This window comes from Dipteris shenzhenensis, chromosome 3 (genome assembly GCF_047967505.1).
Source record: "Dipteris shenzhenensis isolate YYH24624 ecotype China chromosome 3, Dip_SZ_1.0, whole genome shotgun sequence".
Classification (NCBI taxonomy): domain Eukaryota; kingdom Viridiplantae; phylum Streptophyta; class Polypodiopsida; order Gleicheniales; family Dipteridaceae; genus Dipteris; species Dipteris shenzhenensis.
Genome location: NC_141598.1, coordinates 64,201,476 through 64,273,564, shown reverse-complemented (window position 1 = coordinate 64,273,564; position 72,089 = coordinate 64,201,476). Strand labels below are relative to the sequence as shown.

General features: G+C 43.8%; 1 protein-coding gene across 3 annotated transcripts; it reads right to left on the bottom strand.

Annotated features, from left to right (window-relative positions):
* Nucleotides 1-26,692: 26,692 nt before the first annotated feature.
* On the bottom strand, nt 26,693-64,377 carry LOC147904162 (uncharacterized). 3 transcript variants are annotated; one of them, XM_087372719.1, is made up of 8 exons: nt 64,110-64,377; nt 63,314-63,915; nt 62,794-62,863; nt 62,148-62,201; nt 61,943-62,038; nt 34,820-34,888; nt 34,498-34,560; nt 26,693-27,147 (listed from the first exon to the last, which is right to left on the bottom strand). In XM_087372719.1, the coding sequence occupies exons 2-8, from the start codon at nt 63,814-63,816 to the stop codon at nt 27,091-27,093; spliced, it is 912 nt and encodes a 303-aa protein (XP_087228845.1). In that variant the 5' UTR covers nt 63,817-63,915; nt 64,110-64,377; the 3' UTR covers nt 26,693-27,090. The 3 variants fall into 3 exon arrangements, with proteins under 3 accessions (XP_087228845.1, XP_087228844.1, XP_087228846.1); XM_087372718.1 differs by having other exon boundaries at nt 26,702-27,147; nt 61,943-62,027; nt 62,137-62,201; XM_087372720.1 differs by lacking the exon at nt 26,693-27,147 and having other exon boundaries at nt 34,820-34,863; nt 61,943-62,027; nt 62,137-62,201.
* Between the last annotated feature and the right edge of the window lie 7,712 nt (nt 64,378-72,089).

Genomic DNA, 72,089 nt, shown 5'->3' with positions numbered 1-72,089 from the left:
TGAACCCCCAATCCATATGAAGCACCAGCATGAAGCTTTTAGAGCTGTGGTGGAAGAAGGAAATGCAGGCTCAAAGGGCATAACAACGAGTCATGAAAAATGACAACGAGTCATGAGTTGTCATTTGCAACAAGCTATTTTGTTTTTTCACTAGTCTTAAATATTGATCAATTTTACAATCTTTTGGAGACATTAATGAGAACTATTTTCATAACTTTCACAAAATAAGCATAGTTTCAAACTTCTTTTGAAAAATGTACATATAACTAATTGAAAGATGAAAAAGTTTCTACTTTTCACATCAAATGAAAAATTGAAAAAAACAAGATCAATGATATGATCTAATATTCTTTGAAACTACTAATAATTCATGCATGTCTACATAAAGTATAGTACACTACCTACTTAGAATTACAAAAATATGTCTTTTCCTTTGCGAAAACTTCATCCCAATCATTGAACTTCATCCTTATCATTGAATTAGAGAATATATGGGGTGTTAAGATAAGTAGGTATATGTTGTCCATAGACAAAGAAGAGGCTTGTTGAAAGAAAATATTTTGATAGATGTAGAAAGAAAATCAAATATCTGAACAGTCAAATTTTAGACGATTGTGAGTAGTACAATTTAGTGGTTTACTTTATTTTGATCTAAATATGAATCATGAAGGTGAAAATTGTTGTCCTTTTTTAAAATGATGTAAATCTAGACTCTGGAGTCCCATTTTGTTGTGATAAAGTTGAACGGATAAAATTTTCATCAATGAAACAAAAATTTTATCCAAAAAAAGGAAAATTTCTAACATGAGTGAATGCAAATGTCATTCCAGTATAAGGAAAAACATTTCATCACGTAAAACTTTCATCGACGGAAAAGTTTCGTCGGTGGAAATTTTTTTTCATCGACGGAATTTTTTTTTCCGTTGATGAATTTTGGGAAACCTCTTTTTCCCAAAATAGAGGTTTCCCAAAATTCATTAACGGGAAAAAATTCCATCGATGGATTGAAATTTCTATCAACAAAAATTTTCTGTCGACGAAAGTTTTACGTGACGAAGTTTTTTGAACGATATTTTTGTTCATTCATTTTTCATATGAAATTTTTGTTCTATTGACAAAACTTTACTCGACTAATCCTTGAGCACTTGCAAGTTTCCATGCAATAATCACATTCTCCACTTTCCACCAAGATGCAACAAACACTTCACAGGAACCACATTTTAGTGATTGTACTTGACACAAGTAAATCTCATGGAGTCATGACGAAAACGAGATCAAAGAGGACCGTTGCATGCCCCCCACAGTGCACTCATCCTTGCTGCTCGAGCTCATGCAAGCTCCCACTATGCATGCCATCATCTCCAAGTCCTCTCTAGGTTCTCTGGTGTCTGACTTCTCCTCACTTCCTTCCTCCCCCCAAGGGGGGGCTTGCAGGCCAAAATGGCAGATGCAAGGTCCCCTACTTCTCCACCAACAAAACAATTGCAAGATTCACCTTCGTTCGCTCTACCCACTTCATTTGATGCAGACCAAGTTCCAAGCCTCAACCCAATCATGAATGAAATGAATGTACACTTGAGGCCAAGTTGGTTCTCTCAAGCTCCTCATGGAACAAATGCTTTCATGTATCCACTCGAGGGATCACACATGCTCAACATCGACTCAGCACATATGCAAGATTTTGTTGGAGGCAGGGGAGCTCATCTGTTGCGTCACCCTCTTTATTAGGGATCCCCATCCTTCCAATATCAACAATTTTTTGCCCATGGATGGCCCTTCTTCTCCAGCCTGGATGGGGCACCCCTACACCCAAGCAACAACTACTACGCTCTCAACCTCCCCCCCCCAACTTGGGGAGAGCTCATGCTATTTCCACAGCCACCCCAAGATCCCACAAATGGCTTGCTTGGCTTGTCCCAAAGCTCGAAGCCCATCAAAATGAAGGAACAGGATTTGTATGGTGGCTCGCAAGCAGGCTCAACTCAACAAGATGAAATAGGTATGCCAATAGTTTGTATTCCACATGATTTGCTTAATGATTGGTGCCATGATCCTTTGGCTAACGAAAGGTGGTCAAATATGAGTTACAAGATCAAATCCTCCCCTGGGTGCTTACATTGCCACTCTTAGGTGGTCAGGTCTGATTTACAAACGTGTGGACTGAAGGTGGCAAGGCTTTTGCTTCTCAATACATGTTGTTCTTATCATTCAACTCATGGCTTGATGATGGCTCCATGTAGTTGCCCTGCTGGTTCTTCAATCTGCAATCTTCTTCCTTGTGTCCCAGCTTCTTGCAATGGTGACACTTTGGTTTGTTCTTCAGTCTGCAGTCACTTTGATAGTGATCCATTCTTCCGCAATGGTAACACTTTGTTGATGTTTTACTGAACAATGCTTGTTCTTCATTATTGCTATTGTGTGTTGATGTAGATGTCGATGTCAATGCTTTCACCTCTCTTTTTTTTCAAGAAGAGAGGATACACATTCCTCAATATGATGAAATATGTTTGGACCCAAGTACAAACCAATGAGTGATAGTGCTACTTTATCTTTTTCCTTCCAGGCATCATTTTGTGTAGTGGGTATGTCTTCTTTTACAGTCTTCCAAAGCTTTTGATTCATCAAGAGATACCTCATTTGTGTAGACTAGGTGTGAAATCCTTCCCCCGTGAACTTCTCAGCAGTTCGGGTGTGTATTCCCATTCCAAAGGTCTTACCAGTTGAAGAAACTTTCAAATCTAGCAGTGTCTAATTGCATACGAAAAAATTGACTTAACAGGCGCGTAGAGCTAAAAAAGGCAATCACGTTTTCTTTTTGAAGCGTGTGCAAATTCTTCCTGGATTGGAAGTTATGGCTTGTCAAAGTTTTTGTGAAGAAGAGGGATCCAATTGATGGTGGTAGAGGCTGTTCGCATGCAGCTTACAAATTGTGCTTAGCAAGGGTGCTGACTGCTTAGATGGCTGCATGATGATGTGGTAGTTAACCAATCCTGAACCTAAACCTAACCATGGTTAAATGTGGATTGAGTTGACTATACTTCCTTGCAAGCTACTACCAAGGTCAAAACTCACCTAACTATAGATTAACTTAACCACACTCAATCTTATCTGCCACGTGTGAGTAAGCTGCTCAGGTGCTTTGTGAAGACTGGCTATGGCGGCGATGCGCTAGAGAAACAAGCGGCTTCCTCGATGGCTTCCATCACGCAGAGAAGGCCCGATTGTTGGAGACGATCGAAGGCTTGTTAGAGCTTTGTTGAAGCAAGGTTTGTTGCATGCGGCTGGAGGATGTACATGAGGCGGTCGGGATGACAGGCTGGAGCTGAGACTGGTCGAGACGCTGTGAGGAAGCCGGTGATGCTAAGAGTGGATAGCCGTTCTATAGAAGCGTTGGAGGCATTTGCTTGAAGCGTTGTCTGCTGCTGTTGGAGAGGCGGTCGTGGGTAGCCAGACTGGCTCGAGACTTGTGGAACGCCACCTATGCTACAGGTAGGTCGCTGGTGCAAACACGCTAGAGAACAACGTGGGGTTTGGAGCAGCCGATGGGACGTTGGGAGGCAATTGCTGGAGTCATGGAGGTGATTCTTAAAGTCTCCGACCGTGCAATGGAGTATGCTACAGGATCACTGTTTGCAATTTGCAGCTATTTGGAGAAGGTGCAGAAGGATGCAGTGCAAGCGTGAATCATCAAGGAGTTTCTTTTATTGATTCAGAACGATTGCACATATAGAGTTAAGATGAAGGCCAATAATCTCCTGAATCTTCTTGGGCCAATAACGAAGCTTACATGCCAGAGTATGGGCGCAGAGGTTACAACGTTGATGGAGAAGCATTACTCTGAAGCATTACTCTCTCGCAACTCTATTCTCTCTTTCTGACACAAAATAAAGAAGAGTGGACGGAAAGGAGACTAATGGAAATTTCTAATGAATGGAAATGCATGACATAAATTTCTCAAGATAGAAGAGAACTCTCAATCAAAAACTATAACTAATCTTGGAGAAAACATGATCTCGTAAGGCATGCCTACAACTAATCTAGGAGACTAGACCTACGCTCTAATACCATGTCAAGGTGAGGGATCAAGGAGGATCAAAGCACAACAAGAGAGACATAGGGAAGCAAACACTCAATCTATTACAATGTATTCTTGAACAATACAAAGATAGGCTTCTTATATAGAGAGAGCCTTTAGAATAGTCAATACATGTGGGATCTTCTCATCCACATTTCTCCTTGTGGATATCCTTGATCCACATCTCCACATCATGTAGTCCACATCCTAGGGTGGCTACTTTAATACATTCCTATACCATACCTTAGCCTCTAATATGTGCTCATGGCACCATATCTCAACAGAGCGTTATTCAAGAGGAGCTAGGGGAGAGGGAGGAGGAGAAGGAGGATGAATGAAAGAGGTGATTTTTAAAGGAAAGATATTAAACCTTTTAAATGTTGTAGGGTTTTGATGTAAAATCAATCATTTAATCATGGTGTTTAAAAAATGCATGCCATAATAGCATCCTAAGTCCCTCTATCTTTACCTCCAATTTCTCCCTACTTTCTCATTGACCTTATCTTTAGAATTTAAAATTGGTAGCCTACATTCCATGATAGCTTCTAAGCTACAAATCCATTATATCAAAATGACATCCCCAAACAACTAAGAACTATGTAGAGCAAGTTCTGTGAATTCAAAGAAATGGAAGCTCTTCAATCTTCAATCAAAAAAGAATTTACCAAAAGAACAACACTTCACATTTTACATGGAGAGATATACATCATAGAAATCAGAAGATTCCTTCATCTATTTGATCATCTTGAAGGTACAAAAACACATCATGCTAACTATTTGAGATGTCCTGCAAATTTGTTACAGTTTCAAAGGAAAGCTTGTTAAGGGAGATCAACTTGCAAATCTGCAATTTTAATCATTTTTCCTTCCATCATTTGCTCAGTTTAAAAACTCTGTTTTGCATTTATACACCATCTTGGCCTCAATCCACCTTAAGGATGCCGATTTTTTAAAATTGATCATCGTATTTATACTTTTAGAAATTTTTTTTTATACAATTTCAATTTCTTATCACCTAAAAGCATCAGCTCTAGGACAAGTGTACTCCATCTCATTCATCATTTTGAAAAAATTTCAGCCACTCAACAAAACAAATTTCAATCAGTCACATAATAGTAGGGACCATGTCCAGGACTTTTTTTTTAAACAAGCAAAATGGAACTGATTATATTAAAATGAAGAAACAGGATACATTAGCAAAACTGCTGAGAAAAACCAGACAAGGCTAACCAGTGGGCACAACCACCCTAGACACAACAGCCCTAAAAATACAATGGGGAAGACACCCTAAATCACAAGCAGATCTCTCTCAGAGAATGTACAGAAAAGCAAACGAGTGGCCAGTTCCTATGGTCCTTGTATGATATCATAAGAAGGGGATGAGAGGCCTACCTCATAGGCCAAGTGGGGTCCTAGCCATAAGGTGATCCAGGCCAATGAACCCCAAGACACTAGGCCAGCTAGAGAGAGTGCTCTAGCCAGAAGAGAAAAGGAGCCCCTCTAAACCTCCTGTGTGAATGGGCAGGACCAGATGCAATGCTAAGTGGTCCCTAGGGTAGCTGGACCACATCAGATGCAAGAGCCCTCATGGCTCATCTAGGCTAGCCAACAGGGAAACTACCATGTGCCAATAGCCAGCAAAAATAAGTGACCCTATAGGGGCAAAAGTTGTTCCAGAGTCGTCTCCAAAAATCGTGTACCAACTGTTGGCAATGAGCTGTCTTTGCCAATGGGTCACCCAACACAGGGTCCACTTTGTTGCTTGGAGATGAATTTGTCGACCAATCCTAATCCATGCCTCCATCTGGTCATGAGGAGGATCAAAGCGAATCCCTTGGGTCCCAACTGATGTTCTGGAGGACCTTGCCCTCCCGAATCAAGAATCTCCACTCTAAGACTCACCTTATGGTTTTCTTTGCACACAGAACTGTATCAACGCTCTTGTCACTATTAATACATTCATGTCCCTTGCCTTCTAATAGATATGAGCTATGTGATAAATCAAAATGTATTGGTCTCCTTGTAGTACATAGTGACTAAAGTAGGAAATCTACTCCTGCCCTTCCTCCGAGGACATTTGTACTTCTTGCAACACTTTTGGGTTTGACGTTGTCTCCATCCACTCATTAAGCAGCTCTTCCACCACTACTTGATTCATTAGAGTGATTCTAAGTGGAGGTGCTTGGGGTCCTAGGATTGGAGGTGGTAGACACAAATTTGGTGCTTGGTATGGCATTTGTGAATGCATTGTTTGTTGTGGCGCTAAGTGTTAAGACCTGATGCTAAATTGTCATTGGGAGATCTTGGCAGCTAGCCCGTGAGAGAGCTCAACCTCTCACGAAACCTCTTATGAAGGCCATGAGTAGTGCGTAGATGGCATACGGCATCAAGCTACACTCTCGATTCTCAACATTTATGAATTCACAACAAGAGAGAGAGGGAGAGAGAGGGAGAAGCACAACGTGAGTGTGGTGAAAGGGAAATCGAATAGTGGCATGCATAGAAGGGAAGAAAGCAACGATGCATCAACCACATACAAGATGTAGAAGCAAGATGAAGTGCAAGGAAGCAACAAGCTTGTATTCAAAAAGCAAGTTCAAGGGAGCTTGAGAGCTTGCACCAAGAATGCTACACATGAGACTGAAGACCATGGTTGATGATTTGTCCCTTATACCATGTCCTCTTGGCCATTTAGCCCTCTTTTTTACATCACATTTCTCCTCAACTAACGGGCTCACTACCCTAGCTAATCCTAGTGATATGTACAACTTGTAGGCTCAATATATCTACATTGGGCTACTCTATCACTAGAATATTTACATTCATGGTCATATCGGCTGATGCCCTGAAGAATAAAGATTGCTGATGTTGAACAAAATTGGCATGGCTACAAAATGGGTGTAACATGCCCCCCTTCTTGATGGATATCCCATCCTCGGGAGCTAGAAAATTAGGAGTGCATGAGGAGCATGCTCATCACCTCCAACCGTTGGATGAAGTTAGAGCAAGAGAGGGTGTGGAGTTCACGATGGAAAAAAACATGGTAGGGCTTGAAGAAGCCGCATTTGAACATCTCCTTGAAGGTTATGAGGTACCATACACGATAGTAGATTCATACCATTGTGTGGAGATTTGGGCCGATATTCTTGCTATTTATATGTTGCTAGACTTCCTCAAGTCTCAGTGGGAATTTCTAGAGTAAAGTGAATAGCAATCTTGATAATTGGCTAGTTACCAAAATAGCGTGTTGCTGTATCCATGTCTCCATGTTGTTGCAAAATCGTTGTTAGGTGGATACTTTGTATAGTGGCTCATGGATAATTGGAAATTTGTACCAATAGCTCGGGTGTGCATTTTGAATGTCTTCGAATGCCTCCCACGACCATCGCCCAACATTTGGGAAGTATTGGGGATCAATGCGAATGGAGGGTGGAGTGCATCGATAGTTATCCTAGTAATAATTTTTGAGGAGCCACTTAGTGGCGGCAAGGCAGTGGATCCAGCATGGGTAGTCCAATGGAGTCAAGCTCTAAATGCATTGAAGAATCAATTCTAATGGAATACTTGTTCCTCAACATTTGGTGGCACTGTATTCGTTGGTTCAAATAACCTTTTTCCTTCCCACTCCATGATGTTGTGGATGCCATCATCTTGTGTATAGTAGTGCATGGGTGGGGGGCTTTTCTCTTCTTGGAGATCATCATGGGGATTTTCATTTGGCATGTCTTCGTTGTATCAAAAGGTAGCCATGGGCAAGAGCTGGTTTGGGAAGCATTGGTAAAGTGGTGCATTGTTGTGACAGTGTCGAGAGGTGCTTGGTGTGTGGCATGTGTAGTGAATGGATTGACAAGTCGAGTGGTGGGTGTGGTAGGTGGTTGTGTGTGTTGAGAGGAGGATGCACCTTGAGAAGGAGGGGGTTGGGAAGAGGAGCCAGGTTGAGATTTACGGGCTATGAGGTGGAAGAGGTATTAACAGGTGGTGGAGAAGGTGGAGGAGATGAAGGGTTTAGATCAACATCTAGAGGATCAGATATTTCCCACACCCTAGCAAAAGAGGTATAATAATAATTGATTGATCACATCAGGGATCAAGGTAGCATATTGAATAAGGGAATCATAAAAAACAAATGTATCAGAAGAGGCATTGTTGTTTAGGTTTTCCCATATTCTAGTAAAGAGGCACAATATTCTAAGTGGGATATATACTCAGGGGATTCACTCTTAGTATAAGGGGGACATCACCTGGGTGAAAACTTCAAGGAAAACCCCTATTTATGAACCATGTAGCATAATAAAGGACCCCTATTTAAGCTATAAGGATACCACCAAAAGCACACTATGTCCCCCTTTCCCCAAATCTACTTTCTTTCTTGATTATTTAGACAAGACCATAATAAAATTTAGATTATGTAGATTAAACCATCTTCAAATATTCACCAATGGGTAATATTCATTTGTTTCCATACCATGGACTAAAACTAGCAATAGCTCAGGCTTAGTTCATGCAGACTCGGTATATGACTGATTGTCACTATTCAAATGTGTATGTGTGTGTACTTTTTATGTTTAGGGAGTACAAACTTGTATTTCCATACACCCTTACCTCTCCCGTCCCAAAGGTGTCAAGTCCCCCTAACTTAAATTTAAGATTGGAAAAAAGTAAAAAGGGCCCCCACCCCTAATGTATAAGCTTATGCCTCATCTCAAAAATCCCCCGTATTGTACACTCACGTGATATCATAAGTTTTCCATTGTGAATCCCCTGGGGATATATATCCTAGAATCTTTTAGGGTTAAAGGATCAAAAACCTGCTTGGCTAAGGCTGTTCCCACTATTTTGGTCCAGGTGATACTATCTTGAATGACTTCTTGGTCACAGGGGAACACTTGTAGGTCTTCTAATTATATCATCATCATAAGAAAGATGGCTATCATACAAGACTATACACCATGCATAGAAATTAAGTACAATGGGATGAAGATGGAAAAGGGAGATATCAAAAGGTACTATGAGATCCAGCTCATCTTGAAAATAGAGCATGGTAAAAATGGGGGATGAGGTGATGTTGAGGTAGTTTGCGATGGTGTGTATGTGGTGTATGAAGTGCATCGATGAGGCAACTCAGCTTCTCCCTTTTCCTTATTCTCTTTCCCCATCCTTCTCCTATCTACGTCCTTTTCCTCTTCGGATGTTTATTTTTACTTCATCACAATTGTATAACGTGTGGTAGTGGTTGACTTTATATAGTCTCATGAATTTTCCACTAATTTCTCTCTGTTTTTTCCTTCACTATACACAACAAAGATTTTCAATAAAGAACTTGAATCAATATTTGGTCTACACATGCTAATTAAAGTCACAAAACTTGAAAAACACCTATATACACAAAACAAAACAAGAAAGTAATGCATGTTACATGAGCTTTATGGTAGCACCATCATTCTTGCCATGGAAAGCCAAACAATAATAATATAGCCACAAATATGATAGCTCAAATATTTACACAATACAAAGAATAACAAGATGGAGGGATGGCATATGCAAATTGTTGAATAAGCACACATTGAAACATGGAGTCATTTGAACAAAGAAGTTCATGGAAGAATATATATATGCTTAGATATTCCATGAAAAGAAGGTATAATCAAGTCTAGCACTTGGGAAAAGATCTTCTACATGTTGGAATCATGGTATTAAAGTCACAAAACTTGAAAAGAAACTATATACACTAGACAGAATAAGAAGGCTATTCACACTACATGAGCTTTATGGCAGCACCATAGTTCTTGCCATGCAAAGCCAAACAATAATAATATAGCCACAAACATGATAGCTCAAATATTTACAAAGTATAAAGAATAACAAGATGGAGAGATGCTAAATGTAAATTGTTGCATAAGCACACATGGAAACATGGGAGTCATTCGAAAAAAGATTTTCATGTAAAAATATGTATATTCTTAAACATTCTGGGAAAAGCATCATCACAGCTACTAGCACTTGGGCATGCCTAAGGTGATGTAGAGCATTACATCAACTTCATGCAGCTACACCTGCGTCCCAACACAATCCATCAATAACATATATGCTTAGACATTAGGAAAAGCATAATCAAGGCTAACACTTGGGCATGCCAAATGTGATGTAGAGTTTTACATCTTCATGTAGCTACACCTACGTCCCAACACAATTCATTAGTAAATTTCATTTGACTGCGGTGTTTATGGAAAATTGCTTTGACAAAAGTAGTGTAGTAAAGGGAGAAAACAAGGAGGCTAATCAAGTAAAGAAAGAATTTTCAGCTCAACTCAGATGGACAATTTGAAAGTCAAGTTTTAGGTTTTAAAAAGACCCTTGGAATGAAGTTAAGGGTAACCTTGTGGTTGCCCTTGTTTGCCTAAAACCTTACGGCTAGATGGTGGAATTTAACCTACAGTAGATACCTATTGTAATGGAATGTTGTTCCCACACAACAAGAAGCTTGAGATACAATACATATGGCAATATATCTCCTTAACATTACATTTTCATCATTGAATAACTTTATTCCGAACACATCACCACAATGAATGAATGTGAGAAATAGTATCCCATTGATTCCACAAAAGTTATTCCAACATGAGGACAAGTCACTGGTTGCAATTATTTCAAAAAGCACCCTGAGTCCAGAGCATCAAACACCTTGGCGGAGTAGTGGGAGTAATGATTGAAGCTTGGAGACAAAGAAGAGTCATCTCAAACTTCATAATGTCATGACAAATTTGCAGCTTGATCCAGAGCAAGGAATCAGTGGAATTTATACTTAATCTCTAGGGAGGGAGCATTCTCAAAAGACAAAAAAAAGGAACCATAACAAAAGAAAACACAAGGACTACTGCCTACAGTAGCCCACCATAGATCCTGAGGCCTGAGCCCACACACCTCTAGCAAAATGGAGATCATGAGAGGGATCAAGAAGAGCATCAAGAAATGGGTGATGTGGGAATAGTACCCAAGTTTGACTTATTTCAAGGCTTACATTCTTTATTCTAGATGGAAAAAAATATATGTCTTAGTGTAAGTGGTTGCCTATTTTCCTTCTGCAAATTTTGGATGATATTGGTGGTTCACGCTTAATATGCAGGTTTTGACCATTCGTGATGCAAAGGAGTGTTTTTGAATGAGACGTTGTTGTTGCCTTTGAACATGGATGTTGCATGCAGTAGACCCAATGTTTTCTTTAGTTGTGGTTCCTTCTTTTTGTCTTTTGAGACTACTCCCTCCATAGAGATTAAGTAAAAAGTCCAATGATTCCTTGCTTTGGATCAGGTCTCCTTTGAGATCCCTTCTGTCTCTATGAATTCCTTAATACAAGCCATTAAATCCCTCTGCATGGTAGGTAGGTATATCTCCCATGTTTTTAAGTGTGTCCCAGCACCCGATCAGATCGTCCTTTGCCACATCCAAGAAATGCTTGATTCTTGGTGGGAAGGAAAGCAAGAAAATGTCTTTGGTCTCTTGTTGGGGAGAACATGGTAGTAAGTATGCACAAGAATCACTATCAGCTCCTAGTTTATTGTTCTCAAAACAATGTCAATTTTTATATCATTCTCAACGGTTCCAATTTTTTATCTTGTTCTCAATCATCTCAGCTTTTTTATCATTCTCATTAGTCTCAAATTTTTTATCATTCTCAATGGTCTTAGATTTTTTAGCATTCTGGCAACTGCATTCTTCTAATGGCATTTTTGTCATATTTTATCAGGATTTCCATCTTTTGTTATCGATATTCTCAGCATTTGTAATTATAACCTTGCATCTTTCTTCTAATAGAATTCTTGCATTTAACATCTTTTTCAATATTCTCGGTTATAATATTCTCGTAATGACTTGTTGTGGAGTATTCAAAATCTCAAGCACAAAGTAGTGAAAGTAATCATAAATTAGACAAGTACACATTCACTAGCCTATTCAGGTCTTAGCATGGGAAGGTGACACAAAAAGCATTGTCCGGGACAATGTGCTTTCAGCATGTATTCTCAGCACAAAACAAATGAAAAAATATTGTTTAAATATTAACATAATAACGATATTTTGAAAGGCAGTTACAAGATTTTGTTAGGTCATTATGCGGTTGAGGGATGTGGGTAGTGGGAGGGGTAATCTAAATTTTTTGCCATCCCTCCCTAGCTTCTCTCGACATTCTCTGTTGAGATATCGAGCTCCACTCGTGATATGCCAAGGTGACTGTTGTGCATTTATGTCACCGACTTGTTAGCTGTAGATGCAATTGGTACACCGCCCATGAATAATAGCGGGATGACAGCTATCTTTATGTACTCTAGTTAGTGGCTCAGTTAGTATGTCGCCTTAGTTAGCTGAGTTTGGTTTGAGACCCAGATATAGGGTTCACAAATTCTTTTGTACTAAGAGAGAGTTCTTTTGGCTTTCACAACTAAGAAGAGGAAAACTGTTTTCAGCATCCACCTTTATGTATATTCCCCCATTGTGTATGTGAGAAAGCTGCAAGTAGACTCCTTCCTTCCCTCCCACTCTCTTTACATGGTATCAGAGCTCAGTTCATGGTAAGGAGCTCAAGAAAGCAAACCAAGTTCACGGTGTCCTAGTAAGAGGATCATTGTTGCTTTCCTTTTTTTTCGAGTTTGGGAGCAAATCTCTGCAGGTAGCACAGCCAGAAAGTGCAAGAGTGCACTGTGTCAGATTCGGATGCCCTTTGCGGTGTGGCGAGAGGGAAGTATATGCTATGAGGCCATTTTGGGGCCCGTTTTGGTGGCAGAAGTTTCCTACAGGCACTTAGGAAAGTGCCCTATTTTTTTTGTGCGACCACTGATCTGTAGGTCAGCGAAAAGTTATCGTAGAAATTACATCATATGCCTGTGTGTAGAGATATTAGGAGTGACAAAATCATTCTTATTTCCTGTTGATGCATAATCGTCACTAGGAAATGACTGTATGGTCAAATACCACTCTCGTAACTTTTGCAGATTTGCCCTTGTGAGACAGAAGTTGTGTTTTTTTGCAGTGACAGCATATTTTTGCACTGTTCTATAATGGCGTCTGATGCTCTTTCATAGATTGTGACTGAAAAGCTTGACAAGAATAACTTCCAAGCATGGAAGTTTAGAATGACGAATTTCCTTAAGCGAAAAGGCTATTGGGAGTTCATTATTGGAGCTGAACAAGAACCAGTTATTCCTAATGTTCCCAATCAACAAGAGTTGCAGGCATTTAAAGGTTGGCATGAGAGAGCCAGAAAAGTTATGTACTGGCTGTCTATTAGTATTTTAGATTCTATGATTGTGCATACTCAGGATGCAAGCACGCTGAAGGAGGCATGGGATACTTTGACAAAAATGTATAGCACAAATACGCAAGCCAGGAAAATGCAGCTCAACCAAGAGTTGCATAATCTGCAGAGAGAAAATATGAGCATCAATGACTATCACATGAAGGTGAAGAAGATTGTAGATGCACTTGCTTCTATTGGGTTGCCAGTGGAAGATGATGATTTAGTTTCTGTGACCTTGAATGGTTTAGGACATCCATTGCCGTTCGTGACAATTTTCCTGATTTTGAGGAGTTGATTGCTCTTGTAATTTCTGAAGAGCAGAGAAATGGTGCTGCATCTTCTTTAGGAGGAACTTCAAAAGAAGCTATCTTCTACTCAAATGCTGGAAGAGGTAGAGGTAGAGGTAAACCAGGTCGATTTGGAGGCCGTGGTAGAAATTAGAATACGCAATAAATTCAAGAAAACCAATCCTATATGGAGGAGGACATGGTAACTTTAGAGGCAGGGGGAGCCAAAGAGGTCGTGGTGGATGGCAGAGAGGCCAAAATGCAAACAGCAATGTTGAATGCTACTATTGTGGTAAAATGGGTCATATGGTTAAAGACTACTATAAAAAGCAGAATGACATCATGACTAGAAAATTGCAGCAAGGCAATTATGCATCCTCTAGTAGATAGGGTGATGACAAAAATGAGCATCTGTTTATGGTACACCACATGACCAATTATGTGACAAGTGCAGAAGAAAGCAATGATGTGTGGTATGTTGACTCAGGTGCATCAAACCACATGACAGGTGATGCAAAATGGATGCAAGATGCAAGGAAAATGGAAAGACTAGGATTTGTGGAGACTGGTGATGATACTGCACATCCTATTGTGCAGATTGGTAAAATTCCTTTGTCTATGTAGGATGGCAAAAAGAAATACCTATATGATGTATTTCATGTCTTGAATATCACCAAGAACTTGGTTTCTATTGGTCAAATGGTTGAGCAAGGCTTGCAGGGGTTAGATTTAATCCTCATGGATGCTTTGTTGAGGATATGAAAAATAAAGGTCGCTTGATAGCAAAAGGGAAGAAGAAGGGCAGTTTGTTTACGTTCGATGCACGGACATGCCTGAATTGAGTGCAACAATGTTTACACATGGGACTGGTGTAGTTGCAGATATTGATATATGGCATAAACGCATTGGTCATGTTAATGTTCAAAGACTTAAATTAATGCAGGCTCAAAATATTATTGCAGGATTCCCTAAGTCCAAGGTTGCAGAAATGCATAAGGTATGTGAAGCCTGCCAATTTTGAAAATAGGCAAGGAAACCATTTCCTAGACATGTTCAAGAGAGTAAGAGGCCATTGGAATTAATCCACTCTGATGTGTGGACTACTAGAGCTGCATCTATTGGAGGCTGTCATTATTTTGTCACTTTTATTGATGACTACAGCAGAAAAGTTTGGGTGTATTTTATGAAAAAGAAAAGTGAAGTGTTTGGGCATTTCAAAGCTTTTAAAGCTATGGTTGAAAAAGAAACATGCTTGTAAATAAAATGCCTAAGGTTAGATGGAGGGGGAGAGTACCTCTCAAAAGAGTTTGCAAGTTTCCTGCAAGAGCATGGCATAAAGCAGCAATATTCATGCAGTCATACCCCACAGCAAAATGGACCTGCACAAAGGAAAAACATGCATATTGGAGAGGTATCTCGTGCCATGCTCAACAAGAAAGACCTGCCAGATTATTATTGGGCTGAAGCAATTGCTACAGTAGCCTACATAATGAACAGGAATCCCAGTGCAGCAATACATGGCATGACGCCAGAGGAGAGGTATACTGGTAGGAAACCAGATATTTCTCGTTTGAAAGTTTTTGGTTGCATTACCTATAGTCATGTGCCAGATGAGTTGAGATCCAAGATGGATCCAAAAGCTAAGAAGTGCATTTTTATTAGTTATTCTCTGCAACAGAAAGGGTATAGATGCTATAACCCTTCTACTTGTAATTTTACAGTGAGCAGAGATGTTGTTTTTGATGAGATGACCAGCTGGTATAAACTAGTAAATGTGATTGATGATGTAGATGCACAAAATGGTAATGCTACACAGAATTCATAGCAGCAGTCATGGTAATGCTACACAGAATTCATAGCAGCAGTCACAAAATATTAGTGGACCTGTAGTGTCCTCTAGCAGTGGTTCACATACTTTGCCATGGACAGGCAGATTAAGATCAGGAGGATCTCCTCAAAGCAATACAGATAGTGGTATGCAAGTATCATGAAAAGAAAAAGAAAAAGTAGATCAGCCCATGGTTGATGTGAATGCAGGTCACTCTTATGTGGATGGTGAATCCAATGGCTCAGAATAGAGCCTTGATGATGAGTTGGGTATTCCTTCTGTTGTTACACCTGGAGTAAGGAAGACAAGGGATGTTTTGAGAGCACCTGGTAGTGAGCCTATTTTATGCAGGTCTACCAGAGCTAGGTATCATGTGGATAGGCTGAAATATGATGGATTTACAGCCATTCACTATGCCTATATGGTCAAAGTGATACATGAACCAGAACCCACTTCTTTTGAGCAAGCCATGGGAAAAGAAAAATGAGAGAAAGCCATGGATGAAGAAATGGATGCCTTGGAAGCAATTGCTACATGGGAATTGGTGCCTTTGCCTAAAGACAAGAATGCAATTAGCTGCAAGTGGGTTTATAAGGTGAAACACAATGCAGGTGGTTCTGTGAATAGATACAAGGCAAGATTAGTTGTCAAGGAGTATGCACAGACATATGGCATTGATTATGAAGAAACATTCAGTCCGGTTGCAAGGATGGCAACCATAGGAGCAGGCATTGCTATGGCTGCATCAAAGGGATGGTCTTTACATCAGGTGGATGTAAAGAATGCTTTCTTGCATGGTGATTTGCAAGAAGAGGTCTATATGGAGCAGCCACCAGGTTATGTTCATGGTGTTCATCCTGAGTTTGTTTGTAGGTTGAAGAAAGCCTTGTATGGCTTGAAGCAAGCACCCAGATCATGGTCTGACAAGATAGGATAGTATCTTGTCACTATTGGCTTTCAGATTTCCATGGCAGATTTCTCACTTTATGTGAGAAAAACAGAGAAAGGCATTATGCTGCTTGTCATTTCTATTAATGATTTGATCATCACAGGTGATAGTGATGAAGATATCCTTCATGTGAAAATGCTATTGAAGCAAAATTTTGAGATGAAGGATTTGGGAGAGCTACGTTACTTCTTGGGCATTGAGGTGATTAGATCCACAAGTGGGATATGGCTCTTGCAGAGGCAGTATGGATTGACATGCTATCCAAATATGGGATGACAGGCTGTAAGCCTATTTCAGTTCCTTTGGAGCAGAATGTAAAGTTGAGCGTAGATGCAGGTGAGCTTCTGGAGGACCCTACTATGTACAGATGCATAGTAGGAAGTTTGATTTTTATGACTATTACCAGGCTAGATTTAAGCTATGCTGTTGGGTTGGTAAGTCAGTTTCTGCAGGCTCCAAGGAAACCGCCGCATTTGGATGCGGCTAGATGCATACTGAGGTATGTGAAGTCCACATTACAGTATGGGCTATTTTATGAGAATGGGGTTCAGATACAGTTGCATGGATACATTGATGCTGATTGGGCTGGTAGTATTTCTGATAGACGATCTACAAGGGGATATATGTTCTCTTTTAGAAGTGCTGCAGTCACTTGGAGCAGCACGAAATAGCCTACAGTTGCCTTGTCGAGCACAGAGGCTAAGTACAGGGGTGCAGCAATGGTTGCATGTGAGGTAGCTTGGTTGCATAAGCTATTTTATGATATGCATCAGTATACAGATGGGCCAGTTGTCATTTATTGTGACAACATGAACAGTATACACTTATCAAATAACCCAGTCTATCATGCTAGAACAAAGCACATTGAGGTGCATTATCACTATGTGTGGGAGAAGGTTCTAGTAGGTTTTATTGATCTAGTTTATGTCAGCACAGAGGATCAGGTAGTGGACATATTGTTGACTCTGTGCCAACATGAACTTATGTAGAAAGAGAATGTGTTATAACTTTGTGATACAACTTTGTGTTACAACTTTGTGATACAACTTTGTGTTACAACTTTGTGATAAAACTTTGTGTTACAACTTCTACATACGACTTCTACATGTAGAAAGAGAATGTGTTACAATTTTGTGATACAACTTTGTGTTAAAACTTCTACATACAACTTCTACATGTAGAAAGAAGATGTGTTACAACTTTGTGTTACAATTCCTACATGCAGAGAGAGAAGCTCTCCAACTTGTATAAATACCCCATAATGGAATGAAGCCCACACTCTTTGGGGCATTGTGTTGAGTCTACTTTGGTATTCCAAGCATTTGTCTCAAGTGTCCATGCTTCCTTGCACTCCACATCCAAAAGCATGTCCTAACCTTGCAACTCCTCCTCCCCTCTCCTCCAACCTTGCAACCCGTCCTCTCCCTCTCCTCCTCCCTCCTCCTCCTCCCTCCTCCTCCTCCTCCTCTCTCCTCCTTCTCCCTCCTCCTCCTCCCTTCTCTCTCTTCTTTCCCCCATGCTCTTACACCTTCCTCTCCCACTCCTATGCTCCCCCTAAACCCTTTGTTCCTCAACCCTTAAACTCCATGGTCTATGAGGGAGACGAGTTCTCCACCATGTACTCTACCCTAAACCTTGGATCCTCCTTTGAACCATGGACTCCCCCCTCCCATTTCCACCACCCCCTCCCCCCCTCTCCCTTTTCCCACTCCATTTCGACCACCCCTTCCCCCCTTCTCCCCCCTCCATCTCCACCTCCCCCTCTCCTCCAACCTTGCAACCCATCCTCTCCCTCTCCTCCTCCCTCCTCCTCCTCCCTCCTCCCTCCTCCTCCTCCTCCTCTCTCCTCCTCCTCCCTCTTCCTCCTCGCTTCTCTCTCTTCTTTCCCCCATGCTCTTACATCTTCTTCCTCTCCCACTCCTATGCTCCCCCTAAACCCTTTGTTCCTCAACCCTTAAACTCCATGATCTATGAGGGAGATGAGTTCTCCACCATGTACTCTACCATGAACCTTGGAACCTCCTTCTAACCCTGGACTCTTTCTAACCCTGGACTCCAACCCTGGAACCTCCTTCTAAACCCTGGAACTCCTTCTAAACCCTGGAACTCCTTCTAAACCCTAGAACTCTTTCTAAACCCTGGAACCTCCTTCAAACCCTAGAACCTCCTTTCGAACCCTGGAACCTCCTTCTAACCTTGGAAACTCGTTCTAACCCTTAAACTCCTCCTAAACCCTACAACCCCCAGTGAAGGCAAAAGCCTTCATTACCTCAATCATGATGATACATGTTTCTTTTACACATGCATGCACTTTGTTTGCTCACCACACTTAAGCCTACATCTCTCACCGGAACATGACTCGAGGTCCTAAGCTACACATACTACAATCAACAACTCTAATATATCTGTAGGTGACCAAAAGCCTCGGAACCCTGCATACTGAGAGAACCCAGCTCTTCCTACGAAAGAAGTAGGAAAGAGCCAACATTTGGCACCATTGCCGGGGAGACTAGCATCTCAAGTAAATGAGTAAACATACGTAGGTATGTGTAAAAAACAAACTACTTCGAACTTTCATGAATCCCCCTCCATCTCCACCTTCCCCCCCTCCCCTCTCCATCTCCACCTCCCCGTCCCCTCCCCCCTCCATCTCCACCACCCCCTCCCCCTCCCCCCTCCAATTCCACCTCCCCCCCCCCTCCCCCCTCCATCTGCACCTCCCCCTCCCCCTCCCCCTCCCCCCTCCATTTCCACCACCCCCTCCCCCCTCCATCTTCACCACCCCCTCCCCCCTCCTCCATCTCCACCTCCCCCTCCCCCCTCCATCTCCATCTCCACCTCCCCCTCCCCCCTCCATCTCCACCTCCCCCTCTCCCCTCCATCTCCACCTCCCCCCCCCTCCCCCCTCCATCTCCACCACCCTCTCCCCCCTTTCCCCCTCCATATCCACCACACCCTCCCCCTCCCCCCTCCATTTCCACCACCCCCTTTCCCTCCCCCTCCCCCTCCCCCCTCCCCCTCCACCTTCCCCCCCCCTCTCTCTCTCCCACTCTCTCTCTTTTCTCTCTCTCACTCTCCCTCTCACTCTTTCTCTCTCTCTCTCTTACTCTTTCTCTCTCTTTCTCACTCTCTCTCTATCACTTTCTCTCTCTTACTCTCTCTCTCTCTTACTCTTTCTCTCTCTTTCTCACTCTCTCTCTCTCTCTTTCTCTCTCTTACTCACTCTCTCTCTCTCTTTCCCTCCCCCTTTCTCTCTCTCACACTTGCTCTCTCTTCCCACTCTCTCCTCCTCTCTCTCTTTTTCTCTCTCTCACTCTCTCTCTCTCTCTCTTCTCTCTCTCTCTTTTTCTCTCTCTCACTCTCTCTCTCTCTCCCACTCTCTCACTTCTCTCTCTCTCCTTTTCTCTCTCTCTCACTCTCTCTCTCTCTCTCTCTCACACACACACACACTCTCTCTTTTTTCTCTCTCTCTCACTCTCTCTCTCTCTACTCTCACTCTCTCTCTCATTCTCTCGTCCTCCCCCTCCTTCCCCCCCTCTCTCTATTTCCCCCCCCTCTCTCTTTCCCTCTCTCCCCCTTACCCCCCCTCTCTCTACCATCCCCCTCCCTCTTCTCTCTCCCCCCTCTCTCTCTATTCCCCCTCGTTGGCCGCTCCCTACCTTCTAAAGCAAGGACCTTAAGGCCCTTGCTGCTACAGAGGGCGGCCCGTGGCGGCGCTCGCAGCGCCTGCTAGTGACGGTGTGCCAGCCCCGCCCACGACGCACACTACCTGCTCACACTTCTCCCCCCTCCATCTCCACCACCCCCTCCCCCCTTCCCCTCCATCTTCACCTCCCCCTCCCCCTCCCCCCTCCATCTCCACCACCCCCTCCCCCCTCCATCTCCACCACCCCCTCCCCCCTCCATCTTCACCACCCCCTCCCCCTCCCCCTCCATCTCTACCTCCCCCTCCCCCTCCCCCCCCATTTCCATCATCCCCCCCCCTCCATTTCTAGCCAAACATATCTACCCCAAGCATCTACCTTGGGTTACTACCTTAAGAAATTTTCTTTATTTCTTAAATAGAAGCCACTTGATAAACAATCAGGCTAGGTAGTGGACATGAATGCATAGAGCTTGCAATTTCAATCATTTCACCTTTTTGCAGAAGAGCAAACCGAGCTATCCATAACAAGCCAAAGGCGTCAAACGATCACTTATCTCTTCCACAAGTTTATGAAGAAGGCTTGGGAACAAAAATGAAGCAGTTTGATCGAGAAGGCTTCTGGATGTTCAAAAATACAAAGCATGAGCATAATTTTTGAACCAAGAGGTCTTTGCGCCTGTGGTTTGTAACTCGAGAACTAGTTACGCAAGCCCCAGGGTTGCTCCTAGCCAATCATGGTGTCTCGGACCAGCTCCAGGAGCAAGACGTATTGCAAGACTTCACGCCTGTAAACTAGCACTAAAATCTTTAGAAGGTACTACTCGAAGCTTTACTCTTCCACTGTCAAATCTACCATGATTGAGCACGTGTTCGAGATGCTAGGACCCAAACTGGACCCCGTTTTAACCAAAATTTCACACACGGAATCAACAAGCTATGGGGCATTTTTCCAGCCCATTGCACACCATTGTGGCATCCCTAGCACTCGCTCATTCATGCCCCCATGTGGGCCTCATTTTGCAAAAATTTGCTTGTATCTTCACGCCGTGACCTCCGATTAACGATCCATCTGCACCGGCACAGTTCCCTACACATGTAAGACAATCTTAGGCACAATATTACCACAACGGTCCCTACACAAACTAACACCACTCTAACCCTCGCAATAAAACTACATCAACACCCCCACTTGCAGCCGACAGACACACTCCGACAGACACACTTTGCAAATCTTGCCCAATCTGCATGCAGCTACGTTCCAGCCAATGCCTCTGACTCCAATGCTCACCAAATCCACATACAGCTCTGCTGCAACCACCGCCCCCAACAATCCTCTACCCCGAATCCCCCCCTGATATTCAATCATCCCTTTAACTCCTCCATGCCACAACATGGCTGGACGCCGTCGTGACAATGATGGGGATATCGACCTCAATGCAGAGGCTGACAATTTCTTTAATCGAAGAAATAATAACACTCAAGGCAGGCGCCCCTTGGGAAAACTGAAACTTTCAAAATAGAATGGTAGGGGAGATCCAGCCCGATTCCTCCAGCATTTTGATGTCGCATGCTGAGCAGGTGGAGATCAATCCCATGAAACCAAGGTGGCTTGGTTTCCCATGGCCTGAACTGATGAAGCATCTGAATGGTACCTAAACCTTTTAGTAGAAGAGTGCGCCACATGGGACCTACTTCAAACAGAATTTAAACGACACTTTCAAACAGAGATGCTACAAGATAATCCCGCTCTCCAACTAAGCAAGATCGAACAAGGCTGTCGTGAAGATGTACACACATACCTGGGTAAGATGAAAAGATTAATCGCCAAATGTGACCCACGCCCAGATGCAAAGTACCTCACCCACGGCCTGGTTCATTGCAGGACTAAGAAAGAAAATCCGAAAGGATATGAAAAAGATAAGCAGCTATGAAACGTTCAGTGCTACTCATGCGGCAGCCATTGACATCGAGGATGGCATGATCGACTCAGACACTAGCAGTGATGATGGCAGATTTAGTACTCGAGATAAGTGCTCGAAAAAGGGCAAATCAAAGTCCACTGCCGAAACATCAAATGAAGATCGCCTAGAGGCCATGACCATGAAGCTAAAAGAAGACATGATGCAGGCCATGGAACAAAAACTTCACTTTTCTCAGCCGCCAACTTAGGCATATCCACAGCGAGAAAATGTCTGGTGTCCACACTGCATGGGCAATCATACAGCAAATGAGTGCCCGGTCCTAAGAGCCAGGATCTCTGCATAAGCAAATCCATTGCTAAGGTTGTGGTGCCATATCTGTGTCGTCGGCCGCCATGATGAAAACAGTTGCATCTTCAACATGCGCAACAACCCGCCTCAACCTCAACAATACCAAGCGGCACCCATTTCAGTGTATAGGCAACTGGCACTTGCACAAGCACCCCTAGCTCCAAGGCTAAATCCTGTTCCCGTTCGGTCACAAGTCCCATAACTACTCAGGAATCCGAATCCACGACCATATCCCAGAGCACCAAATGCAGCTCCTCAGGCAGTTCCAATACATCAATTACAAAGCGAGGAAGTAGGCTCGTCATTTGAGTATGAAACAGAGTACCCAATGTACTATGTAGAAGGTGTAGAGGATCTAATACCAGTTTATCCAAATCAAGTATGTCCCAACACATATCGAGCACCAATCAAGTGCTACGGTTGTGGTGAAAATCACCGGATCGTAGAGTGCCCTCATCATGGTAGCCCAGCTACTTTCCAACCACTCCGCAGAGATTGTGGCATAGGACATGCGTGTATGGATTGCCCCATGAAAAATAAAGTCCCATAACAAACAGAGGTTAAGCCTGACATCCCGATCGGCATCATTAGGGTGGACCATCAAAGTCTGGGTCTGGCAAGTGTAATATCACAACCTATAAATGTAATTACACGCCAACAGAAAGAGGCCACCAAGGACCCTAACATTCCAATCCAACCAAAGCGACTTCTTAAAAAGAAAGCACAAGTGCCTCCACCTCCACCAGGCAATGAGCAGCCGAGCTCATCCACATCAACTCCCGAGCCTCAAATAAAGGAATCTCCATACCCAAATGTAGAGGTGGAGAAGGCTCGTTTTCAGGCACTTCAACAATGGGATGCCAATTGTGGAGCCTCTAATCACATGACCAGCCATGTTGAGTGGTTTAGAGAGATGAAGGACCTAGAGAGACTAGGTTATGTTGAAACAGGGGATGATATTGCACATCCTATTGCACACATTGGAAAGGTGCCTCTGTCTATGCAAGATGAAAATACAAAGTACTTGGGAGATGTACCTCACGTCCCAAATATAACCAAGAATCTAGTTTCTGTCAGACAGATGGTTGAGCAGGGCCTGCAAGTAAGATTTAATTCTTATGGATGCTTCATGGAAGATATGAAGAACGATTGCTCCCTAGTTGCAAAAGGCAACAAAAATGGCAGGATGTTTACTCTGGATGCAAGGATACCAGAGATGAATGATGTAATGTTTGCACATAGCAAAGGGGTTGTTGCAGATATTGATATTTGGCATAAGCTTTTATGGGAATATCAACGTGGTCATCTTCTAGTCAGTTGTCTGGAGCAATGCTTTTATTTCTCTCCTACTCTCAAGGAACTTTTCATGAGAGTCGGGGCTAGCTGTAGCCAAAAAGCAACCTTTGGCATCTCGATTGGTTGGTCATGAACATGGAAGTGTTGGCGACACAATTTGATAGGCGGATAGTATGTGACAATGGAGGATCTTGCAAGCGGTTTATGGACACTATAAGTTGGAGCTTCTTGTGCTACGATCTCTTATGTGGAGAGCCTCTCATCTTTGGAGAGAGAGTCTTGTAGTGAGCTTGTGTGGCCTCTAGCTGAGGTCGACTTGTGTGGTCATCTCCTTGACTGCATGCAATGTTTTGTGGTGCTGGCCCTTGTGGCTAATTGATAGGAAGCTTTTTGTACACAAATGCAACAAGCCCCGTAGGGATGCACGTATGTTAGATGTGATTTTTTAGTGTGCGCGCTTTCAATAAAGTTGCCATTTTCTATACAAATTCTCTAGTTGTCTTTCTCAATTCTACCAACATTATGTACAACACACGATATATGCATGGATGTGTGTGCATTCGCGTGCAGCTATAGCCGCATAGAGACATGCATAGATAACGAACGAATTCATGAAAATATGTGTGCACATAAGAACTTTAGCCCACAAAATAGGCCATTGTAGTTGGTGTCCGCTATAATTCAAGTATCTTTTTGTGTCAAAAGGGGTTATGTATAATCAAAAAGTTGGAAACGTAGTCTAAAGTAGCTTTTGTTAGCACCACCTCCTTGGAGGTGGTGTTTTAGTGGAGAATTAGACTCCTTTGTGAAATTCCACATGTAATTTTGTAATAAAGTTAATGGAGCTGGGATGCTTTAAACCGTTTTCTTTGCGCCGCTTACCACTATGTTATGACACCTACAGGGCCCATATACACTTGTGCACTCTTGTTGAGTTTACAATGCATGGAAGCAGTAGTGTTCAATTAATCATACTTTTAGGAAGACTAGTCGATTGCGTTCAAATTTAGAGATCCTTTAAAACAAGACTCTTGGATTTTCGTGAGAGCTTCTATTGGACACTTGTTGATGCTAGGCTCTAGCACCAGGAATCATCCAGTGTCTCCATCTTCTCCTATTTTGAAATGGGTTGCTGCCCTCCAACACTATTGTTTCCCCTTCTTTGTTGTGCTGTACACACTATCATCTTGCTGTGAGAAGGCAGGTTGCAAAATGCTGACGACTTTTGCTAATCGAAGCAAAGCTGTAGATTCATGGAAGAGAGTTTTAACTGGAGAATTGCTACAAGAAACGGGCTCGCTGAACTTATAGACTACATCCTTTAGTTTGGCCTTATTGGCACAACCATGAGACGTGTAAGCTCATTGTTGCTTGCAAAGGCTTAACTCTTGCCTTAAGCTGGCATATGTCAAAAGCAAAAAAATCTTATGATGGAAATCTTTATGAAGAATCACAACCCTTTATATTGAGGCATGTTCCATCTAGCTAGCTCTAAGCAAATGCCTTCGAGTCAGAAGGTGATGCCAAGCTTAGAAGATTGAGCAAGTAAAACAAAAGGATGACCTTTCTTTGACATTTTGCAAGATACCTTCATCTTTGTGTTGTATTTAGGCCATGCGATTCTAAGAAAATTTTTGTAGAGTTGCATGGATTCCAAGCCACCCACACATAGTAGTACTCTATACGGCATAATGATTATATGACCAACTTGAAGAGCCAATCTTTCAGATTCAATAAAACAGAAAACAATTAGTCTTTCCCTCGTCAATAACTGAACTCATTCACTAAAAACGTGTTTTTATTACTGTGGAGATATCCATTCAAACACAATCGCTATTAACAAAAGGAGAATAAGAGCAAACCATTACATGTAAACTTTCAAGATCTGAATAAAGTAGAACAGAAAACTGAGCAAAAAACAGAGCTGAAACCAAAACCCTGAAAGGCAACACAAAAATATTAAAAACATGTTATGGGCAGATTTCATGCACTAGTTTTTTATACGAGCGTTGGAAAGATCGTTCTCTTCTTGACAACCACTTCTTTGTCAAATATTCAATATATTACAATCATACGATAACCAGGGAGGTATATATTGAACCTCAGATTTACGTTTGCAGGAAAGCCACTTGGTGTTAAGAAAATACCAAAAATCTTGACTTCTAGGAAGCATTCAACAAAACACTTTAGGGTTGTTTTAGTCTTCCATCTCAGCACTCTGTTATGTACAGCTGCTTACAGGAATCTTTTTGTTCATCACAGAAGTATAAACACACATTTTTATGTAGCAAAGATAAAATTGTATACCATACAATTGATTGCAACGTTTCCAATAGTATGTACATGGTGACTATCATTCACAGAACTGTAAATTCTTGATCATGGGGTGCCTTTACACCAAAGGACCAGGATCTTTTTTGAGCTTTCCCCATCTAAAGATGCCTGGGAATCTTGGGTACACTCTGACTTGTTAGTATACTAATATCTAGTAAGGAAAGTGGTACACTGCCATTGCTAGTTGGTCTTCGTAACAGAGTTTTCTTTTGCAAAAATTCATGGCTTCATAGTCCAAGTACACTACATACATGATGACTCTCATTAAGACTCATGGTGAAAGTGTAAACTCTTGATCATGCTGCTTTTACACCAGAGGACCACGAGTACTTCACATCTTTTTTGAGCTTTCCCCATCCAAAGATAGCCTGGGAATCTTGGTATCAAGCTGCACAATGCAAGATCTGGCCGTAACCTCATATTGATGACACAGACCCATCGGGAGAGATTTTCCCCAGGTCCATCAGTACCAAGTCAGCTGACCAGCTGCATGCCCACTTAATTGTAAAGGAGATTGGAGTCATCCAATCCCTTTGGGTCGACCCTCAAGATTCAGCATTATAAATAAACCAATCTCCTCTAGGAAGGCAAAGGCAAGAGACCGTAAGGACCAAGAACAACATTAGATACCTTCACCAACTGTCTCCATCGATAGTCCTATTATGGAACAGACAAGGAAAAGATAACAAAAAAATACACAGAAGAACTCTAGTTGACAAAGAACAAGCTCCAACAAACAGACAGTATTTGCTGCATAAAAGCCAAGCCAGATGTGTTCCAATTCAGCCTATATTTGCTGCTTTGGCATTAGCAGAGCTAAAACAACGGAAGTTAATGCATCGTTTAACGTACATTCTAGAGTCATTCCCAAAGTGGGACATATTTTCCGTACTGCAGAAGCAAAGGGTGATAGTCTTGGATGACAATGTAGCCACTATCATTCACTTGCACCTATGGATTGCTTTTTCTTACTCCCAACATCAGTTTAAGGCATAACATAGGGCCAAATTAGTCACCATCTACTGGAGACTATAACCGCTACTAAGATTTGAGATCAGAGGTAATTATTAAAAAATCCGCTGTTCCAGTAATATGTACAATCAGAATCCCTACCACTCACTCGTCCCGGTGCACAGAATCTGTCATCCAGCAGCCTTGAAATGGCTCTTTCTCCTGTCAAAAACAACCACCACAAGATTATTACAAACCATGGCTAATGACAATATGTAATACATGAAATGTAGACTACATAAACACAATGCTAGACTCATATTCCTTTTCTGAGAAACCCTGAAACTACTTTGTTTAAGTTTTTATTCCACCATTCTTCACCATGCACGACAGATAGAGCACAATCTCTTTATCTACATCCTCGGTCAAGAGATACTACAGCTCCATCAAGAGATAGGGCTGTAGCGACAACCCCGAGCTGTGGGCCAGTTGTGGAGGTCATAGCCACCATATAATCGGCTATAGTAGAGACTTTCAGATGGGTGGACGTTAGGAAACGAGAGCCTACGAAGGCCGCCTTTTCGGCCACCATCCTTGCTCTCAACATTAGAGTCCAAAGAAGTCTCTTGCACGTCCACCACTCCCATCGAGGAATGCAACCAGTTTTGTGGCTTCCATCTTGGGAGTCCCAGAGCATGGGATTGAGGACGCTTGGTGCATAGGACGAGACCCCAATGGCCTCTTATCATCCAATTTAGAGACACTCAGGGTCGGCTCGCAACATTACACAGGCGTATATTTCTACGAGATCATCCCCAAACCTACATGCATGAGGACCGCAAAGAGGAGAGGTACACCCTCCTACTGCAGTGGGACATATCCGGCAAGGAGGGAAAGTAGGCAAGGAGGATATAGCCTGCAAAGAGGGAAGGGGGCAATGGTTCGAGATGGATGACTCTTGACAGGCACTCGTCAGGCATCTAATGATCCCCCCTGCATAGGGGGGATATTGCCTATGAGCTTCAGAGTACCAACCCAAACCTATACGGTTTGGAACTATAATTGTACCTTATGGTCAGATCCAGGGAATTTCTAAGAGTCTAACATAGGACAAGACAGCGCAAGACTAGGAGAATCTAGGGCATTTGTAATATTTTTTATATATTAAAAACGTCTTTGAAATGCCCTTCATCAAGACTTGGTTGACACCCTCTCCGTATGCACGCAATTACCAACAACAAGCCTCAAAACGACCCATCCTTGGGCAACAGGATCAGATTTTTTATCTGCAGCAAGCAGTGAGAAAGCTCCGATTGGAATGGCAGAGGTAAAGGCTCGACTTCAGGTTCTAGAAGGGCCTAGTAAGCAGGCAATAATTGATGAAGCTATAACATCTTGTAAGGCTTTCCCTCCTACCCCGCAGCTAGTTTCTACTATCAAAGATCTAGTTCACATTGAAGTGCAAACCGCAAAGAAGGAAGTGATTGTGGACGTGGACACCAAAGCAAGTAAGACTTATATTCAAGCAGAGATTAAAGAACATGAAGCTAGATGTGATAATGCGCTGAAGATTAGAATTGGGGGACTCCCAGAAGATTGGTACAAAGAGGACACATATAGTGAAATATTGTCAAACATCAAAGCAGGCTTGCCCAACATTGAATAGACGGATGATGATGAGCACGATGATGACAACTCTAGGCCAGCTTCTATTATGCACTATAAAGGTCATGCCATCCTTACCCTAAAGTCAAAAGATATGCGGATCAAGATCCTTTGACAATTTTACAAGCTGAAGGGTACCAAAGTATGGATAGCTGAGGAGCTTAAACAAGCTCAACTCAAGAATAAGGCAACTGAATTAGCTAAAGTCAGGGCTGCCAGAAAGGATGGAAAGTGGGCAGTTTACCGTGAAAGCATTGCTCTAATCAAAGAGTTCAAATCCAAACCAAAAGACTCTCGGTCTTAAACTGATGTATGGCTGATTACTCTTTCAGACTATATATGTGTGTACTCTAAATAAATTGGAGGTTGCTTTTACACGCCTTGGGAGCTGCCATGTGCCCTTCCTAAAGCAGAGTTGTACTGGAGGGTTTCTTGCTGTCCCATAGACCTATTGGTCTCCACTAGATGTTAATAGACTCTCTCTCTCTCAGGGCTGTCATTGAGGAAGCGAGGTTTAGACATCAGAAAGTCTACGTATGTTTTGTAGACTTTTAAAAGGCTTTCGACATTGTCCCACGATCCCGTATGATCCAGAGGCTACATGAGATGCAAATTCCAAAGACGCTGATCTGGGATGTGATGAGCCTATATGAGTCAATCAGAGGTAAGGTCCATGCTCTAGGCAGTCTATTGGATTGGGTCGACAGCACCATTGGGGTGAAGCGGGGCTGCCCTCTGTCACCGACTCTCTTTGGACTCTACATCGATGAGATCACATCTTTCATAGATCGCCTAGGGGGCGAGGGTTCATTATTGGGTGATCTCCTCATAGAGATATTGTTATATGCTGATGATATAGTCCTTATATCCTCTTCGACGGAGGGGCTACAGAGAGATCTGGAGGCATTAGAGGTGTTCTGTAGAGAGAGAGACCTGATGGTCAACCTTGGAAAAACTAAGGTTATGATCTTCAACACCTCACGAGCAGTGATTCACCGACTTAGTTTCACCTATTGTGGCAAGCCAGTGGAGATAGTGCAGTCGTACACATATTTGGGAGCAGTCTTCATAGGACCCATCTTCACGATGACCCATGTAGCCCAGGCAAGGCTCACACGAGGGCGTAGTGCTTTGGATAGACTAGAGCGACAGTGCTTCTAGGCGCACTTTCAGGATCCACCAACGAAGAGCTGGCTTTTTGACACACTAGTGCAACCGATTGCCATGTATGCAGCACCCTTCTCGGGATGCGATCTTCCAAGGACAGACTAGAGGAGCTTCGAGCAGCTATAGGTAACAATGGGGTCCAGGATGATCCGATGTAAGCCCTCAGTCCCACATGAGATAGTACAGGAAAAGTTCGCCATGACCCCTCTCCAAGTTGATGCCATCTTTCAGACAGTGACTTTCATCCACAGAGTCTGGGACTTACACCACTAGAGACTTCCGAGGTTGGTCCTAGAGTCATCCAAACGACTAGTAGAGATCGGGCCAAACACATGGTATGCACGCATATCCACATGGCTTGCCAGGAATGGTATCCAGATGGATAGGCTTCCCTCCTTTCAATACAACATGGATGCGCCTTTTGAGTTGATCCCACGAGATGAGATCAATCGTATCATACGGTTAGACCTCCTCAGCTTCATACATCCCAAACTTGGGGGGAGGACCAGTGGGGAGCCTAAGACCCAATTTTACCGCGACCACTTCTTGAGAGTATCAGAGAAGGGATTCATCATCAGACCCCTGTATCTCAAGAACAAAGGAGTCTCCCATGCATTGAGGATTGCCATTGGTCAGATGCACGTTTCATCCCATCAGCTGAGAATCAACGTAGGGAGAAAGAAAGAAAGTTTATTAAAGTCTTCAAAAGACCGATGGGTCTATGAGACTGTGAAAATCCTGATACAACGAGCTGTGGTAGTGGAGCTACTAAACGAGCGTCCATACCAATGCAAAATGCAAAATGCAAAAAATGCAAAAATGCAGAATGGCAGTACTAAGTCCTAAGTACAACATAGTCATGTCGATGGTCGACTATATATCAATCTCAGCATCATCATCAATATCATCATCATCCCCAGCAACAGCAAGATATCAGGATGGATGAGGCAGTGGAGGCATGAAGTCGGCAATAGAGTGCTGTCGGCCACTCAAAGGTGCGGTCCTGGCACGTCTCCTGGTTGTAGCTCTGCGTCTAACCAGGGCTACTGTGACCCTCGTCGATCGGGCTCCGACTCTAAACAAGGAGGGGATGTCTCCAAGTGTGATCTGTGTGTCGACCCTCTGTTTGAGTTGTCGGGTCACGGGCTTCGGGTCACGATCATGTCGAGGCCTCGTCTCGTTGGGGTCCATGTGATCTAGATGCAAGAACTCCGTGATAAAGCTCTGAGAGGGATCAACCGAGTAAGAAGTCTGCTCCTGTCTCCGTGCTTGGAGTATCCTCTCGCAGTGTCTAAGTGCCTCATGTATGAAACCTGCCAAACACCGCTGGTCTGGGTAGGAGAGGAAATGGACTAAAATCCCATAACTATCTCTGAAGAGGCAGTGGAAACGTCCTCGGATCTCATAGTACATGGGACACCTGAAGATGAAATGCTCCTCTGTCTCAACCTCATGTATGTCACATAGTGTGCATATGCGCCGCTCCCTGGGTAGTCGCTCTGCTCTGCTGCTCTCGATGCGAAGTCTGTGTGAAGAGACCCATGCCTCATAGGGAGTGATTGTCTTCAAAGCCTTTGTGGGATCCCGATTCAAAACATAGTTTGCACACATGAGGCTTCAAGCCAAAACCTGTGAGACAACTTTTAACTGGTAAGCATGCATCTATCAATCTCCATAAGAGTGTGATTCTTGCGCTCAGCTTTACCATTTTGTTGAGGTGTAAGCCTCATAGTAAGCTTATGTGTGATGCCTTTCTCCTTCAAAAATGCCTCAAACTCATGAGACATATACTCCCCCCCTCTATCTGTGCGAAGTGTCTACACCTTGAGTCCTGTCTCATTCTCAACCATAGCCACAAAGTGCTTGAAATGCATAAACACTTCTGATTTTGCCTTAGGACCATAGACCCAAGTGTAGTTGATGAAGTCATCTATGAATGTAACATAATAAAGATAACCCCCAAAAGCAAGTGTCCTCATGGGACCGAAGACATCACTATGAATGAGCTGTAATTTGCATGTAGCTCTCATTGCACCATCCTTCTTGAAAGGAAATCTATGCATCTTGCCAAGGATGCAACCCTCACATGCATGAGGAGGTGACTCTAAAGGAGGCAATGCATCAACCATAGCATGCTTTTGAAGTGTCATTAAGCTGCCATAGCTCATTTGCCCATACCTGGCATGCCATAACTCCGCATTATGCATCGCAGCAGTGGGAGTGCTCACTGATATAAAAGATCAAATCTTTTCTCATATATATCAAGCTGAAAAAGACCCTGATACAAAGTGCCAGACAACATCAAAGCATAGTCATTCTCTTTGTCACTGACTGCACACTTAGCATCATCAAATACAACCTGAAATCCTCCTCTATTAAGAGAGGACACTGAAAGCAAATTCTTCTTTAAACCTGGCACATAGAGAACATCTGAAATTTTGAAATGTGTGCCATCAGTGGATGTGAGAATAATGTCCCCCACTCCACACACTAAATAAGAAGAATTATTTGCACAAGTCACCTTCTTTTTAGTAGGTGGAGGATGCAGAGATGCAAAAAGGCTCTTCTTAGAAGTGATGTGCTTAGAAGCACCACTATCAAAATACCAAGTATTCAGTGTCTCATTGACACTGAGAGAGCATGCATCCTTTGAAGGATCATAACTGCAAGTCAAGAAAGCATAAGGGTCATCCTCAATAGTGGCTATAGCATTTGAACTACCCACTGAAAAATCTGAAATGCAAAATAGAAAGGCATAGTGCTCTTCCACAAAGTTGGCTGTAACATCTCCCCCATGATGTGAATGAGGAGCTGATGCATCTGACACAGCCATACCTGAATCCCTTTTCTTTTCTTTAGCTATGCGCTTCTTGCATTCACCAATATAATAACCTGGCTTCTTGCAATAGTGACAAATGCCCTTCTTTCTAGGCTTATCTGCATCACCCTTAGCCTTATAAGAGGGCTATCTTGAATCAGCTTTATGCTGATGTGCGGGCTGATTGGCATGTTGCTTTTGCTGCCCTTTTTCCTTGGGCTTAAACTTAGAAAGCATGGCATGCTCGCCAGCCCGTGTTGCCATATTTCTTCGTGTCTACTCTTCCTGCAAAGGAAGTCCTACAACTCGTGAAAAGAGAGAGGATTGCTGCCCCTCCTCAACGACAAATTCAACGAGGTGTGGAAACCGAGATAAGACTCAGGAAGAGAATTCAGAGTGGTGGTAATCATCTCTGAATCTAGAATGACTTCATCAATGTTCAGCAATTGCTCCCTCAAATCTTGAAGCTTTGTGAGGTGAGTATTCATGGAATCTCCCTCATCCATGTGCATATGAGAAAGCTCTCGATAAAATCGAAAATACAGCAAACTGAACAAGTAAAATCCCTTCCTGGGATGCAAAATGCACAACTAAAATTTGCCAAAGAAAATCTGCTCACAGTGACAAATACTGTCACAACCTATCAAAGGCTCGAAATGCACCACAATGCTCTGCTAAATGCCCAAAATCCTGCAAATAAAATCTGCAAAGAATGAAAAAAGTCTGCAAATTGACTCACACTGAGTCCAGAACTGCTTGCAAACCTCCAAAATGCTCTTTTAACTGCAAAATTGCAACCCAAATGCAGAAGCCCCAATTTCTTGTGGGAAATTGCATACAAAAGAGGGCAAATAGACTGAAAGCCCCAAATGTTGCAAAATTTGCACTCTGCCTGCAAAAGCCCCAAATTTCACTACAAAATTGCAGTGTAAAAGCAAAAGCCCCAAATTCTCTACTAGATATAAGCCAAACAATGGCTATCTGCAAATTGATCCTGCAAAGAAGACCCTGCAAAGGAAGTGTATGGACCCCTGTAAGTGTACGGAACTGTCAGTACGAAACTGATAGTACGGTTGACGCATAGATGTATGACCTGTATGGCAAATGCTGTACGGAATGTACAACAAAGTACATCGCTGACACATAAATGTATGGCCAACGTTGTATGGACGTCGATGTACGGCGCACTAACAGCCAATGTACGGACACACAGGTACGGAGAGTTGTACGGCCGGCGAAAGGCGGTGCCATAGTACGGAAGGTGATGCTGCAGGTGTACGGACCTGGCAGCTTGTACGGACGACGACACTCTGCAGTACAGAGTACGGACTACAGCAAGGTTGATGTGCAGTACGGACTGCTCACGGGAGCAGTGTACAGGCACCGCTTCAGATCCGTACGTGTGTACGGCACACGGGAGCTGAGAGCAGATGCGGGAGCTGGGAGCAGGGCCAGGAAGGAGAACTGCTCTGATACCAAATGTGAAAAAAAGGGAAGCAAGAGTGAGCAAGAGAATGAGCTGAACGTAGGTCACTCAATAGTGGACTGAAATGAAGTCAAGTACAAAAGAGAGATGAGAGGTTTTGTCTAAGTGACAAAACCCTATCTAATCACTAACACATCCACCCGCAAAGATAGCAATAATCACGACTGCATGAAAAACTCAGAAACATGGAATAAGCTCAGGCCTACCAACACACCAAGAAAGACATGTCTACTTAGACCACCACTTATTTAAACCAATATTGTGCAAGAAATTTAGTTCGTATTGCATAACGAGAGAAATAGAAAAAGGAGATGCTTCATTGGCTTGGTATGCAGACAGTGATACTACCGTGTGCAGTATTTAAAATTATGTAAACGGAAGACCAAAACCATGCCATGAAAATTCTAGTAAACCTCCTGTTTACAAAAGCCCTCACCTGCCTCGACAATGACCATGAGAAAACTGCTCGATTTCCATTAGCTCCTTTGATGAGGACACGCTACATAAAAAAGTAAAGTTTGGATAAAAAACGAGGAAAACAAAAGAATGTCTATACCTAGATGAATCCAGGAACATTCCCAAACTCATCCTCTGAAAACAGAACATAGTGCAGTTTCAATCTCCCGATAGTCACTCATGAGATTGAAAACCATAAACTCCATCACACATAGCAGGGACTAGCTACTATGACATCAAGTAAATGATCTCATGTTGCAAGGTACAAACAATATAATTCTGCATGTATAAGATTTAATTACCTGTTGAAATCTTCCAGGGTCAATGCTTAATGTGCTTAAAACATCTGCACTCACATGTTCAAGCATCACCTATGGAAATCCAACATAGGTTATATAAACATAAAATACTTTAAAACGATTAAACATAGTAGAGAGATAAGGTTTTCAACTCAATTAGATTGGTAGATGAAACCAAATCGCAAAATAAGTTGCACAGCATCATTACATAGAAATGAGCATTAGCATTAACACATGTAGATGCAAAAAATATCTTTGGTAATTAATTATTCTTGCTCACACTTTACCAAACTGAGATAAAACAAATTGACATTTCATCAACTAAAATAATGGCAAATCTACAAAAGAATTGGTGAAACTTTGGGCATTGCCTTGACTCAAAAGAGGGAGGAAGCATCAAAATATCATACACTTGGTCATAAAGTTAAAGACAACACATCTCCTTCCAGGTTATCAATCAAAAGCTATTGAACGATCTAAATATCATGTATGCATTTACGTCTGATTGGGCAAACAATTGGTAGACCACCACATAGGCTACCTGAAGTTCCATCTCCCTTAACAAGAAACAAAGAGAACAACATTTGTTTCCAATTCATATCCAACCAGTCTCTTCATCAATACAGACTTCACAATTTTAAATGAAAATGCAAAGAACAGTTCTCCCTTCAATTCATACACCACCATTGACCCAGTTCACAAACAATTGTAGGGAATTGCATCCTGATTCGTATTAGATGTCACTCGACACTTCTAAGGCTGTTCATGCATATGCATACATGTGTGGCTTTATACATACATATATTCACGCATGCAAGCACCTGCCACTATGTGCATGCCTGGTTATACATTGGTGCATACATGTACTAGTGCAAGAATCTATCAATGTGCATGTACATGAGTGCATGTGCGTGTGTGTGCATGGACTTGTATGCTAGCATCCATGTGTGTCAACATGAGGACTTGTGCTTATGGTCATTGGACTACTAATCATTGGGAGGTTGTCATTGGCAGATTTGTAGGCAAGATACCTGGCTGTCCTTTCTCTACTGCTCTGATACTTGACTGGAAACTATCAATGTGCATGTACATGAGTGCATGTGCGTGTGTGTGCATGGACTTGTATGCTAGCATCCATGTGTGTCAACATGAGGACTTGTGCTTATGGTCATTGGACTACTAATCATTGGGAGGTTGTCATTGGCAGATTTGTAGGCAAGATACCTGGCTGTCCTTTCTCTACTGCTCTGATACTTGACTGGAAACAAGTACTTTCTAAGGTCAAATGGGCTCCTGATAATTGCTCGAGGACAAACTCAACGAGGAAAGAAAGTATTCACTAGAGTGCCATTTTTGCAATTCCGCTAGCTTTGCAAGAACCTGTTCACGCCTACAATCTCATGAAATTGGGAATTAGATACATACATGATGTGGTAGATGATCCCGGATATGTCTTATCATTTCCCCAGGCCACTACTTCCTATGCATTGGGAATGCATCATAGGTCTATATGGAAGAAAATTGCTGATTTATTACATCCTTTTCTACCTGTTCCTCCTGTGGTTGACACCGACAGGCTTATGGATTGGCAATTGCAACCCTCTGCTACCTGAACTCACCTGTTCCTCTTCCTGCCTTAACCTCCATCAAAGCCTATAGGCTTCTTCAGCCTGCTCCATGGATTCAGCAATATGCTAATTCTCTGTGGCATATAAGGAAGCCCCTCTCATGGTGGCGGAAGAATCTCAAGATATTATGGAAGTGTAAAATGCCATTGAAACAAAGACTTTTTCTTTGGAGATGTATGACAGGTACATTGTCAGTGGGGGTCACACTTGCTATGTTAGAATTATAGATATAATTCAGCAGTGACCAATGTAATTTAATAAGCTAGTTAGGGGCACTTTTCCCTCTTTAAGAGGTTTTTTCCCCTAACCGCAGTTAGTCCACTATGGTTAGTGACTACTAAGGTTTTGTCACTAGGACAAAACCTTATCTCACTCCTTCAGTTGTATCTCTCTTACTCTCATCTATTTGCAACTAAGCTTTCAGCTCTCACTCTCTCCTCACTCGTCGACTATATTCTGGGATCTCCTGCTTTAGCCCCACAGATCACTGACTTCCGCACTACACCCTTACCCCCAGGAGCCGATCACACTTACCTTTTCTTTCATATACTTGCGTCCCGAGCCCCTCCCAGCCACACCCCGCACTATACTACCTACCATGATATACACTTCGATCATAACCTCTCACCTGATTACTCAACCCACCTAGCCTCCCTCCTCAGACACATAGGCACCATACCCTCTCTAGATCACCGAGCCACCCTTATCACCCACTCCCTTCACAATGCAGCCCGCCACATCTTTCCTTCCACTGCCCGGTCCACCCGCCCTCCACCCGCTAGCTCTACCCCTTGCAACAGATGGTATGACGACGAGTGCAAAGCATTACGCCGCACACTCCGACTCACAACCCAGCGAAACGCTAGGGGCAACCCACATCTCACCAGGGATTATCGTCGACTAGTCCGTCGCAAGAAGCTAGCCTTCCTGCGCCAGAATGAGGATACGTTACTGAACATTCTGTTTAGTAGCAACTCCAAGGATTTCTGGAGGAAATTCCTAGAACGCCGATCCCCCTCCCCCCTCACGGACACTTCCCTCTGGCACACCTATGCACGCACACTCTATGATATCCCTGATCAGCCCCCCCCCCCGACCTCTCATCCACTCCCCGCCCCGTTTCTTGTATCCTCTTCACAACCCAAGGAGTCACCCACGCAGCACATAAGCTTCATAACGGTCGAGCTAAGGATCATAAGGGCCTATGCACAGAGTTTGTTGCCTACGGCATCAAAACTCTAGCCCCCATCCTGGCAACGCTGTTCAATGAAGCTGTCTGTCACGGGTTCCCCAGAGCCTGGACCCTGAACACTATCACACCCATCCACAAAGCAGGAGATCCCATGGACCCAGGGAATTACAGGACCATCATGATTGGACATGTTATGTCCAAGATCTATGCATCAGTGTTAGATGGCGAGGTCAGTGCTCGTGCAGAGATACAGGGGCTCAGGGCACGCTACAATTCCCGGATCAGCGGTGCCTTGCCGCTTTCTTACATGAGATGACCCGCCATTAGGGGAAAAAAAAAGCAACTTTGATCTCCTGCAGTCCCTTCTTTGCCGCCATAATGAAAGGAACAGGGAGATGAGGACAGGAGACTAGGCGGAAGACCCCTTGATCCAAATCTGCATACGCGTGGAGATGGGGAAGGGGAACGGTGACAAGGCGAAAACACAAAAGCAACTCAATCTGGAGGACTTCAACAAACGCAGCAACCGGAGCGGTTTGACAGTGGACAGCACCGCAGCCCAGAAGAAAGGGGCCCACCCAAAGCCCATGCCGCTCACCACTTCCTCGACCTCTACGGTTACCACCACTATTTCACCACCATCATCCGCCTCATCATCTACGCCACCTCTCTCCTCCCCCTCTCTTGCATCATCATCACAGGTCTCCTCTCCAGTAGCCTCACCGCTGGCCCCATCAGCCACGGCTCCACAGTACTTTCCCTTAGTATCACCTCTACCTCTCAGTCAACCATCCTTCATCACCTCGTCCGACCTCGCTACTCCTACATATCACTGATCCAATTCCTACCTGGACCAGGACATCTTAGGCCCCCGCCAGATGCTTGGGACTCCCTATTGGCTGAGATACACAGCATCCGGGCCTGTCAGGCAGAACTGACACATTACACCCAGGAGCAAGCCCGCATTATACACGAGCAGGGCACCCTTATCTAGGGACTCAAACACGACATCACAGCTTCGAGAGGAGCTCGGGACCCTCAGAGCAGCGCCTGGAGGGACCCCAGTCACAGGGATGGAGGCAATAGCAAAGACGACTAGATGGGTGGACGTGGCAAAACAAGAGCCCGCAAAGGCAACTGTTTGTGATATGCCCAGACATTTTGCAAAAGACTGCAGAAAGAAAAAGGCGGATCTGAAAAACAAACAGGAGTCTGACTCAGATTCAGAGGGAAAGGCCAAAGCTAATGTGGTAATCAAAGAGTTGTTCCTGGTGACATCACCGAGTGTTACCGAGGTCAAATATGTTGATCCAGAAATCACAGTAAGGATGTCTGACATAGAGATGTGGGTCGACGAGGAGTCAGATGCCTTTGTGAGTCAGACGCTGTTTGTGTTGGAAAGGTCACCTCCCCATCTGTAAGCCCCCAAATGAGGAGAGCATGGGAGGGGTGAACCTAGGGTTTGAGTGTCTGTCACATGGGCATCTGATTGGATGCCATGTGGGCAAGAATCATAGAGATGGTGGGTACCTGGAGCTAGGATGGATCTGCAGTAGCAAAAGGCGAAGCAGTAGCCAGCACAAGGAACCCGTACGGCGCAGGACACGTGGCCGGGAAGAGGGCCTGGCAGAGGCACAGACATTGCAGGGAGTGCAGGCCCAGATCTGCAGCAGGAAAAGTGGCCAGTGGGCAGGAAACAGGCCTTTTATAGGCTGGATATATGCCTAGAAAGGAGGGCCAAAGGGCCCTGGAAGTTTGGGCCAGAAAGCCCTGGGTTGTGTGCCTTATAGGGCTGGACCAGCCACAGACTGGTCGGCCAGTCTGTACCAGGCTGGTCGGTTTTTATCAGCCCCCCCTGGGGCCTATATAAAGAGGCCATTCAGGCCTCATTTCAATATCACTTGCAGCAGCAGATCCAGAGCAGAAAGGAGCAGCAGGCAGCCACCCTCTGGACCTACATTCAGGAGGATAGAGAGGTGCTAGCAGGGCTGCAGACTTAGCCAGGAGGCTGCCCACCGAGGCTGGTTTCCAGACAGCAAGGTGGAGAGGATCATTCTAGACAGAAAGTTTACTTACGCTCGAGGTGGAGCACGTGGATTCTAGTCTAGAGATAGCCAGCAGATAGGAGAAGGACTTTGTGGTAAGATCAGAGGACCACACCATTGGTGGGACTCTGGATCTATCTCTCTTGTATTGTGTCCATAGTTGTGGACGGAAATATATTATTTGGTGGTTTCTCTATCTAGTTTGGTTCATTGTCTATTGATGAGTCTGCACACCTATTGAATGCACATAAGTAAAGAAGTTTGTGATTCCACACCCACACCGCACACTGTGTGAGCTCCTGGGCATTACTATCAGTCTTCCGCTGCGTGTACCCTCTGTTGGGTCTTTTCTAACAGTTTGCCTTGGCTTCCCCCGCATTTGGACACTCAACACCATCACCCCCATCCACAAGGTAGGGGATCCCATGGACTTGAGTAACTACATGACTATCATGATTGGACATGTGATGTCCAAGATCTATGCAGCTGTATTGGATGCATCGGTCAGCCTGTTCACAGAGATGAGAGGGCTCAGAGCAGAGGGTCAGGCCGGTTTCAGGCGAGACCGTGGGACTATGGATCACATACTCACACTCAAGAGTGTCATTGAGGAGGCCATATCACGGAAGGAGAGGGTATATTGTTGCTTTGTGGATTTCCGCAAAGCCTTTGACACAGTACCTCGAGCTCGTCTTATCACACGCCTACAGACACTAGGATTTGATCAGGAGATCATCTGGGCAGTCATGGCACTGTATGAGAGAGTCTCATGCCGAGTTCGTACAGGCGCAGGTTGGACAGATGAGATCCTGAGTACCATAGGGGTCAAACAGGGTTGTCCCTTATCACCAACCCTGTTTAGCCTCTACATCGATGAGCTTGAGACTTTCATGGGGACATTCGGAGGGACCGGTTGCTCACTTGCCGGGATCATCATCAGGATTCTTCTTTATGCAGATGTTATGCTCTAGCCGAGATAGCATGACCTCGGATAGATCGGTGGGCATTTTCTCTTAGATGACCAACTTTTGTAATAGTTAATGTGCGTAATTGAAATGGTCAAGAGAAGTAACTGCCAAGGTCCTAGGTGAGGGTGGAATGGCATTGACTAGGTAGTTCTGAGTGCAAAGGCCTAGGTGCACCTAAATGTGTAATAATGCCAAGGGGCAAGTGGGTTTTAATGTGCCCCAAGAGAGGGGTAAAAAGGTGCACCAAGTGGAGAGGCTAAATTGATGACATTTGGCAAGGAGAACTATCTAGGGAGTTGAGGGTCTCATGGATAGGTATGAATAATATAATACACGTATCTGACGATTGAGAATCCTTGAGAATTTGGCTGGGTGGAATAACAAATAGCCATCGCCCATGATTGTTTCAACGAAGATCAGAGATTCAGGCTACATATAAAACCGTGGATAGACAAAGTCGTTAACATTTTGGTATCAGAACTCAAGGCAACGAAGGGATCGACGGAAGGCTGTGCGTGAGGATGAAGCGTGGCTGTAGTGGTGGGCAGAGGAGAATCGATTTCAAGATCGAGGAAGCAGGTGATATACGCCAAGAGGAGCGTAGGGTCTAGTAAGGATCAGACGTGACGCAGCGTTGGTGGCTGTTAGCGTGGGAAAAAAAAAGTGTCGCAGGTGACGGGTCGAGGAGCAGACGTCGACGAGAAGATTGATATCGCGACTGTTTTTTTTTTTGGACTTGAAATCGGGATAGTGAGCCTAACATTGGTGTCACGTAAGGCAGCGCAGAGATTTAGGAGGTGGACGAGGACTAGCGCAAGGCGGCCGTTGATGAAACTAGGCTATACAGCTGGCAAAAAAACCGATTTTTGGAGCACGATGGTAGTTTACGTAACGTGAAGGCGTCACCAGCCGCATATTTGGTTTCATCTTGCTTGCTGTTCTACAGAAGCATCGGCTGCGAGGCATTCTAAGACCTTCGCACAGCCTATTTGGAAGGGAAACTGTACGTCTGGGAAAGAGTAGCTGGCATCGTTGCGAAACAACCAGGGAGCCCTTTCTTTCCATGCAGTTTTTTTTTTGTTTTCAATTGGTCCTGCTATTTCTGCACTGTAGAAAAAAAAAAAAACCAGGAAAGCAGGACAGAAGTGAAGGGTGTATATATTGGTTATTTGGGTTTTTTTTTTTTTTTAAAGAAAAAAAATCCCATCTTCCATTGTGAAACTATGGAGGCAGAAGGACAGAATTCGAGGGTGAATCCTAGTGAGTCTAGAGTGCAGTCTACACAACAGATGTCACATCATGCAACACCTACTTTGATTGGTAGGATTTCGATATTAGAGGATGCTTTACAGCAGATTATGAACCAGCAGCTTCAAGTGAATGCTGGTCAAAATGAGATCAGGGAGATGGTGCAAGCCTTGTTGGCTAGACCGTCTAGAACTGATAAGGGCAAAGCTCCAGCAGAGCCAGAGTCCAGTATACATTCCTTAGAGCGCGCAAGGGTCAAAGTGCCTAATATCGCTAATTATAGACCGAAGAAGTACGCTGGTCGGATGTGATCGAGGTTTGGTTACACAAGTGGGAAAGATGGTGGATAAAGCAACAGAAGGATCAAGTTGCTCCAACCACCTGGGAAGGGTTTAAAGCTGAATTCAAGAAACACTTTCTCCCACCTGATAAAGAATCCCGAGCTTGGGATGCTTATAGAAATCTTCGTCAGAGGAGTCTGTCAGTGGCAGAGTACACTGACAAATTCAGGGAATGTGTTATAAAAATAACAGACCCTCTCCCTATGTCGGTTCAATTAAAAGACTATATCTATGGACTGAACGACAAAATCAAAATGGAAGTTCGGGCTAAATATGTGACTACACTAGATGAATCTATAGCAGTAGCCTTGAACTATGAGGATGCCAGAGGCAGATCTGGTGGATTTGTGCAGGCATGACTCAGTATGAGTACCCGAAAAAGGGGGATTTCCGAGGAAATGGGTTTCAAAGACAAGTGTCTCGCAGCCAAGTGGCCAAACCAAGCAGGTGAAGCCGGTTGAGGGACCAGTAAAGACAAGTACCACCATTGGGGTGAAAAGGAAAATAACTCCAATGGCAGCCCGGGCTTGGTCAAAGTCCTCGTTGACCCCTGAACAAAAAGAGAAAGCTAGAAAAGAAGGATTGTGCTTCGGCTGCCTTCAACGACATCAGTGGAAGGATTGTCCACTGAATAAAGACCGTCGCACGGCTAATATGATAATATCTGAATGCGACGTAGAAATGTAGGAGAGTCCCAATGCGGAACATATGCAGATGCAACTGGCGGGACCTTCTCAGAGGTTAGTACCTTGTTTGTTATGTGTATCTGTTGCTAAGTTAGTGACGAGTGCACCTGATAACATCCTATCTAAGCCCGCAGCAACGGGGTATACGGCCTTTAATGATACAGAGTTAATTAAAATGAGAGGGCAAGTGGCTAGTCATGATGTCATTGTGTTGTTTGACTCGGTGTCAACTCACAATGTGATTAACTCCAAGCTCGTGAAGAGGCTGAAATTAAAGACAAGTCCATCTGACTATGCGTATACAATCAGGATGGCAAATGGAAGTTCAACTGAAGTATGGGACCAAAGGGTTACCCAGTTGGAACTTCGGATTCAGGACTATGCTGAGAAGCTTGATTTTGAAATGACCAAGCTTGCTCATGCAGATATAGCCCTGGGTATGGCGTGGCATTCTAGGAAGAATCCAGCCATTGATTGGAAAAAGCACGTATATCAATTCAAGATGAATGATGTGCTTTATGTCTTGCAAGGTGAAAAAGATATACCTCAGGGACCGTTGGTTTCCGTGATGGAAATCAGAAAGGCTCAAGTAGAGTTTTTATTCCTTTGCACAGCATCGGTAGAGCCGGTTGGTGATTCTTCGGCTAGCACTGATGTTACGCAAAGTGGTGAGATGGCCAAGCTAGCTAATCTTATAACAGAGGAGTTCTCTGAATGTTTTAGGGATGAACTACCCTATGGGTTACCTCCAGAGCTTCTTCCGTGTAGGACTTGGAGGCCTACTTTAGCCACTTATTGAGAGAGACCCTGAGATGGATGGGAGCCTTGATGGGATTCACTGGTAGATGATCAGAGTGGTGGGACGTTTGGGAAAGGAGTGGCATATTGACCCTCCCACTATCCTAGAGCAGGATGCCCCTAGATGGCACCTTTGGCTGTGGGAGGGTAGACCCTTGAGGAAGGTCCAGTGGGATCAGAGAGAGTGGTTCTAGCCTTCCAGGGGCGGCCTAGCCGAGCAGGTGGATGAGGTGCCTTTCTTTTCCTACACCACACAAATTGGTAGGAGGCTTCAGATGGACTCGTCGAGGTGGACCCCCTCGAGGGAGAGGCATTGGGTGACCTAGAGAGTGCCCCGGGATGTTCGTTCGAGGTTTTGAACGCAGTTATGGTCCAGTTTGTGACCGAGGTAGATATCCTACTTCTTCTGGTTGGCTGCCCATGGAGGCTTGTCCATCGGACCGTGGTTGGAGTAGATGCAAGTGGAGGGGCAGTGCCATTGTTGTCCCGATGGTCTCTTGGAGACTATCTCGCACTACCTGTGGAGTTGTCATAACGCAGCGAGGATTTGGATGGGAGTCCTCAAGATCATGACACGTATGCAGAGTCTTCAGAGAGACTACATCTGGGGGATGGTAGCCTGGTTGACAGAGGGAGGACACACGTTTCAAATTGATGAGATCTCCTAGTCTACCGGATACAAGGTCAGAAGAGGATAGCACTCCATGAGGTAGTCCCTCCTGACAGCCTAGCTCCTCCTCCTACTAGGGAGGACAACGCTTGGGAGGTGGTAGCCAGTATCACGGCGTGTAACATTTGGGTGGCTCGTTGCAGTCTTGTGATGGGTGAGCACCCGGTTTCACCTTCGGCTACCTTGGTCGCCATCTGGAAGTGGTTGCCATTGTTGGAGTTTGCCTACAATGATAGGAAACATTCCTCTACCGGGTTCAGTCCGTTTGAACTGAACTATGGTTATAGACCAGCCAATCCAACTATAGTTGGAGTACCTCAGAAAGTGCCTAGTGCCGCGAACTTTGTAGTTCAGATGTGGGAGATGCTAGCACTTGCGAGAGCTAATATCCGCCAGGCTATGGATAAGGCCAAGGTATATGCGGATGAAAATCGGTCTATAAGAGTATTTGAAGAAGGAGAAAAAGTTTTTCTCAGAGTTCCTTCGCACTCGAAGTCGTTGACTTCAGGAGAGTGTGCTAAGTTATCACCTCGATACTGTGGGCCGTGGTTAATTCTAAAGAGAATAGGCAGTGTAGCCTATAAATTAGAATTGCCACAGGGGTGTAAGGTGCACCCGGTTTTTCATGTTTCGCGCTTAAAGAAATTTTTGCATACAGGTGACTCACTAATCAAAGGTGTGGTTTTGTTTCAGGAGATAGAGGATATTGCAAGGCGCAGGCCAACAAGAATCCTGGACCGAGGAACAATGCAAATACGAAATCGAAAGATACCCACGGTGTTGGTTGCATGGCATGGTCAGCCTCTATCGGAAGCTACCTGGGAATCCGTATACCAGTTACGGAGAGTGTTCCCAGATTTCATCATCGAGGACGCTGATGCTTGAAGAGGGAAGGAATGTTATGCTCTAGCCGAGATAGCATGACCTCGGATAGATCGGTGGGCATTTTCTCTTAGATGACCAACTTTTGTAATAGTTAATGTGCGTAATTGAAATGGTCAAGAGAAGTAACTGCCAAGGTCCTAGGTGAGGGTGGAATGGCATTGACTAGGTAGTTCTGAGTGCAAAGGCCTAGGTGCACCTAAATGTGTAATAATGCCAAGGGGCAAGTGGGTTTTAATGTGCCCCAAGAGAGGGGTAAAAAGGTGCACCAAGTAGAGAGGCTAAATTGATGACATTTGGCAAGGAGAACTATCTAGGGAGTTGAGGGTCTCATGGATAGGTATGAATAATATAATACACGTATCTGACGATTGAGAATCCTTGAGAATTTGGCTGGGTGGAATAACAAATAGCCATCCCCGTGATTGTTTCAACGAAGATCAAAGATTCAGGCTACATATAAAACCGTGGATAGACAAAGTCGTTAACAGCAGATGACGTGGTACTCTTGTCGTCCACACCCGAGGGGCTCCAGCGACACCTGGATGCACTGCAGGCTTTTTGTTTATCCCATGATTTGGAGGTCGACCTTGGCAAGACCAAGGTCATGATCTTTAACACCTCTCGAGCAAACATGCAACGGAAACAGTTTACTTTTACTTTGGGTGGGTCACCAGTTGAGATCGTATCCTCATACACTTACTTGGGGGTCATCTTCTCCGGCCCGATCTTCACGATGAGACCAGCGATGCAAGCCAGACTGAGCAGGGGATACGCCTCACTAGCTCGGCTAGAGAGACAGTGCTTTCACTCCCACTTCCAGGACCCTCGGACCAAGGCTCTTCTCTTCGACTCCTTGGTCCGACCAACTGGTATGTATGGTAGCCCTTGTTGGGGGCCTAAGATGTCAGAGATAGAGTGGACACGGGTGGAGCGCTTGCAGATCCTCATGCTCTCACGGATGATCCGGGGGAAACCGTCTGTACCACATCACATCATTCAGGCCGAGTTTGGTGCTTCTTCACTCCAGCTCGATGCAGCCTTTTAGACCATCACATATCTACACCGGGTTAGATCATATGGGGACTGCACATCAGGGAGACAGAGGTTGCCGTGGTTGGCTCTCGATTCCTCCATGAGGTTGGCAACAAAGGGAGACGAGTGATGCTGGTATGCACGGACTCACAGATGGTTTGTGAGACTAGGGTTCCACATCGATAGGATACCTCCTTTTCAGTACAGTTTAGATGCCCCTCCGGTACTCCCACCCACCATCCCGATTGGGCCACATACCAACCAGGTCATTCGAGAGGACCTCCTGAAGCTACACACCTTTAGGACCTGGTTGGAGCCGAGGGAGCTTCCAGTGAAGCTGAGTTTCTACAGAGATTACTGTCTTCGCATTTTGGAGGAGGGATTCATCACACCACCAAGGTACACTGAGCTTCATATGCCTCACTCACTACGGATCTCCATCGGACAGTTTCGAGTATCATCACACCGCCTCCGCATAGAGAGCGGCAGAGCAGAGGGGATTCCTAGGGAGCATCGCTTATGCATACTGTGCGACTGTCAGGAGGTTGAGTCGGAGGAGCATTTTATTTTTAGGTGCCCAGTGTACTACAAGAGCCGAGGTCGCTACCACTGTCTCTTCAGAGACGGCTCCGGGCTCCTTTCGAGATTCCTCGCCTACCCAGATCAAAGATGCCTCGCGGCCTTCATTCACAAGGGAATCCGACATAGAGAGTACTTACTCAGGCGTACTTACTCAGGCGACAGGGCTTGGTCACATCATCAGACACCTCTCAGAGCAGGATCACAGAGTTCTTCCCATCGAGTGACATTGATCGTCCAGTCTCTAGCCGCCGACATGACAGAGACCCTGACCCGACGATCACAACACGACACACGAGACATCGAGGGGACACACATCACTCTAGGGGACCTCCCATCATTGTTTAGACCCGGGATACGTCCCACAGGAGTCAGAGTGGCTCTGGTCTTGCGTCGAGCCTTGTCCAGGAGACCAAGACGCACGGCACCCCTTGACGGGCACCAGCGTCCCATCACCAGCTATGCACCAGCCAGGGGGACATGACATACGGAGGATTCCGCTCCGCTCCACCATTCCTTTTCTTTTCATTGTTACATCCAGATGTATTTGATTATGTATGATCAAACTTAGGATTCAGCACGGGTGATGATGCTCGTTTCAGTAGCTCCACCCTTACTGTGATTTGTATCAGGTTTTCTTTTAGTCTCATAGACCCATCGGTCTTCCGAAGACTCTAATAAAATTTCTTTCTTTTCTTTCTTTCTCCCATTCTCACATTTGGTATCAGAGCAGATCGTGCTCTTGGACCTGCTCCCTGCTCCCGGACTCTAGCTCCTGCGAGCTCCCTTTGCTGGCCATACCCTCTGTCTGTTGCAGTCTCGTCATCTAGTACAATGCTGTACTACAGTCCGTGTGCCGTACATTCTGTATAGGTCCGTACAGCCCTGCTACTCCAGTCCGTACTCTGCTGCATCTCGCCCGTACAAACCTGCATTCGACCGTACAGATCTGCTCGAGCTCCACGATCTGCAGATCCGTACTGTTTTCGCCATCCGTACATTTCCGTATGATTTTGCTCAATCCGGCTCGATCCATATTGCAGATCTGTCGTACCTGCTCGTACCTACTGCTTCCGTACTACACGACCGTACTTCTCAACCTGTACTGCATTTCGATGGTACTGCCGTACAGTCCACTCCGTTCATACTGTGTTGTACCTGCTCGTCCGTACATCCGTACCTACAAGTTCCGTACTGCACACCTACATCGGCCGCCGCACCGTATTTCGTACAGCCGTACTGCAGGTGTACGGATTCCGTACAGGATTCATTGAGCAGGCATTCTTGCAGCTCTTTTGCTATTCTTTGCAGATCTGGTGCTTGTTGTGCTATTTTTGCAGTCATTTGCAAACATTTGGGGTATTTTCGGGTTTGTAATTGCTTATGAAGCAAACATTGCTGGCAGATTTAGAGTTTCAAGCTCTAAATTTGAGACTTTCAGTTTTGCAGTACAATTTCTTGCAGAAATTTGAGGATTTTGTGATTACACTGTAATTTCGCAGTGAAATTTGGGGCTTTTGCAGACAGAGCGCAATTCTTGCAACATTTGGGGCTTTTGTTCAATTTGCCCCTTTCTGGTTGCAATTTTAGGTCTATTTTGGGGCTTTTGTGTTGGAGAAGCAATTTTGGAGATTTCACACTGCCTTTCTTGAAGTGTTTTGCAGCACTTTTGGCAGATTCTGGAGAGTTTTTGATGCTTGGACAGATTTCTGACAGTGCAAGTGCAAAAATCTGAGTGCATTTACAGCCAGTGCTTGGCTATGTTTTTTGGGAGTTGTGCATTTCATTCCCAGTAAGGGAATTCAGTTTTGTATCTGCTAAAATCTCTTTCTCAAATATGGCCCAGCAAAATCAGAATGATTTCCCGTTCGGTGGTCTTTCACAGGAAGACAAGTTCGATGGTACCAACTACTCCCTATGGAGTTTTATGGTACGCAATATTCTGATTTCTCGCAATTTATGGGATTATGTGAATGGGGATGAGATCCGACCAGCAGGTATGGCACCTAATACCCCTCCCTTGCAAGGAGGTGGAAGAGGTCGTGCACAAGGTGCAATTGCAGGACAGGTTGTTGGTGCAGCTGTAGCCACCACTCCATAACAAAAGAGATGGGATTCATGGGATGCCTTAGCTTTGTCATGCATCTCTCTTTCAGTGAAAAGATTTATCATTCCGCATATCCGGTCATGTAAGACCTCGAAGGCAGCGTGGGATATCTTAGAAAGCATGTATGCAGCCCGGAATGATGCAAGGGTATCTTTCTTGAAAAGAGAGTCAAGTAATACACATATGGAAGAGGGTGACTCCATGTCAGTCCACCTCACAAAGCTACAGGATCTCAGAGAGCAATTATTGAACATTGATGAGATTATTCCTGATTCAGAGATGATTACCACCACTCTGAATTCTCTTCCTGAGACTTATCTCAGCTTTCATACCTCGCTGAACTTATCATTGAGGGGGGGTGCAAATCCTCTCACTTTTCATGAGTTGATAGGACTTCTGCTTCAGGAAGAGCGGACCAGGAAAAACTTGGCTTCACGTGCAGGTGAACAAGCTATGCTCTCAAAGTTCAAGTCAAAAGGAAAGGGACATGCAAAGACATCAGTAAATCAGCCTTCCAGTGGGTCAAGACAGCCTTCACAAAAGGCTAAGAATGATGCAAGTAAGCCCAAGAAGAAGGGTTTTTGTCATTACTGCAAAAAGCCAGGCCATCACATTACAGAATGCAGGAAAAGGCTTGCAAAAGAGAAGAAAAACAGCTCCGATATGGCTGTTTCAGATTCAGCTCCTCATGCATCTGACAGTGGGGATGCTGCAGCCAACTTTGTTGGACAGGATTATGCCTTTTTATCTTGCATTTCAGATTCTAGGCTGGCTGCTCCAGATGCTCGGGATAGTACAGCCACTTGTAATGATGATACATATGCCTTTTTGACTTGCAGTTATGATCCTTCCACGGATGCATCAGCTTTCAGTGTCAATGAAACACTGAATACTTGGTATTTTGACAGCGGTGCCTCCAAGCATATCACTTCTACGAAGTGTCTCTTCACTTCCTTGCATCCACCTCCCATTGGTAAGAAAGTCACTTGTGCCAACAACTCGTCATATTCAGTACGTGGTACAGGAGAAGTTGAGCTTACCGCCATTGATGGCTCAGTTTTCAGACTTTCAAATGTCTTGTATGTGCCTGGTATCACCAAGAATCTCCTTTCAGTGTCCACTCTTAACAGGGCTGGATTTCAGGTTATCTTTGAGGATGACAAATGTGCTATCCGAGAAAGAGAAAATGATTATGCCTTGAGATTATCTGGGACTCTGCTGCGTGGGCTTTTTCAGCTTGATCTTTTTGAGAAAAGAGCAGCCCATGCTCTTGCAGTTTCTACTCCTACTACTGCCATGCAGAATGCAGAGTTATGGCATGCCAGATATGGCCACATGCATTACAACAGCTTGATGACACTTCAGAAGCACTCTATGGTTGATGCATTGCCACCTCTTGAGATACCTCCTCCACATGCCTGTGAAGGGTGCATTTTAGGCAAGATGCACAAATTCCCCTTCAAAAAGGATGGTTTAGTTAAAGCTGTCCGAAAATTACAGCTTATACACAGTGATGTCTGTGGTCCCATGAGGACTCCATCATTGGGTGGTCATCTCTACTTTGTTACTTTTATTGATGATTACTCCAATTTCACTTATGTCTTTGGGCTGAAGCGCAAATCAGAAGTGTTCATACTGTTTAAACACTTTTCAGCCATGGTTGAAAATGAATCTGGACTCAAGATACAGACATTGCGCACAGATAGAGGTGGGGAATACTTGTCTGCAGATTTTGATGCTTTTCTGAAAGGCAAGGGTATTGTGCATCAGCTCACAGTGAGGCTGACCCCTCAGCAAAATGGCAAAGCTGAGAGGAAAAATAGAACTCTTATGGAGATGGACAGATGTATGCTGAAAAGCAAACACATGCCTCACAAATTCTGGCTTGAAGGTCTAATGTGTGCCAACTACATCTTAAATCGGTCTCCCACTAAGGCTTTGAAAACAAAAACTCCCTATGAAGTCCGGAATGGGAGAAAGCCTTCAGTGGATCATTTCCGTGTCTTTGGATGCCTTGCATATGGTCATGTGCCAGTTGAATTTCGGCATAAGTTGTCAGATAAGGCAATTAAGTGCATATTTGTTGGGTACAGTGCAGAAAGCAAGGGGTACCGTCTCTACAATCTTGCTACACGCAAGATCATTGTCAGTAGAGATGTGATATTTGCAGAAAATTCAGCTCACACTCAGGCTGAATTTCATATGCCTTCTTCTTCAGAGGTTGTTTTTGAGGGGTTGCTACCCATTGCCTTGGGTTCCCCTGCTGATATTTCTGATGCAAATCAGAATTTACAGCCACCTCCCGATGCTCCAGTTCAGCCACAGGATGTCTTGCCACCTCCACAGGCAGTGGAACAGGTGGTTCAGCAAGAAATTGCAGACATACATGCAGCAAAAACGGTCCCAAACTGGCTGTTACAGACTCTCAGGGAGAGTAAGATTGATGCTCCATTACCTGGCAGGACTCGCAGTGCAGTAAGGCACATGGAAGGTGCTAATTCAGTGGAATCAGCATATGCAGGTACTCTTCTTGATGAGGAGGAGCCTGCAACATTTGAAGAAGCAAAGGACAATGTGCATCGGATGAATGCCATACACGATGAATTGCAGTCCATTCAGAAAAATCAGACTTGGGATGTCGTAGACTTGCCACCAGATAAACATGCCATTGGTACACGATGGGTTTTCAAGGTGAAACGGAAGCCAGATGCCTCCATTGACATACAAGGCAAGGCTGGTTGCCAAAGGCTATGCTCAGAAAACAGGCATAGACTATGAGGAGACTTTTGCTCCTACATCCCGGATGACCACCATCCGATCTGTTGTTGCAATGGCTGCACATTTTGAGTGGAATGTTCATCAGTTGGACATTAAAACAGCCTTCCTAAATGGAGACTTGTTGGAAGAGGTTTATGTCAAACAACCTCCAGGCTTTGAAATTTCAGGAAATGCACTTCAGGTATGCAAGCTGAATAAAGCTTTGTATGGGCTGAAACAGGCCCCTCGTGCATGGTATGCCAAGATTCATGCCTTTTTGACCAGCAAGGGGCTGCACAATAGTCCTACTGAGAGCACCATCTACATCAAGAAGGATGGGGGGGAAATTTTAGTCATCATTCTTTATGTCGATGACTTACTGCTCACAGGGTCCAATGAAGATAATATTGCAGATTTCAAAGCTGATTTGCAGACCAACTTTGACATGTCAGATTTGGGGCTGCTTCACTTTTATTTGGGGATCCAGTTCTCTCAAGAGAGACGTGGCACTGTTATGTCTCAATCCAAGTATGTGCAGAAACTCTTGGACAGATTTAACATGCATGATTGTAAGCCCATAGCCACTCCCATGGAGCCAGGGCTGAAACTCACAATGCATGATGCAGGAGAATCAGTTGATGCCACATTTTACAGTCAGGCTATTGGATGCCTCATTTATCTCTGCAACACTAGACCTGATATTCAGTTTGCAGTATCTCAGGTGAGCAGGTATATGCACAGCCCAAAAACTATGCATTGGCAGGCAGTTAAGCACATCTTCCGTTATTTGCAGGGCACGAAGTCTTTTGGCTTGTTATTTCCCAGGGGGGGTGACTTGCAGATGCATGCCTACAGTGATTCAGATTGGGCTGGTGATTATGACACTAGGCAGTCCACTAGTGGCAATTGTTTCTTTTTGGGTAAAGCTTGCATTTCCTGGCTAAGCAAGAAACAATCTACAGTGGCTACCTCATCATGTGAAGCTGAGTACAGGGCAGCTTTCACAGCAACAGTTGAATGTGTCTGGCTGCGTCGTCTATTTGCTGATCTTCATCTATCATTGGAAGGTCCTTCTCCAATTCTCACTGATAGTCAGAGTGCCATTGCAGTGGCAAAGAATCCAGTGTTTCATCCTCGCACGAAGCACATTGAGGTTCACTATCACTACGTCAGAGAGAAGTTGCATGCAGGAGAGATCAGTATGATCTTTGTGTCCACACATACCAATGTTGCAGATATTTTCACCAAAGCACTTCCACGTGAAAAGTTTGAGGCATTTCGCAGTGCCCTGAACTTATATCCGTTTGAGGATTAATCATCCTTGTACATGACATTGGCACTGCAGGGGGGTGTATAATTCAGCAATGACCAATGTAATTTAATAAGCTAGTTAGGGGCACTTTTCCCTCTTTAAGAGGTTTTTTCCCCTAACCACAATTAGTCCACTAACTATGGTTAGTGACTACTAAGGTTTTGTCACTAGGACAAAACCTTATCTCACTTCTTCAGTTGTATCTCTCTTACTCTCATCTATTTGCAACTAAGCTTTCAGCTCTCACTCTCTCCTGCTTCTTGCTCTCATTTGCTCTCTCTCTCCCATTCTCACATGCTAAACGTCGCATTGCACCATCCACATGCTTAAGATGTCAGGCTCCTTCAGAGACTGTTATTCATTTGCTTTGGCACTGCCCGTGTACTAAGATCCTCCTCAGGAGAATTTCAGATTATCTTCGGATCCATTTCCCGAGTCACAGATTTGGGAAACATTTATGGCTCTTTGGCAGATTTATGAAGTCCTTGTCTCAATACTCACTATTTCTCTCTTGGGTGCGATATTGGGCTCTTTGGACAATCTGGAGTGAGCATAATTTGGCATACTTGGGTCGGCAGATTCACAAGTCATATGAATCTTTCCGAGCCTCATTGCGGCAATCCTTATATGATGCCTGCCATGAGGGTGATATCCCATCATGTAAATTTATGATCATATAAATATATGCACTGGATATTACCAAAAAAAAAGCGTGTGTGTGCAAATGTGCATGTGTGTGAAAGAGGAAGGAAAGAAAGAGGGCATCAGTCTATAGCCTGCAAGACATCACATACCATACAAGCATGCTATACCAGAATGAAACCATAGCTATTGAAAAGCGCTCTCATATGCTAGTTTAATATAGAATATGTAAAGCAAGACTAACCACAAAATGATAACAAGCACAACTCTCCTAATTTGTTACTAGCAAGCCTATATGTCCACCTTCATGGAAAACATGGACACTGACCAAGCGAGATTGTCACAGCTACTCTCTAAGAAATAGGGCAAGAAACATAGAAAGATGAGAGAGATGATTATTACTTGCGCATGCATGCCCATTGTAATTTGTGTGCAAGCAGGCAAGAGCATGAGTGCATGTGCGTAAGCGTGTGTGTGCGTGTGAGAGAAAAATTCTGAACAAATGAGAAATTTTTTAAAAATAAAAGGTAAATTAGTAAGCAAAGCTACACTCAATACCCAACCATAAGCTGCCATCTGGGTTTCAAAAGAATCCAAAATCTCTTAGGTAAACCCAGTGCTTACTAAGCTTTGAAATCCCAACCAAAAAATCAAAACTTTGGTAGCAAAAAGGAAGAAACAAAGCAGAAAATAAGAAAAAGAAATGTGAAGAGAGAGAGAGAGAGAGAGAGAGAGAGAGAGAGAGTTTATTAAAGTCTTCAGAAGACCGATGGGTCTATGAGACTGCGAAAAAACCTGATACAAATCCAGCCAGAGGGGTGGAGCTACTAACCGAACATCCACACCCATATAGAAAACACAAAACTGTATCATACATAGTCATATCAAACAATAATAGTAGTCATCTACCGCAAAACCATCCTGCACTACTGTCATAAGACAGAATGAAGTGTGAACTAGGGTAATGTAGCCCCTCCCCTTGTCAAGAGTGTAGGGGCTCCATGCCCTCCTATAAAAGGGGCTCTATTCCTCCACTATTCTCCATCACCTGCACTTACAGCCTTGCACACAGGCAAGCGCGCAGAGGGAGTGAAGTGACTCAGCCCTTGACAGCATCCTTTGGCTGTTTGTACATGCTCACCCTTTGAGCTTTTGTCTGCCCACGATTGTGGAAGAATATATCTGAGTTTTGGCTATCTCTTTCTCCGTCTCTCTGAGTGTTGTATGAGCTAGATCGAGAGTGAAGAGTGATTCTATCCTCTATTTCCAACAAACACGACCTTGGAGGGATCAGTGGACATTTTCCTTTAGAGGACCAATTGTCGTATTAGCGTTTCATGCAATGCTAGCCGTCTGGATGACTCGAGTGCCAGCCTCGGCAGTCTCCAGTGGAATAAGGCCCAAACTCTGTGGACAAAAGTCACTGTCTGAAAAATGGCATCACTCTGGAGAGGTGTCATAGCAAACTCTTCTTGTACTATCTAATGGGGGACTGAAGGCTTACTCCAAATCATAATAGACCCCATCATCACCTATAGCCACTCAAATATCCTCCATTCTGTCTCTCAGAGATCACTCTCCCAAAAAAGGTGCTGCATACATGGCGGTCGGCCTCAATAGGGTGTCGAACAACTAGCCCTTCATGGGTGGATTCTGAAAGTGCGCCTAAAAGCATTGCCTCTCTAGTCGAGCTGAGGCTCACTATCCTTGGATGAGTGATGCCTTGGTCATCGTGAAAACTGACCCTGTGAAGACTACACCCAGATAAGTGAAACTATGATGGTGCAGTACTGCGTGCGAGGTGTTGAAGATCATGACCTTGGTCTTCCCAAGGTTAACTATCAAGTCTCTCTCTCTGCAAAACACCTCCAGGGCTCCCAGATGTCTTTGCAATCCCTTTGTTGAAGAGAATATATAGACTATGTCATCCGCATATAGCTATATCCGTATCATCAAATTAGCTAGCAGTGATCCTTGACCTCCTAGGTGATCAACAAAGGATGTTATCTCATCAATGTAGAGCCCAAAGAGAGTCCAGGAAAGGGGACAGCCCTGTTTCACACCGATCGTGCTCTCAACCCAATCTGATAGACCTTCTAGGGCGCGAACTCTCCCTTTGACGAACTCATATAGGCTCATCACCTGCCTGCGAGACCGAGATGCAGACTCCTTTAGCTCAACTACATATAGCTCCAAGACTATATCGGGATCTTTGTCATCCATGAAGTCAAGCGGCCTACCTGTCTATTTCCTGTCCGTGCATTGAAGTCTCCCAGTAGGAGGATGTCTCCCTGTTTGGAGAACTCCATGATGTCATCATGGATCGTTTTATACGGGCTGTGTCCATCTCTAGTGACCTCTCGTGCATAGGATGACGTGTTTGGAAAGAAGTTGCACACCGCAATAAAGATAGATCAGGCATCTGGCGGCTAACTCATATCCACATGTGTCATGCATGCTCCTCCCTACGTACCACATATATGAGTGATCTCAAGTGTGATTTGAAAAGGACAGCTACCCCCCAGAGCCTCATACTCCTATAAGCTATATCCCATGTGTATCATGTTACTGTGGACAGCTCTCCCTAGGCTCTCATGCGTCTCAATGTAAAGATCATATCTCTATCATTGTATGTCTCCAAGAAACCTCCTGGATTTGACCATAGTGTGCCATTACAATTCCACACTACTATTTTCAATCCGGTGTATACACTTGTCCCATGGGCCCGGCACCATCATAATTATCCTTCTTCCTTATCCTCCTTGCGTCTCGAATGATCACCTTACCATCCCTACATGCAGCCATTTCCATGCTTCTCTTGCTGCCATTACTCGTACCATACCTTCCCTTCGGTGCTCCTGTTGTAGGAGAGTGAGGTCATCATCCAGATAAATTTTGGTTCCTTTCAGAGTCGCTCTCGTGCTCATGAGGGTGTTCTTGCCATGGCTGTCCAAAACTTCAGCACTAGTGGCTTTGTATGTGCCTCAGCTTTGCCCACCCTCCAGGCTGTCTCACACGTGAGATTGACCCCCATTTTAGTGAACAATATCTTGGCTTCTGCCATCGGAGTGTCTCCCATTGGTATGCCTCTTACCAAGACATTTAGTGTCTCCTTGGTCCTTCTCTTTTCCTCCTCAAGTGCTTCTGAGATAAAAATTTTCTTTGGGGCTGTTGTGCCCTTTTTAGCCACATCTTTCCATTCCAACATCCTGGCTTCCCCTTTGCTGATTTGTTGTTTAAGCTCATATGTGTGCCTTGCATTGTTTCCTGCATGGCTGCAACATCCTTCCTGAGAGTGGCATTCTCTGTTTTCAGCTCTTCCATTGCCTTGCAATTTCCTACCGGGGTCGCTTTCATGTCCTTCATTTGCTGCACGTCAATCTCCAAAGCGTGTACCTTGTCCTCTGAGAGAGAGAGAGAAAGAAAGAAAGAAAGAAAGAGAGTTTATTAAGTCTTCGGAAGACCGATGGGTCTATGAGACTGTGAAAAAACCTGATACAATGAGCTGTGGTAGTGGAGCTACTAAACAAGCATCCACACCAATGCAGAATGCAAAAAATGCAAAATGGCAGTACTAAGTCCTAAGTATAACATAGTACAACATAGTCATGTCGATAGTCGACTATATATCAATCTCACCATCATCATCATCAGCAGCAGCAGGACATCAGGATGGATGAGGCAGTGGAGGCATGAGGTCAGCAATAGAGCGCCGTCAGCCCCTCAAGGGTGCAGTCCTTTTACGTCTCTCGGTCGTAGCTTTGCGTCTAACCAAGGCCACTGTGACCCCCGTCGGTCAGGCTCCGACTCGGAACAAGGAGGGGATGTCCCCAAGTATGATCTGACACAATCTCTGATCTGGGTAGGCGAGGAATCTGGAAAGGAGCCCGGAGCCGTCTCTGAAGAGACAGTGGTAGCGACCTCGAATCTCGTAGTACACTGGACACTTGAAAATAAAATGCTCCTCCGGCTCAACCTCCTGACAGTCACACAATATGCATATGCGATGCTCCTTGGGGATCCCCTCTCCTCTGCCGCTCTCTATGCAGAGGCGGTGTGATGATACCCGAAACTGTCTGATGGAGATCCGTGGTGAGCGAGGCATATGAAACTCAGTGTACCTCGGTGGTGTGATGAATCCCTCCTCCAATATACGAAGACAGTAATCTTTGTAGAAACTCAGCTTCAATGGGAGCTCCCTCGGCTCCAACCAGGTCCTGAAGGTGTGTAGCTGCAAGAGATCCTCTCGAATGACCTTGTTGGTGTGTGGCCTGATCGGGATGATGGGTGGGAGTACCGGAGGGGCATCTAAACTGTACTGAAAAGGAGGTATCCTATCGATGTGAAACCCTAGTCTCACAAACCATCTGTGAGTCCATGCACACCAGCATCACTCGTCTCCCTCTGCTGCTAACCTCATGGAGGAATCGAGAGCCAACCATGGCAACCTCAGTCTCCCTGATGTGCAGTCCCCATATGATCTAACCCGGTGTAGATATGCGATGGTCTGAAAGGCTGCATCTAGCTGGAGTGGAGAAGCACCAAACTCAGCCTGAATGATGTGATGTGGTACAGATGGTTTCCCCCGGATCATCCGTGAGAGCATGAGGATCTGCACGCGCTCCACCCGTGTCCACTCTATCTCTGAAATGTCAAGTCCCTAACAAGGGCTACCTACCATACATACCGGCTGGTCGGACCAAGGAGTCGAAGAGAAGAGCCTTGGTCCGAGGGTCCTGAAAGTGGGAGTAAAAGCACTGTCTCTCTAGCCGAGCCAGTGAGGCGTATCCCCTACTCAATCTGGCCTACATCGCTGGTCTCATCATGAAGATCGGGCCGGAGAAGATGACCCCCAAGTAAGTGTATGAGGATACGATCTCAACTAGTGACCCACCAAAAGTAAAAGTAAACTGCTTCCGTTGCATGTTTGCTCAAGAGGTGTTAAAGATCATGACCTTGGTCTTGCCAAGGTTGACCTCCAAATCATGGGATAAACAAAAAGCATGCAGTGCATCTAGGTGTCGTTGGAGCCCCTCGGGTGTGGACAACAGCAGTGCCACGTCATCTCCATAAAGTAGGATCCTGATGATGATTCCGGCAAGTGAGCAACCGGTCCCTCCGGAAGCCCCCATGAAAGTCTCAAGCTCATCGATGTAGAGGCCAAACAGGTTTGTTGATAAGGGGCAACCCTGTTTGACCCCTATGGTACTCAAAATCTCATCTATCCAACATGCGCCTGTCCGAACTCGACCTAAGACTCTCATAAAGTGCCATGACTGCCCAGGTGATCTCCTGATCAAATCCCAGTGTCTGTAGGCGTGTGATGAGACGAGCTCGAGGTACTGTGTCAAAGGCTTTGCGGAAATCCACAAAGCAGCAATATACCCTCTCGTTTCGTGAACTGACCTCCTCAATGACACTCCTGAGTGTGAGTATGTGATCCAAAGTCCCATGGTCTCGCCTGAAACCAGCCTAACCCTCTGCTCTGAGCCCTCTCATCTGTGCGAACAGGTTGACCGACGCATCCAATACTGCTGCATAGATCTTGGACATCACATGTCCAATCATGATAGTCCTGTAGTTACTCGGGTCCATGGGATCCCCTGCCTTGTGGATGGGGGTGATGGTGTTGAGTGTCCAAGTGGGGGGGAAGCCAAGGCAAACGTCATTGAATAGCTTTGCTAGGATCGTCAATGATATCATGTGTAAGACTTGTACTAAGAGGTTATGCTAACTTTTATCTGTATTCTATTTAGCAATAGATTGTTGGCATGTGTAAGACTTGTACTAAGAGCTTATGCTAACTTTTCTTTATTCTATTTGGCCTTAGCAATCACCAATGAGCAATTGTTCACAAATCAAGGCTTCCCACAATGAAGGGGCTGAATACATCATCTAGTTCCTCCATGGAGAGGCTGGATCTGTCTATAGAGGCTAGGGTTTGCAGCCCATGGCTAAATTGGCGATGGTTGATGAGTGAGAACGACACCCACATAAGCACCAGATATAGAGAGGCTGTGATGACTGTGGGGCTAGGGAGGAGCTGATGGCTGCTGAGCCTACTGGCCGAAGTGCTGCAACTAGGTAATGCTAAAAGAATGAGGCTTTGGTTCCTCTTATAGCTCCTGTAACTATCATTTCACAGACAGGTCTGTAGCTGCCATTTCCACAGGCTGAATCAGTCTATCCACAGACCCAACTTGGTCGATGTGTTTACAGACTGGATCTGAGCCTATTGCCACAGACCCCTGTTGCTAGCCTTACATCCTGCTGGATGGCTGCTGTTCTCCCCATGCTGGCTGACATGTCTACAAAGCGTGTTTACTGCCCTGCTCGCTGCTGGACACCTCCATGGAAGACATGGCAGCCTGCATGCCTGCCACAAGGACCTGTTGCTGCTGATCTAACCCTGGTTGAGGGTGTAGCAGACTCAAAGCCTATCCGTGGTCAAGTAGAACTGGCTGTTGGATGCACATGACAATCCCCTCTCCCCACCATGATGTTTTTCCCTAACTCCCTGCCCCACCCCAATGCCTAAGGTTCAGGGCCTACGTCCCCGCCCCCATTTGTCATCTTGAGGCTTGGCTCAAGAATGCATGACGACCCTTGCCTCACCAATCCATCTGAGCCCATGACCCCCATCTGGGCCCATCTAGAGACAATGTGAGCCCGTCATTCGGCCAAGCGGCGACTACAGCCCATGAAACAACCAGCCATCATCTGATGTCTGCAACAATGTGTGGATGTCACCTCATGAGGAAGGAGTTGTCCTCCACAGGCTGAAGGAGGGAGACAAAAGTCTCCCCGAGTCCTCCCCCCCACCCCACCCCTAGCCAGCCATGTCAATGTACTTTATGACAGAGTGCCTAAATTTCTAAGAATAATTCAAAGGAAAAGAAGCTACATTGCTTTTGTGAAACACATGAAATTTACTTTCGACCTTGGAGGACCCTTTTCTTGAGCCCCCAACCCTTTATGAATGAACCTCGGAGGGCACCACATAAGGACGGCAGCAAGCACATACTGGCAGAAAAGAGAAACTCTAACTTCAGTTTGCAATTCAGATTAGTCAAAAAGGCCATCAAGGTGAGGACATTGAGAGCCTCATGAGATGCCTACAAGATCTTTCAAAGGGAAGATACCATTCTCACCAAGCACATTGATGAGTTGACCCATAAGAAGGAGATGCATTGCAAGAAACAAAAAAGATGGAAGCTAAGCTTGACGCTAAAATGCATGGCCACATGAAAAAGGCACCTTCATGGTCAAAGGTTGTCTTGCAATAGTAGCTCAAGAGAACCTTGAGGAAGAAAAGGGAAGACAAGGCAAAGCCCTGAACCTCAAAATTGTGGGCACAAAGAATGAAGCGAGCCCCATAGACATGGCCAAAAAGCTATGTAAGGACAAACTTGCAAGTGAGAAGGCACATATCTAGAAGCCCAAGGAAGTTGGGGAAGATGAGAAGGCAGTGCACTTGTCAAATTCAAATACGCAAATGCATGCCAGTATGCATTGACAAGGACAGTCTTGAAAGGCACACTTATCTACATACATGAGGAACTCATAAACATGCAAGTGGAATGAAGGAAGGAAGTGGGTGTTTTATCAAGACAGGAACGACATAATTCAAGACAAACAGCCCCCTGTCACCAGATAGGACTGCTGGATCAAGTAGTGGGTGGCGTTAAATCTCAGCCTACTTTAGGCCTCAGACTTGGAAGGCTAAGTCATCACTCCCTATGCGACCATCATTACTCTGCTTATTGTACTCTAAACCTGTACTACGGTCTTCACTAGACACTCTAAACCTTCTACGATAAGAATGTCATCATAGGGAGAAACGTCAGAGCTCGGGAAGCGGCCTACTTCTTTGGGAAGTGGAAAATTTTACGAAGTGAAAGAATTACAAAATATCAACTTGGTTGCAAAACATGGTTATGACCCTTGATCTCGCATAAGAGAGGTCGCAAAACAAGTACTACATTTTCAGATTGGATAGCTTCCAATAAAGCAGTAGAAATCATGTTGCGCATATGAAGTAATATCCTCGGCTATAGTCAAAATATTTAAGTGGTTGGAAACCCATTTAAAATCTCTCATATTACTCAAACTATCAAGCAGTTCGAAACCCATTTAAAACAACACCCATTAAAGTGGTTGGAAATCCATTTAAAATATGTGGAAATGGACAAATAGCTAGAACTCCATTGAAAAACTGGCATGGTCACAGGCTTACATTATATGCTCTTCCTTGTATCATCTCTGTAAACTGGGAAAGTGGTCCTGTGTGTGCCTTATTCTTTGGAGAAGCAAACTCAAACCTGTAACAAATCTGAAATTGAAGCATAATCTTTCCTTCACAATTCAACCGCAAACGACACCTACACAAATGCAGCATCCCACTAAACAAAACAAAGATCTTCAGCATACACGGTCATTACATCCTTCTGACGTAGGGCCTGCAACTGAGCTTGTACCACCTCAGCTGGTTCAATCTGTACAGCACATGGGGTTCAATTATTCCAAAATACGCCTCAAAATGGTTTAGACCTCTAAACTGAGTCAATATGGTTGTATGCATTATGTCAGGACTGCATTCATTGCTATCTGATCAATGGAACCTCAATTCAAGAGAAACAATTCAGGATGAGCAGCCTAGTATAAACAGGCCTATAGTAATAAGCTTTAGCAGAACTAATCCATTTGTTTGAAAAGCTGGAGGTTATTCAGTAGGACTACATGCATGCAGCCCACCAAAGTACTGTTTGAACACCCTCAACAGTGTCATTCAGGTTTTAGCAAATCTGTATCACCTGCCGTTCCCTCCTATAAATTCTTGACGCCTTCTCATGAAACATCAAAAACAAAATTGAATGTTGATCTATGCAGTAAAAGCTTGACTGGGCAGCCCCAGCATACTGAAGAACTAAATTGCTTTCAAAAGTCCAACACGTTCAGCTTTCCCAGGTTATAACCAGCTTTGAGAGCGAATCAGACTCATTGTTGGAGCACAACATCTCCATGCACAACCAAAGATATCTCTATAAACCAATGCAGTTTCTTCCAGCAGACGAAAAGAGAACTTGCCTCAGGACTCGGCATCCTTGGAATGGCTCTCTCTTTGCCTATATCACAATCCGTTGCTCTCCCTTCACCCCTGATAAACGTAAACAGAAAGGAAGCTCAAACGTACTTGAACTTAATTTTTAAAACCGTTTCAATCTCCTTCCAAGGAACTTGCCATGAGAGACATCTCTGCAAGCCCCTCACAAAAACTGCACTTGTTGCACAAAAAGATTCCTTAGCAAGTGCTGCTCTTGGGCAGAGAAGTCCTTGCAACAAGCATGATCTTGCACGGGGTTCCCAGATAAATTCATGTCATCTTCTTCCTGGAAAGTGTTTCCTGACCACATGTTTGGTAGCCAGATACTATGAATAATAAACATATAATAATAAGCTGAGGAACGTTTTCCAAGCATGGCACTATGATGTTCGTTTGCTTCCTTGGGAAGTACATATTGAAGGCCTATCGCAATGGATACATCATAACTCTTTGTGCTAAAGCAATGAGTGCAAGGAGATTGTATGAAGCTATGCAAAAACTTACTCATCTTGGCTTGGAAATGTCTGATCTGAATCAGCTGTGGCAGCAACTGTGATGGCCATGACACGCCTCGAAACGTGCTTTGATGCGTGCAAGCAGGTTACCATCGCCCTGTCAAAGCTTCTTGAAGGACATGAACCAGCCGAAAAAACAGCTTTTGCAAGACAGTACTTCCTTTTCGAATCATTCAGCTTGAACAAAACGAAAGTGATTAAAAGTCCATCCGTCCTGGACGTTCTACTCCATAACTTGGGATCTCCTAGAAAAGGCGGAGTTAGCTTACGGCCAGCGCTTAAATGGCTCCCTCTCGCACAACAGCTGCTATATAGTTTACAGTTAGAAGCAAAGCTATAATACTTTTCTTGCTTTGCTCGGTTAGACGACCCGGTCGACTGTTGTAACAGCATGCGGCATGTATGCCGTGATTGAAATTCAATTCCAAGGTTTGGAACGCATATTGGCTTGACAATACTAGTTGGGTTCCACTTGATGCCAGTCGACGCCATTTTTGTAAGTGGCCAAAAGCTTAGGTCCCCTTAGACCGCTCAAAACATCAGCTCGCTACCATGATAATTCTTGTAGCATGGAACTCGAAATGGTCCAGACTGTAAAGCACAAATAATGCCATTTACACTCCACAGTGACGATCCTAATGTTTAGCGTTTGCGATAATCGATGAAATTCTCAAAGCAAGATTTTCAGATGAGCTTCAGGAAAGTAATGGACGTGAATCACGAAGACATTTAAAAGTTATGAGAAATAGCAAAGTAAGGTAGAAGAAGATAAATATCAACATCACCTGGATTCTACGCTTGATGAATTAAATGCTATGGCATGGGAATAAACGTAAATGCTGTTAGATAAAAGTCCGGGAAGCGATCATGGGGCCGTGAAATGAATTAGATCGTCCGAGCACGGCACGCATTGTTTGTAACTACGCCAAAAAGAATAGACACACGGACCACGGCCTCTTGCTCGCTCCAGCTCCCTCGACTGTCACACCATTGAAATACTCCTTCCGCCACGTCACCGCTTTGTGTGCTCCACAATTTTTGCAACGCAGTTTATGAGTAAGTATTCTAGCGCCCTCCATGCTTTGCATGCCCATCATGAAAGTTGTGCTCGTCTCCAACAATCATTTTCCAAAATATGTTGCAATTATGAAATGGGTGGCAATCACATGGCACTTGTGCTTCGAGATAGCAAACCGCCCAAGTAATAAGAAATTCAAAGTGCGCATTCTATGCATAACTTTCAATCGGTCAAATTCCTTTCCACTCGACAAACACTCCAAGAAGGGGCTTGGTTGCTTGCTTCAATACTTCACAAATAAGAGTTTCCCCAAAAACAAACTTGGGTTCTTGCATCCTTCTAAAGAATGTGCACATGCTTCTTTCTAGACACATCCGAGAGAGACAGAGAGACAAAGAGACACAGAGAGAGAGAGAGAGAGAGAGAGGGAGGGAGAGAGGGACATTATAGTTGCATTTTCAAGTTTAAAAAGGAGCAAGTATATACTAGGTATATACATAATGCAATAAGGTGAACACAACAAGGTTGTTGAAATGGCTTGCAATTTCAAACATGGCATTAGAAAACCTTCTTTCTTTAAAATAGAAAAAGAAAGCCCACTTCATGATTCCATTTAGTTTCAAATCTCTCAACCCCATCGAATAGATGAGATGAACAAGCATACATTCCTTTTCATTAAAACCCTTTTACTAATAAATAGTATACATTAATAATAGTGCAAGCGAGCGAGCTTCTACAAGAGTAGCATATCCTTCAAAAAACCTTCAATAACCAATAGCTGCACATAATGCAACATTACATTAAAGTTGAGCACAAAACTTAGAGACATATATAGCTTCGACATACATCCATTCTAGACAAAAATGATTCTTTAAAATCTACAAATAGGTGGAGAAAATAGGTCTCTATTTTTTACAAGGAAAAACTTTCTATTAATGCTTGAAAAAAAAAACAACCATACAAATTAGCTATCCGTGTGGCACTGGTTGGTGGAAGCGATATAGATAAGAAAAATTGGCTGGGCGATTAGTCTGCTCACACAAAACCCACTTCTTGCTTAGGGAACCTCTGAAACAAAGCCCAACAACTATGATGAAAGACTATACAACCAATGAATGCCTCACTACATGAAAAGTAGAAGATAGGTGTAGGCCAAGCCTTACAAAAATGCATGCACCGCTTGACAACCATTTGAGATCCTATTGTCCCTTAGTCTCGTAAGGCATGCAAGATGTAGATGATAATGGGCAACGAGTGTGGCTACTCAAGAGACTTGTTGGCCACCCATCACCAATGTACAATAGGCCGCCCAAATCGTTCAAGTAGTGATGTTGGACATCGTCACCCAAACATTGCCTCTCGTAAGGGGTACTATTGAGGATACCAACCATTATCGAGGAAGAAGCGTCGTATCCTATATCTCAATCTAGAGGCCTTCTATCCTTGTAGCCTTTATGTTAATGCTCTCACTTAATCTTGAAGGGAATTTCTTTCATTTTTATCATTCTTATATTGCTAGGTTCCCAGATTCTCATTTCTATTGTTTGCTCTCTCAATGGACTTGGCTAATCCTGGCTAGTTAGGAGTGGATTTGAGCTCACGATTAATATTTATTCCCAAAAGTATTACCCACCAGGGTTTGAACCATTTCTCAATCATAATTCCAAGTTAAGGTAGGTTCAAGGGAAAGTCGACCGATGTTAAGTAAGGAGCTATGAAGTTCTATTCTGGATGGATGCATTTTAATATGAACTAGTGTGGGCTATCTATTGAGAAAATAAGTTAGTTGCTATGGGTTTTGTATTGTAGATGATAAATACTCAATAAGCATACTACAAAACTGTAATCCATTCTATTGTTGATATAAGGTTGTATAAGACTAAGAATGCTAGTCATGTATGTAGAATAAACAAAAGATGTCTATTCATCTATCTACTTTGAGTTGTTTCCATTAAAGCAATGTTATTCTTTGAGTGAAGTTTTCATTCAATTCTTGTATGTAATTTGTAACGTTGTAGTATAAGATAATTTCCTCTAAGTTTGCAACAAAATCAATAAGTGTGTGCATCACTAACATTGCTCATACTAGGTAATGGGTAGGTAGACCTCACAAACAAAATATTGTGCAATAATTTTACAAAGATAGTAGAAGCAAAGCATTCTAAATGGGCCAAAAAGGAAAACACTTCCTTCAGGGCATATAGAGCCATATTTAAGGTGAACACTAGATTTACACCTTTCATTTAGTGTTTGGCCTTGAAGAAATAATCGCTCTTCAGTTCATTGTACCAAGTTTGTATGTAGAGCATAAAAATTCATAAGACGTCAAGAATCTCTTAAGAAATACTCTACCAAGTCAAAAGACACATAGAGACAAGATTGAGAGCCTCTCATGCCATGAAAATGTGGACAAAAGAAGACAAAAAACATGGATTGATAAGAATCTCAAGGATAAGGAAATCTTGAAGTGCAACTTAGTTTTGCATTACAAATTTATAAAAAGAAATTGAAATATCTAGGGCAAGGACCTTATACAATCAAGTACAGCACTGTGATTGAAATAGTATTTTTTGAGACATTAGATGGTGTACAATTCACTTCAATGATTAACAAAAATAGGCTCAAGCAATACTATAATCATAACCGGGCCTCACCAAGGACACTAAAGAATTGTTGAATCAAAATTTATAGCAAGAGTATGTTTACACAACTAGACACATAACGATTGTTGCATTAGCACTCACATGTTTTTAGGCAAATAGACACAATAGGTTGCAAAATAAAGCTAGCCTATTGACCAATCCAAAGCAACCCCAAAGGACCATCCAATCTCCACATTAGTAGAAAATGATAGCCTTGGTGGACACATATACTACTAATGAGAAAACAGTAATATTGAAAGAGACCAAAAGAAGGAGAATACCCATAGGAGTAGCCAAAGAAAGGAGAATTGAATGTGGAACACCAAACCACAAAGGGTAAAGAAAAGAGTAGGTCAAAATCTAGAGTCATGCTAAGATTGGTATAGGTGAAAGGTATATTATAATTGCTAAAAGTATGCATCTATGACCTTTCAAAAAGTTGCAAATGACTAACTGAGCTCCAAATACGTAGGGAGTATCTTAGGAATATTACAAGCCCAAAGACCACCAACTCTTGACATGAACAAATGCATCATCTAGTTTATTTAAACAAACTAAGGCAAGGAAGGAAGGTGATAGAATGAATTGTGTAATCTATGTAAACAAACCCTTATATTGAATGCTTGTCCTGAAGTACGTCCCTGATAAAATGGTACCTAACCTCAATGCATTTGGTCTTTGCATAAAAGACCGGGTGCTAGCTGAATAGCACTCATGAAATCAATATGCAATGTCAGTACACCTGTATGAATCCCCAAATCTCCCACTAGCCGATCAAGCCATATAGCCTCCTTGCAACCCTCTATGGCTGCAACATACTCAGCCTCTGTCGTAGACAAAGCAACACACATTTGTGCACGAGACATCTACAACATTGCACCACCTACAAAGGTGAACACATAACCAGAAGCGGATCTCCTACTTTACATAGATTGAGACTATGCCCTGCATAGTCTCAATCTATGTATCCAAGTACATGCATCTCTCCTCTGCTAAGGAAGATGCACATCTCCTTGGTACCCTTCATGTACCTCATAATGCACTTAACTGCCTCCTAATTCCTCTTTCCTTGAGTAGCCATATACAGGCTAACAACTCCCAGTGCAAATGCAATGTCCGATCTAGAAGCTATCATAGCATACATAAGACTCCCAACCGCTGATGCATAAGGTACCTTGGCCATCATGGCCCTCTCCTCATCTAATTTGGGACTATCTTCCTAACTCAGTTTCACATATGGAAGCAATGGAGTACTTATAGCCTTTCCCTCTCCATATTGAACTGCTACAATAAGCTTTGTAACATACTCCCTTTGTGTGTGAAAGCCAAAGGACTTTCCTACTCCAATCACACGTGATGCGCATACCAAGAATATGACCTGTAGGTCCCAAATCATTCATGTCAAAGGCCTCATGCAACTTGGCCTTTAATGCATCCAACTCATAAGTGTTCTTGCTAGCCAATATATCATCCACATAAAGTGCCATGAGTATCAAGCTATTATCCTTAGCTCTTTTAGTGTAGAGGCAGTGATCAATCTCACTTCTTCTGAAACCGTGGGAACAAATGAAAGCATCAAACTTTTGATACCATTGTGCTTGCTTAAGGCCATAGATAATTTTTTTCAGCTTGCAAACCAAATTCTCTTTGCTCTTTTCTTCAAAGCCTTTGGGCTGTACCACGTAAATTTCCTCATGCAAATCCCCATGCAAGAAAGCTGTCTTGACATCCATCGGCATCTTCACAACCGGAGAGAAGATCTCTTAAAAGTCCACACCCTTCTCTTGCTTCAACCTTTAGCAACCAAATGGGCCTTGCACTTAGGCACATCATCATTTGTGACCTTCATTTTGTAGACCCATTTACATGGCAATGCTTTCTTTCCATGTGGCAAAGAAACCAAGTCCCAAGTCTTATTCTTCATGTGTGAATTCATCTATGATTGCATAGCATGCTCCCACTTGTGTTGATCCTCATAGATCATAGCCTCTCTGTACCAAGAAGGCTCCCTGCAATTAGTAAGCATCACATAGTCTGCCCCTGGAACAAATCTCTCAAGCAATTTAGACACTCTACCTGATCTTCTCAAGGGCATTTTAGCTTGCTGTCCCACTTGCATATCATCCATATTTGGCTCATCATCTCCACTGATAGATGATCCATAATCTGCCCTTGATTGTGTACTTGTAGGAGTACTTGGTGGCACATTTCTTGCACATTCAGTGCATGGAAAACTTTCTATCTATCAACATATGCGGGTGGATTCATGTCTTGGAAAGTGATTCTCCCCATTTCCACATCCCTCATGGGTGTATTATGCATCTTCTTCTCATTGAAGACCACATAATGGATTTGTATGATCTTCTTTTCTTTTGGATCCCAGAGACGATAGCCCATCTCTCCACTTTCACCATAACCTAGAAGACTTAGGATCTAGGTTCTTCCGAAGCATGTGCGTATGCCTCACACCCAAATATACACAAATGAGAGTAAGAGGGCTTCTTGCCACTCCACATACATCTGAATGCACCAAATCAAGCCTTTCAAGCTCTTTCTTTCCCCTTATTGACAATTCTCACAAAATTCGAAGTTAGAACCATTGAAATGCGGTACATGACCCAAATGGCATAAGAGTTTCATTCTATTCTGGCTCATGTGCCCCAACTAGCAATGCCACAGAGAAGTACTTGGCTGCTCGGTTATTGCAACAACATGATTAGACACCTCTGATACATGTAAGGGATACAATATCCCACACTTGGCACCTCTTGCCAAAAACATAGAGCCCTTTTGAATTTTCCAACTCTGAAAACCAAAGGTGGTTTGAAAACCAGCATCATGTAGCTGACCTACTAAAATGAGACTCTTGGTCAGCTTAGGCACATGTCTCACATTTTTCAAAACAAAAGTAGACCCATTTGCATAAGAAAACTTTGTCACTTGCTCCCACTATGTCACATGCATAGTTATTTCCAAGATGCATACAACCTGTCTTTCCACTGTCATAAGTGGAGAACCATTCCCTATGGGGAGTAACATGGAATGAAGCACTAGAATCCAAAATACAATCCTAGGAATATGCATCATCTGAAGTGGTAAGCAACTTAGCAGCAACAGGTAGACTAGACATGAAGAGAATGTCATTGTCACTCTATTATCAGTGACTGCATTGATCTCCTTGATCTTCACTTTTCCTTTGTTCTCCCTTAGACTCTCTTACTTCTTATTGGCATCCCCATTTGCATTCTTTTTCTTATCCCTTTTCTCTCTTTTAGCTTGTAGCAATCCTTTTTCATGTAGCCTTTCTTGCCACAATGGTAACACTCAATGTTTCTTGGGACTTCCCCCTGAACTGTGATCTACCCCTTTGCACATTTAAGGCTACATCCTGCTTGTTGCCATCCATAGACTTTCGTCTAATCTCCTCGGCCAACAAGCTACCCAAAAACTTCACTATTCCACCAGGTAAAGAGTTACTGACAACTTTACAAAAGGTATCCCATGAGGATGGCAATGAACACAATGGAATATTGCCTTAGTCTCCACATCAAAATTTAGCTTTTGAGCCTAAAGCTGGCTGAAAATAATATTGAATTCATTAAAGTGAGAAGCAATGGAGACCCCTTTTCTTCATCTGCAGAGCTCAAACAACCTCTTCATGAGGTAAACTTTATTAGAGGCAGTTTCCTTCTCATAAGTGGCACATAATTTCTTCCACAGATCTTCCGGAGTCTGCTCATTTACTACTGTGAAATAAATTGACTCTGCAAGATGAAGTCTAACAGTAGATTTTGCTAATGCATCCAACTCATTCCAATTATTCTTAGACATAGATGTAGGCTTAGCTGCAATCCCTTCCAAGGGTTTAATCTGCTTCTTTTGAATACGCACATCCCTTATCTGTTCTTTCCATGAAGAAAAGTTTGTCCCATCAGAATTTTAATGCTAAAAAACTCCTTTTCAGACATGGAAGAAGATGCCATGATGCAAATAAAACAAAATCCCAAATGCTAGTGCCTGCAAGAAAGAATCACACCAAATACCAGGTGCAACCAAATGTGTATCTTACGTAGCCTTGCAAATCTATCCATTAAAGGTATGGGATGAAGTCCCCAATATTGAACGCGCCGTGCGATGGAAGGTAGTATCACCAAAAAACTCAAAGCTCAAAGCATCAAACTGCCTCCGACTCATGTGTGCACTATGCATCCATATGAGAAAAGCCTCCTTTAAGTAGACAAAGATACAAAGCATTTGACATCATTGATGAGCTCATAAGAGAGCATCTTCCCAGATCCATGAATCTCTTAATCAATCTCGGTGGTCACACACACCTATCAAGGTTTGCTTTTTCAACATATCTCCCCTCAAACCAACGATAGGGGTAAACATCAAGTGACATACTGCCCAAATAGCTTTACCCCTAACAAAATAGTGAATGCTCAAAACAAAAGAGCTTCACAAAACAAAGGTGGTGTAAAAGCCCAAAATAGTATGATTGCTCACAAAAGAGATCTCCCTCACAAACAAAAAGAGTGGGGCACAAGAGACTTTAACTCCAAAAGTAAGTTTGTCAAAAGTGAAGGATTAACCAAGGTGAAAGATAACTGAAACTCAAAAAAGATAATCATGCTCCTCCTCCATGTTTGGAGCACTTTTGTGAAAGCAAATCCAAGCAAAGTCTTCAGTAATCGTGTTGACCGTGTCTTTATTCTTGGACTCATTATTATCCTTCTTCTTGTAGCAGAACTCTTTCTTGTGACCAAGCTTTGTTTCTTGTCTCCTATCTTTATCTAGCAAAGTGGATATCATCTGATTGAGACTCATATCACTGCTAATGCGAAGCACTTTTACAATCTCATCATAAGTAGGGGAAATACTAGAAAGAAGTACAACCTTTAAATCATCATCATCTACCCAAACTCCAAGATGTATCAGTTGCTTTGTGATAGAACATGGCTCATTGAGATGCTCACCTAGCTTGATCATTGATGTCTTTGATATCTTTAGGCCAAAAAACTGTTGCTTGAGCATCTCCTTTGAGTTCTTTAGTCTTGGACCAAATATTGTCTCCAAGGCTATCCAATTCTCGCTTGCCAGCTTTA

Coding starts and splice junctions, on each gene's coding strand:
- LOC147904162 (XM_087372719.1), bottom strand. CDS start 63,816: ATGGCGTCGACTGGCATCAAGTGGAACCCAACTAGTATTGTCAAGCCA. Junction 62,864..63,313: donor ACATTTCCAAGCCAAGATGA/GTAAGTTTTTGC, acceptor TACGTTTATCAG/GGGTGAAGGGAGAGCAACGG. Junction 34,889..61,942: donor TACAAGGAAGAGCATATAAT/GTAAGCCTGTGA, acceptor GGATTTCCATAG/GTGATGCTTGAACATGTGAG.